Source organism: Xenopus laevis, chromosome 1S (assembly GCF_017654675.1).
Source record: "Xenopus laevis strain J_2021 chromosome 1S, Xenopus_laevis_v10.1, whole genome shotgun sequence".
Taxonomy (NCBI): Eukaryota; Metazoa; Chordata; class Amphibia; order Anura; family Pipidae; genus Xenopus; species Xenopus laevis.
The window spans coordinates 63,436,243-63,505,339 of NC_054372.1; the positions used below are offsets into that span (position 1 = coordinate 63,436,243).

General features: G+C 39.2%; 2 protein-coding genes and 2 pseudogenes across 4 annotated transcripts in view; 3 read left to right on the plus strand and 1 right to left on the minus strand.

Annotated features, from left to right (window-relative positions):
• The window catches only part of adh1a.S (alcohol dehydrogenase 1A (class I), alpha polypeptide S homeolog), a gene marked incomplete at its 5' end in the record, with an annotated part of 12,280 nt that extends 2,156 nt beyond the window's left edge, over positions 1-10,124 (plus strand). Inside the window, 7 exon segments of the mRNA NM_001095625.1 lie at positions 1-57; positions 1,006-1,093; positions 1,940-2,153; positions 2,432-2,692; positions 3,530-3,665; positions 5,198-5,336; positions 9,940-10,124. The exon segment at positions 1-57 is cut by the window's left edge and continues 82 nt beyond it. Of these exon segments, the coding sequence (NP_001089094.1) occupies positions 1-57; positions 1,006-1,093; positions 1,940-2,153; positions 2,432-2,692; positions 3,530-3,665; positions 5,198-5,336; positions 9,940-9,964 (920 nt within the window).
• A 27,093-nt stretch (positions 10,125-37,217) lies between these two features.
• On the plus strand, positions 37,218-43,972 carry LOC108704459 (annotated as a pseudogene).
• Positions 43,973-47,178: 3,206 nt separating this feature from the next.
• Positions 47,179-59,004, plus strand: LOC108706742 (annotated as a pseudogene).
• Positions 59,005-66,184: 7,180 nt separating this feature from the next.
• Positions 66,185-69,097, minus strand: part of metap1.S (methionyl aminopeptidase 1 S homeolog) — a 16,879-nt gene continuing 13,966 nt past the window's right edge. For 2 of the 3 annotated variants that reach the window (XM_018232992.2, XM_018232982.2), the window contains one exon: positions 66,185-69,007. In XM_018232992.2, coding sequence (XP_018088481.1) covers positions 68,847-69,007 — 161 coding nt within the window. In that variant the 3' untranslated portion in view covers positions 66,185-68,846. 3 annotated transcript variants of the gene reach the window in all.

Genomic DNA, 69,097 nt, shown 5'->3' on the forward strand with positions numbered 1-69,097 from the left:
ATGAAGCCATTGGCGTTGTTGAAAGCATTGGTAAGGGTGTGACTACTGTTAAACCAGGTAAGTCTTGTCTTGCAACTTCTCAATAGATCCATTCAACATTTTCAATGGTTTTGAAGTTCTTTGTAAATGAAATTGCAATTTAAAGCAGTATCTGTCTGGCTGTTTATTTTATGCTCTCCTGGCTCTGACTCCTGAATCTCCTGATTTTAAGGCCTGATTGTAGGATGGTATCAGATCGACAAAACGCATCCTACAAGTCTGATGTTGTCATGTGGGTTAAAATACAATGTGACTGATACAAAAATCTGATTTGTAAACTACTATGTCAAATTTTCCATCTGACAAGGCACGACTTAAGGATGTGAACACTGCATGCTGCGTCTTCATCCAACAAGATTAAAACGGATGGTGTCAGAAAGACTTTTTTTCCTCATTGAAAAATATTGACTGTTGGGTGTAAACGCATGAACTAAAGACTCCATCTGACTTGTTTGATCCGACTTTACATTCTAGCCTAGGGGCATCTGATTTTGTAGCATCCTACAAAAGTTTGTGCTGTTGCGTAGCGTGGTGTTGCACAGCGTAGCTTGATGTTGCATTGAGGATCAGATAAAATATGACCCGCAAAATCTAATACAAAACACTTGTGTAGTTCTACCCTAACAGACTCCTGTTACATTCCCATACCACAGAGCCAAAGGGGATAAACAAACACTGCGTTCTACGTTGTTTAGAATTATTTATTTTGTTATTTAAAAATATAGTATTTGAGTGCAGGACCCCTTCAAGTTAACTTTTATATTGTAGGCTGTAAAAGGGGCTTCTGTGTGCTTACCCATGTTCACCAGCTCTCTGCAATAAAAGTGTAGGCTCCTATAACTCATCTGCAGGTTCTATGCAGTTCTATGTGCACACACAAAAAATGACCGTGTGGAAGAGCCCTTAGAACCGCAACAAACTTTATATAAAACAAGTTTCTTCATGTTTCTTGCTTGATTCTTTTAGGTGACAAAGTGATCCCACTCTGTTTACCTCAGTGTAGACAGTGCAGAGCTTGCAAGAATCCAAACGCTAACCTTTGTGTTAAAAATGAGTAAGTTTTACTTTTAATTGGGGTTCCAAGAAGAAAAGCAGTTAATAGGCCAGATGTTGTCGAGAGGATGGACGTTTTATCAGTTCAGATGTAGCATAGTCCTGACATAGTTCTGACACACCCTGTTATGCCTCATATAGAATTTATAACATATTGTTTAACATTTATGCCATAAATTGATATTCATAGCTTTATTTGCAACAACTGTATCCATTTGAAAGATTAGTGATATCTTTTGAGTACATGTTTTTTTCTACCAAATGGGGGGGGGCAGCAACTTCAACTTCCAGAAATCCTATTTGCACCCTATATTGTGTGCCGTGCCTTGCATGAATTAACAATTAGAGGTTAAGGTGGCCATACAAATACAGATATTATTACATATTAAAGCCAAGGTATAAGGTATCCTATGATAATTTGTTCATTTGTTAACCAAACAACCAGCATATGCATATCATTGTGCCATTGATTACATTGTTTCTGCAAACAGACATAATGCATAATATCTGTATGTTTATGGTCATTCTTGTTATTCCAGTGTCCAGATGTTTTTCAGATGAAGACCTGCTTTACAACTATTTTTTTTCCAAACAATCATATCTCTAAGTAGTCTTCGTTAATGACACATCAAACGGTTATGCATATGCTACACAGCATTCTCAGGCAGAGTTTTTTGCAGTTAGTCAAGAATGAAGCAGTACATAACAACCATAGACAAATGGTTTCCATATTTTTTGATGAAAGAATTCCCTACTGTAAATTGTTTTTTTTGCACTAAATTCGGTAGAAAAAAAAATAACAAATAAAAGCATAATTCTAATCTGTATTGCTATTTTTTTCATCCAGCTTTGGTAGCAACTCGGGGTTGATGCACGACAATACCAGCAGATTTACATGCAAGGGCAAACAAATCTATCATTTTCTGTTCACAAGCACTTTTACAGAATACAGTGTTATACCTGAAATATGTATTGCTAAAGTGAACCCTGCTGCTCCTGATGAAGTCTGCATTATCGGCTGTGGATTTGCTACTGGATATGGTGCTGCAGTGAATGCTAAGGTAGCTAGACAATCTATCTGATATCATACCGGTGCTTGAGGTAGCAATTTCTTTTAATGTCTAGATCTACAAGGATAATACTGTTGACAAATCAAAGGTGTGAGAATTAATTACAAATGGCATTAGTATTTTGAATTCCCTTAGAATTAAAGAAGCAGCTTTGAGGCTATGAACAAAGCCACTTTACAGTGTATGTTGAAGTGTTTCTGGCTTGCAGACTGGATATTGCTTACGGACCCTTAATTTACTAGAATTTTTTTTAATATTCAATTTTCCAGATTCCTCCAGGATCTACGTGTGCTGTATTTGGCTTAGGAGGTGTGGGCTTTTCAGCTATGATTGGCTGCAAAATCGCTGGAGCAGGTCGGATTATTGGGGTTGGCTCACACAAGGATAAGTTTCCAAAAGCCATTGAGTTGGGAGCCACCGAGTGCTTAAGCCCAAAGGATTATGACAAACCAATTCAAGAGGTTATCAGAGAGAAGACCAATGGTGGAGTGGATTTTGCCTTTGAATGCAGCGGAAATATTGACACAATGGTAAAGATTTTTTCAGATGATAATACTAATGTAAAAAAAAACCTTCATTTTATATGAGTGCATGGCTGTACAGTAATTATTTAATTCAAGCAGTCCTCTGCCTATAGTATAATAGTTTAAAAAGGCCTCTATTTATAATGTTTCTTCAACCTCTCTTTTTTTAGTATTACAAAACTGTTCCTTGTTGCTGTATTTATGATGTGATGTTGCCTACTAGATTTTGGAATATATTATTCTGTCTATAATAAAAATTTATTTTTGGGGAAATTACCTAATAAGGGTGGGGTTATCTGCACATTCAAAGGGGCAGATTAATCAAGGGTCCAATTTCGGGTTCATGGGAGATATTATAAACTGCCATGAACTCGAAATTCGACCAACTGCAATTTATTTATGTTACACGGGTGAATAAGATCGGCCTGCAAACTTGAATCAAATTAGATTCGAGTTTTTTTCAGAAAAAAACTTGAATGTCATGAAGCCTTTGAAAATTCGAATTTTCACTTGATAAATCTGCCCCTTAAGGTAGGTAATGGTTCTTGGTAGTATTACAGTATATGACGATGAAGCACACCACCAAAACATTGTGGTTTTTGTGTGACTGTCCTTATTGATACTGTGCATTGACAAAGCTATACAGGAGTGGGAAATCTGAGAGGGTTATAGGATGATCAGCTATACATGGGCATAGCTAGGGAAAGGTGTGGCTTAAATGATTCCATTTGTGATACCTGTGTTAGCAGGTATGCCTCTGGAAGTAAACTAATCTAATTATGTACAATCACAGCAATACTATCATTTAACTATTACAGTATCTCTTCTTTATTATTTATTTAGAAAGCTGCATTTGAATCAACTTACATAGGCAATGGGGTCACTGTGGTGCTCGGAGTCGCGGGTCCAAATGATAAACTTTGTTTTCATCCTGGTGAAGTCATGATGGGACGTACCATTAAAGGATTGCCATATGGAGGTACAGAATTTAAAAGACAAATGTGCTGCTGTACAGATCAACAATCCACTAAAGAAGAAAACTTTAGAGTTCGTTTTTATTTTTTAATTAACAGTACGGTGCTCATTTGACTCCTGCTAAATGCAAACCAAGACAAAAACTCTCAGCAATAAGCAAGATTTATTTTCTCAGTGAAACCTATCCCTAGTTTAAAGTGGCGACCCATATTTAAAGGTGCAGTTGTCCAGTTGTTCAACATGAGCTCAATGAACAGGGCATGTGCTTAACATGCCTTTTGTTTTAATCACAAAAATGTTGAGTTTTTTTATATTTTATATAAGGCATATAGGAAAACTGAAGCTATTCCATGGTGGGTCCTTGCAAAATAGAGAATCAGAGTAAAGGTAATCTCCAGGCATATTACCAGTGCAATGAAATCCAATTATTTACCTTTACCTTTAACTTTGAAACTAAAAACCCTTGTTTTAAAAAATGTATGCATTTGCATAGATACTAAATTATTCTAATAAAACATGCACCAGAGAATTGATCAATCTACTGTATCTCCTCAATGTTCCATGGTCCTTGCAAGGTAGGTAATTGGTTTACCAGTGCACAGATACATCCCCTCATTTGTAGGTTTGTAGTAAAACTGGCCAGATCAGTCTCACTTCCATTGTACTTATATTATACATAACCATAAAGAGTGCTCCTGCAACCCCCTTCTTGTATTTAAGCAACTTCAGTCTACTGCATAGAATGATAAACTGTGCTCATCTATTATACGGAGAAACACAAATCAATAAGTGTTATTCAGCCACATAATATAACATTGGTAACCCATTCTAAAATAAATTCAGCACTATCACAATTGTAATGTAGTTCATAAGAACGGTCAAGCAGATTAAAGTCTACTGACATTTAGCAATACAGGTATGGGATCTGTTATCCAGAAAGCTCTGAATTACAGAAAGGCAGTCTCCCGTACTCCATTTTATCCAAATAATCCAATTTTATAAAAATGATATCCTTTTTCTCTGTAATAAAAAAACAGTACCATGTTCTTGATCCAAACTAAGATATAATTAATCCTTATTGGAAGCAAAACCAACCTATTGGATTTATTTAATGCTGACATGATTTTCTAGTAGACAAGATGTAAAGAGCCACATTTCAGAAAGATCCAATATCCGGAAAGCCCCAGGTCCCGAACATTCTGGATAACAGGTCCCATACCTGTAATAACTCTTGACTAAACAATCATTGAAAATCATTTATGTGCCACAAACTGAACTGGACAAAATTAAAGATTTATTTTTTTTCTATATGAATATGATTTGTTCACTACTTGTTTAAACAATTCCTACAAGATGTCATTAAAAAGCAGGATTCTTGGATGGTTCCAAATGTGCAGGCGAGCAAGGATGAAGAACTCGGTTCATACTAGAATATACACCTATATACACTGATGTATATATTTTTTTACTGTGTATTGTAATAGAAGTCATAATTAAAAAACACCATGCTAACTATTCTGTAAATTTTATGCATAGGTTTTAAAAGCAGGGATGATATCCCAAAGCTTGTTTGTGATTATATGGCAAAGAAATTTAACCTTGAGTTCATGGTGAGCCAAAGACTGCCAGTGGAAAAAATCAATGAAGCATTTGAACTGATGGCAAGTGGGAAAGGGTATGTATTGTCTTACATTTCAGCAACATAGAGTACCATCATTCCTAATTATGGAAAATTGTATCTCTGTCTGTAAAAGATACAAAACTATATGTATTCTTTCTAATACACAAGAGCTATGAATAACTTTTAAAATATAACCTTATAAACAGTGCTCAGTTATCATCAGTGATGTCAAGTGTTTCATATCTAGGGGTATATTTATCAAAGAGTGAAGTTAATAGTGAAGTTCCACCACTAGAGTGAAATTCCGCCACTCTCCATTCATTTCTATGGGATTTTTATAGGCGTATTTATCAAAGGGAGAGCTTTCACTTTCACCCATTGATAAATACGCCTTTCAAAATCCCATAGAAATGAATTGAAAGCTGCGGAATTTCACTCTAGTGGGGGAACTTCACTCTTTGATAAATTTACCCCCAGGTGTATTAAAAAAAGTAATGCACCCTCCATATACACATTAATTAATTATATTACAATATTGGGCTCATTTACAAACGCAGTGTAAAATGCAAAAGTGCATCATCTAAAAGCTATTGCCAAAGGTGCTTAAATACTTTGTTTGCACTGCGTATCTTGACAGCGCTATATAAATAAATGATGATGATGATGATGAAAGTACAAGGGAGCATTGCAAATCACACTTGCCTTTAGAAGTGATTACTTCAGGGTCCCCTTTGTGTGTTGGTACTAAGCTTTGCCAAGCCATGTGTGCCTACATTGACATATTAAATACAGACCTAGCTTGTGTGCAATTTTACCTGTTTTTATTGTGGAGCAAGTTGCTGTGTGGGACCCTGCAATTCTGTGCTACCTGTGCTGCATCTGCATTGGAGAGTAGGTGGGAGATTATAGCTGTAAAAATATGCTGCCCATTCAGTCTGCAGTGAGATCAGTAAGAGCATGTTGTGAGCGGGGCAGGACACTTTTGTAAACTTTCGCATTTCAGACTGGCCAAATCAGAATAGTTTTAAAGGGGCAGATTGTAGATGATACACAAAATCTCCCAAACCAAGGCCAGTCCAGCAAAATCTGCTCTAAAGCAATGGGACAGAGAGTTGAAGTCAATATAAACTGGTATATTTACCCATCCTTCTTCGTTCTGGTATCAAGAACCCTTGCTTCCATCCAGAGCAATATAATCAATAAATCCAGTAATTGGGTAATGATACCAATAGGTGCAGGGATTCTGCTGCAAACAGGGCCGGGCCAATATAGTTTGACACCCAAGGCAAGGGCTTGAATTAGCGCCCCCCCCCCAAACCTGTATTACCATTTCCCACATTACCATTACAGTTTTTTAATAAACAAACCTTACAACACATCTTTTCATTTATATAAATATTGCCCCCAAATCTGTACCTGTGCCAGCAGCCAGTCAGCCATAGACTTTTCCACCAAATCTGTACCTGTGCCAGCAACCAGCTATAAACTTTGCCCCCAAATCCATACCTGTGCCAGCAGTCAGCCATAAATTTTGCCCCCAAATCCGTACCTGTGCCAGCAGTCAGCCATAAACTTTGCCCCCCAAATTTGTACCTTTGCTAGCAGGCAGCCATAAAAATTGCCACCAAATCTATACCTGTGCCAGCAACCAGCTATAAACTTTGCCCCCCAGCCATAAACTTTGCCCCCCAAATTTGTACCTGTGCCAGCAGTCAGCCATAAATATTGCCCCCAAATCTGTACCTGTGCCAGCAGCCAGCCATAAAAATTGCCCCCCAATTTGTACCTGTGCCAGTCAGCCATAAGTATTGCCCCCAAACCTGTACCTGTGCCAGCAGCCAGTCATAAATTTTGCCCCCAAATCTGTACCTTTGCTAGCAGGCAGCCATAAAAATTGCCCCCCAATTTGTACCTGTGCCAGTCAGCCATAAGTATTGCCCCCAAACCTGTACCTGTGCCAGCAGCCAGTCATAAATTTTGCCCCCAAATCTGTACCTTTGCTAGCAGGCAGCCATAAAAATTGCCCCCCAATTTGTACCTGTGCCAGTCAGCCATAAGTATTGCCCCCAAACCTGTACCTGTGCCAGCAGCCAGTCATAAATTTTGCCCCCAAATCTGTACCTTTGCTAGCAGGCAACCATAAATATTACCCCAGATCTATACCTGTGCCAGCAGGAACGAGGAAAATAAGGCCCATCCGTCTGATTATCTTCAGCAGCAGTTCCTTTCATTATGCGCCACACCAACGTGCCAGCCCAGCTCTCCTCCTCTCTTTCTGCTGCTGCTCACTGCCGGTAGTGACTTCAGGATGCGCTGCTTCCTGCTACAGCGCAGGCTTGATGCCAGCAAGTTTCAGGGAAGTTGGGGATCTCTGCAGGTGCCGGACCGCTTGAACCAAAACCAATAGTGTGGTGTGGCCCTTTACAGCAGTCACACACAGGTGCCATAAACCAGCTAATTTCCCAGTAAAAATGCACCCCCTCATGAATGCGCCCTAGGCAGGCGCCTACTCTGCCTATCCCTCGTTCCGGCCCTGGCTGCAAAGTACCTTTATTCAACAACTCGGCAGGACAGAGATTTGTAGAAACTACACTGTTTACTTCTGTCACATTGGCCGTGGGATGGCATAATTATTCCATAGGCTAATTACAAATGAAAAATGGGAGTCCACCCAATGGAAGGATTGCACCACCTCCAGGCCACTGTGACTGATGCAACTGCACAGGACCCTTAAAGGGGAAGTAAAGTCTAAAATAGAATGAGGCTAGAAGTGCTGTATTTTGTATACTAAGCATAAACATGAACTTAATGCACCACAAGCCAAATTAAACAAATAATTTATGCTTTCAAAGTTGGCCACAGGGGGTCACCATCTTGTAACTTTGTTAAATATCTTTGAAAGACCAAGACTTGGTTGGTTGGGCTGCTTAGGGATCGTCAGCACAAGTCAAATAAGATCTGCCAGAAGCCGATACAGCAAGACTGATTAATAATCAGAATAGGCAGACTGCACTGGGTCCTCTGTTGTCATGTGATTTTATAGTATTTGTATTGTTTAATACAAACTTTCTCCAACTCTGCAGAACCAGTGGCTGCAGCAAAATAATCCTCCAACTAGAATCCCAATTTATCTGTTTAAATCTGGCTCCATGATCTTTGTCCCTGCAGCTGGAGTTGGAAACAGTAAAGGAGATGTAAAGGCAAAATTAAAATCCAATACAAATCTATACACAGTTGTTGACTGCTCTACAGGGAAACTAACAAAGCATGGCTAGGCGGGGGCTGTTCATAAGTATGATTGTTTCCCTGCAGAGCAGTTAGGGACCGTCTGACAATTCCTATCAACAGCAGTAAATGAAGGGAGAATTTCACTGCATATAGTCAGGTTTCTTATAAAAACGGTAGACATTTTTTAATTAAAGTATATTGGATATAGGTTCCTTTTTCATTAAAGTAAAAATGGGATTTTATTTTTTTGCCTTTACATGCCCTTTAAAGGAGAAGGAAAGCCCCAGGGCGCAAAACCCCTCCCCCCTCCCGTGTATTGCCCCCCCTCCCTCCTCCCCCCGGGCCTACCCCTCCCGCTGGGCAAATGCCCCTAACTTGTTACTCACCCCTCTGCGCAGGTCCTGTCCACGGAGTTCACAGTCGCCATCTTCTCCCACGCGCGTCTTCTTCCTGCTCTGACCGGCGTCTTCTGGCGCATGCGCAGTAGGATCAGGTACCGGTACAGCTCTATTGCGCATGCGCCGAATGTCACGAAGTTTTCCGATTTCACTTCGTGACATTCGGCGCATGCGCAATAGAGCTGTACCGGTACCTGTTCCTACTGCGCATGCGCCAGAAGACGCCGGTCAGAGCAGGAAGAAGACGCGCGTGGGAGAAGATGGCGACTGTGAACTCCGTGGACAGGACCTGTGCAGAGGGGTGAGTAACAAGTTAGGGGCATTTGCCCAGCGGGAGGGGTAGGCCCGGGGGGAGGAGGGAGGGGGGGCAATACACGGGAGGGGGGGAGGGGTTTTGCGCCCTGGGGCTTTCCTTCTCCTTTAAAGATATTTTAGGATGCCTTGTTCCCTAACTGATATTATGGGAGGGATTACATTGTGCTAGGCTCTTGATGCTCCATCTAAACAGCAGGTAGCAACAGCAGGGGCTAGAGGCTGACACAGGCCTCATTTCTGGATTAGGTTGGGTACAATGACCCTGTGAATGAGATTAGTAAATAATAGTTAGTCTCTGCTACTGTACACCCCACAAGTATACATCAGATTAGGGTCAGTAAGTAAGGGCCCCACGTTACAAAAAGAAGTGCAGTTTGTACTCCCCATGCAATACTTGTGTGTTAAATAAACATGTTTAAGAACCACTGCTACCCAACTGTCTAATTTCTACCTGACAGCTATAGTTTTACTGTAACACCCAACCACCACCAGGGCAATCTGAGCCTGGCAATCACTTTTGATGCCTGTTCTGCTTGGAGCTGTCCTTCACCATGTGGTGCTGAGTAGCATGTAAGACCAGAGTTAAAGCACACAGGTCAAAATAGTGTGTCACTTCCATTATAGAAACCTTTAAGCAGCAGCCATGTTTTAAAATGTATCTGTTGTTACCATGATTTGTCTTTAAACATAATATTCTGTTTTTCTTGTTTTTTCAGACTAAGGAATCTTATCATTTTCTAATACAATTTTCATTTCTCGTGTGAAGTCCACTACGGTCATTTGCAGCCTGACATCCTGTTGATTATAACTGTTTCAATATTACAAGTCTAAACAAAAATGTAAAACTTAAGATGATGGAAAGTAATGTAATGATTTAACATAATAAAGAATTTATACTGCCTATAAAAGTAAATGTAATAACCTTAAAATAATGGGGAAAAATAGCCATATTTTTCCACAGTGGGGTATTCTAGTTAGAAAATGTTGTCATTTTGCTCATGAGTAATCATGCATTATGCTTCTTGAAAATAAATCATTGCTGGCCTGCTACTACTTACAGTCTTAAAATCTACAATTGATATAACACGTTCATTATCTAGCTGCTTATGCTTACAAAGCAGAAGGTATAGAAAATGTTTTTTGAGCATTTTGAGGCAGATCCTTAGTTCTAATACAGATACCACATGGTAGAAAGGAAAACTGACTAGAAGTCAATGAAACAACAGTGCCACCTCCTGGTCATTTATGTCATCTGGGCTGATGGACAAAAAGTTCAGAAGAGAAACTCATCTGATGTTGTTCTGCTTAGAAAAAAATTCAACGTTTCCTACTTTTGACACATTGGTCCAAAAATGATGAAGACTGACAAATGTAAAATGCTTTTGATGGATAATAGATCAACAAAAGGAAATATATCTATCTACTAAAAAAATTTATAACAATGTTTCAAACTGACAAATGATACATTACAGGGTCATACGAAATGCCCCACATAGTGTAGAAAGGGAAAAAAAAGACCACAATCAGCTATTTTTATTGCACTTTGCCCACTGCGTGGGGCATTGCTCCACAAATGAGTGTACTCCCACTTGCACCTCCCCCGGGATCATAAATAACCCCTTACATGTCTTCCCAGACCACACTTAAAGGAAAAGTTCAGCGTAAGAATAAAACTGAGTAGGAAGTGCAAAAATAAATATGTTTCTAATCTAGTTATTTAGCCAAACATGTAATCTGTGAAATTTGGAGTGAACGCATGTCTACCATAATAGCGAGAACTAAACGTCCCGCTTTACAGCAATTCTAACTCTTGATTAGTCAGACTTTAAAGGGGAACTATCATGAAAATTAAAAATGTATATATGCTTCAGTATAATAAAATAAGAAACTTTATAAATACATATCTGCATCATTTCTGAAATAATCAAGTTTATGTTCACTATCCATCTCTCAGCATCGGCCTCTCTTCATTCTGTCTTCATGCAGCTGTTGGGTGTCAGACAGGAGTGATTTTATAATATAGAAATAAAAAGGATGAATGCATGAATATGCACACATCACATGACATTGATTGCTATTATCATTTTTCATCACTGGAAATACTTCATTACAAATGCGATCTGTTTAACATGTCTATGGGATGTCAGTTCCTATTGAACTGTTTCATGTATAGTTAATCAATGGTTACTCAGTAACTATAATTTTTTCATAAACTATGATTACTCATTAACTAAGTTTGCAGTCCAGGTATTTAAGGATACTGTCATTGTTCCATCAAGCAATATAACTTTTTATATTAAGAAAGGAGGTTTAGAACTTGCCAGAACAGGTCAAAATAGCATTCTATTTGTCACTGCAGCCTAGACAAGAAGGTGGCCACACACGCTACAATAATGATCTTTCCTGGAAAAGATCTTTCCAAGAAAGATTGTTCATTTCAATACACACGTGTAGAGCTGAATCGTCAGATATACAGGTAGAAACAATAGAATTTTACCTGTATCTGACGATTCAGCACTAACAATGGCTGATGTTCGGGTGCCTTCAAAGGCACCCAATCAAAATTTTCCAGCCTGCCCCATCGACGAGCCAACCGATATCCAAGTCTTCTGCCGATATTGGATCGGCTTGTCTCCCACCATACACACACCGAATATCGTACAAAAATTTGTTTCATACCATATTATCGGTGCATCTATGGCCACATATCTGGCCAGTCCTACGCTCAATTTTCATCTGATTCATTAAGAATTCTATTGCTACGCCAATACTGTGTTTTCCATTAGTTTCAGTGGTAGTGCAGTTTATGCATAATAAGGACTGGCTGTTCTTTTTTAAAAATGCAACGTAAAATGCCGCAAAAACGCCACGTCTGGCCTTGCCCTAAAGACAGACTGAGAATCAGACTTCCATTGTGACTGCACCTGGAGCCATTGCATTTGCCAAAGTGCAAGCACATGGAGTGGATTTGGGCATACTCAAAATGAATTTAAGTTGAGGATTTGTTAGCAAAAGCAACAGATAAAGGAGTGGTAAGAAAGTTAAGAAGAGAACCAGGAAGCAGCTTAGTCATGGATGCCAAGAGAATAGAGAATCAAAAGCAGATGATTAGTCCAGGAAAATGATAAACTTTATTCGAAGTAGAAAAAAACTCTAAAATCTCACAAATTATTTTTTTTATAAAAAAGCCCACTAAAGTAGATTTTTTGTAACAGATCACAAGTAAAGGAGAAACAGAAATTGGGGAGAATAGGAATCCGAATGAAATTAGATGGGTCTGAAGCATGTGAGGGTTTGAGCATTAGGTGGGCAAAAGCAGATAGGAATATGGCCAAGACCAAGATTTAATGAGAAGTCATCTGCAGGAAGTAAAAGCAGAAGAGATTGGAATAGGAAGTGGTAGAAGGATTTGCAATGGCCATACTTCTGTGAAGTAGTAGTTGGAGGTAATAGATTTTTCAGACAGTTTTAGGAGCAAGAGCGCGAGAAATGTAGCAGGGAAGGAGACAAGGACAGTCATTGGGATAGTTAAAGGAAGAAACAACCTTTGGAAGCACTGACAGGACAGATAGGATTAATAAGGATATTTCCTTATTTTTCATTTTCTTTCTCCAAAAACAGATAGGCAGTAGGATCATCTGTTGTACAAAATGCCACAGGGCCACAGCATAGATAGACAAAGGGCTGGATATAGGCCCGAAACGTTGTAATGTTTCAGATCTAAAGCCATGAGCAAATAAAGGCTTTTTAAACTAACATTGCATGGAACTGTGTCATGTACTGAGCCAGAGCTGGCAAGACAGGACTTACACTCTTGACTGACAAAAAGAATGTTCAGTACCAGATCTCTTTAGCCTCTTCTACCTCTCCCTGAAGCTGTTGAGATGCAAAAACTTGCAATACAGGATCAATATAAGACATGCATAATTACATACATAGTACATTAGAGGATAGTTGAGCATTGTGCAATTTAGCACAAGTAGGCACTAGTAAGTTATGTACCTCCCACATATCCTAATGAGGCTACTAAACTGAATTCCAGCCTCCCCAACAACATTATGGTAGCCTTAGTTTTACACTGGAATTAAAACTACAGTTCAAAAAACGTAATTAAATCATTCTGAAAAAGTAAACTTGGAAATGTTGTGGTGAGAAGTTCAGCGACTCTACAGTCTACTCTAAATAAAAGCACAAAGATTGCATTATATTCAAATGCATTTAGGTTCTTTTATTTATTCATTTGTTTAGGATGTTACGTGCTTTGGAAGAGTTGTTTGAATATGTTTTACAATGTTGAATAACAGGCCATAAAAAGAAAATCCTAGATACTACACTGTATCCATGATTCATATATATGTCACAATGAACTTTCAAAGTTAAATGTTAATTCTCCATGAATGTTATGAACATTTTAACTCTGTCTATTAATATTACTATGGCTCCATGCCAGAGATAGTTCCAAACAAGTTCATGCAAACCGATTAAATCAAAGTTAGGGCTTTGACAGCCCAGCAAAAAAAGAACTACGTTGTTGAGTATCTAGTTACTCCATGATATGCTGCTATAATACTGATTAGGGAATAATGTAAAATTATATAAGGTTATTGGAAGTCACTAAGGAGTCCCATGACCATATAAAACCAATATAGACATTTATGACTGCAAGTGTAAGTGTGGTTCCTCTAAAGTGGATGAAAATTTTGCATTCAAACATGCTCCCTGAACTTTCATATATTTGCGCTGAGCGCAATTGATTCTGTCCAGCTTCATCCGATGAAGTGTGCATGATGATGCAGGGGAAGCTCACCATCCTGACCATGATATAAGTTCTAGAGTTTCCACAGTGGGCTGTGTCAATATGCCAAAATATTCCCAATGGCATGTTGAAAATTACTTAATTACAGCTTGCATTTACTTTTGAGTTGTTACTGATGCATTAAGTGGAAATCGGCGTGCTTCAAGAAAACTGAATTTTTGAGAAAACATGTTGTCAACATTGAGGGCATTGGTGGGTTTTCATTTCATACTTGCCTTTGATGACCAATCCCCTTGGCCCAGGTCTGCATAATATACACAATTTAACTTTATCTGGGCAAGTTAGTTGCACTTTGCACAGTATAAATGCAGTATAAACAAGCATGAATTTTAGTATGTCAGAATACATTTTTTTATGCAGTTCTCTTGATAAAACGTTTTCCTGCCAAAATTAACACAACTGCCTGTGAGCTTTGGCAGGGTTGTGAAAAATATTTTAAAGTCTGTCTGGTGTAATTTTTGGTGTTCAGTGTGCACCCTATTCTTTGGTACAGCAAAACTGTGCTGATGCAGGGCACTGAGGGAATCTTGGAGCTACAAGCTGATCCAGAGATGTTTATAGCGCCAGAGCTTCCCTGCGTCAATAGGCACAGTTGTTCTGAACAGACAGCAGGAAGAACTGAGCAGCACTGAGTATAACTATATGGAAGTGCAAGGTGTCAGGACTCTTAGGGATTTAAAACCTGGCCTGCTTGGGGGTCAGGCTGTGGGCTTTCCTTCTGAGCCACTAGGGGCTTTTCGATGATCAGACTTGCTGGTACTACTATGTATCAGATATTAACTCTGAACATTTGCCTCTGCCTACCTGGTTAACATCATGTGCTGGTGATGAAACAATTATCATCTGAGCTCCTAGCCTGATCTAGCCCTTGATTTGTGGTTCCTGTGTTCAATGCCTTCATTTTTGTGTTCCCTACCTTCGTTCCTGCGATCCCTTCCTGGTTCTGGCCTCCTGTTCCTCTGCTCTCCTGTTCCCATTCGATACCCATTTTCTGTGGATCTCCTGGTTTTTCCTTCGGCCTGTTACTCAACCTTGCTTGACTGCTGCCTGCCACTGACCATGGCCTGCCTTTTGGACTTTGCTAGTCTTCAGCAAGCCCTGACATTTTGAGCCCATTACTGGATTCCACTCAGTCTTCTTTCTCAACCCAAGCCTGTATCTGGACTTTACCATGGCTTCTGCTGTTAATCCTGCAGTTTATGGGTGTTATCTGGGATAACCATTATATAAGCTTCTACCTGCTGGACATTTCACCAGAGTTCAGACACAAGGACTGCATTTTGGTACTTTTAGGGGCAAATTTACTTAAGGTCGAATATCTAGGGTTAATTAATATATCAAAGTCGAACGATCGAACGAAAAATTGTTCGATCGAACTATTAAATCCTTTAATTTCGAACGATTTTTGTTCGACCAAAAAAAGCTTAGAAAGCCTATGGGGACCTTCCCCATAGGCTAACATTGACTTCGGTAGCTTTTAGGTGGCGAACTAGGGGGTCGAAGTTTTTTCTTAAAGAGACAGTACTTCGACTATCGAATGGTCAAATAGTCGAACGATTTTTAGTCGTAGTCGAAGTAGCCCATTCGATGGTCGAAGTAGCCAAAAAAAACATTCGAAATTCGACGTTTTTTTTCCTCTATTCCTTCACTCGAGCTAAGTAAATGGGCCCCTAAATGAAAGCGGTATTGCACATAACTGACGGCAGGGAAAGTGTGGGGATTACAACTGCACTTGCGGGCATACATTAGCCCTATCGGATGCTAAGTAAATTTCTCAATTTGTATTCTCCTGGGCTGGATCCTAGCACTGCTTGCCACAATGTTGTATCCTATAATTCAAGCTATTCAAACAGTTACACATAACTACAATATTGCCTCTTAGAACACGGAATATTCTGGTACCTGAAAATATTGCCTTTATATAATAAAGTTAAAAAAAGCATATCTAGGTACCTAGGTACAGTAGTTGGTAGCCATATAAAAATACATCTAAATATTATACCAATAAAACTAAAGCACACATCATCAGTATATTGCAGCAATTTATGAGAGAAGGAAAAAAGGTTTTTAATCAAAGTAATACAGGGAAAAGCAGTATACGTTTAGCAATGGAGGATGTAACAGCTGGCAAATGTCTCTTTACAAGGAGTCTGACTGGTTGAAGGATTTTTACTTATATGCAAATAAAGCTACATGTAATAAACCCAATTCTAATAAAAGAAAAGCAAACAACTTAGCACTGATTTTAACAGTCAAGCTCATATTTTCATTTCGTGTAACAGCCGGTTTTATCTGGCCTATCCATAGTTTAGTGAAAACATCTGTAATAAGGAATAGAATTAAGGAGTCAAAAAAAAAGAAACTTTTCTGATAGCAATTCAATAATAAAGCAGTGCAAATCTACTTTTTAAAAGTAACCTTTAGCAAAAAGACATTTTGTGTAAAGTTTATTCAATCTGAATGAAATGAAATGTCTTGTTATGAGTACAAAAATGGGGCCTAAATGGGATTTATTGCTAAAGATAATACTGTCAAAATTTGCCAAACACTATATCTTGGCAATTTATTACTAAACGCACATAAAAAAAAAAGAATGAAAGTAATTTTACAACTTTAGAACCCCCCTCCAGAGGCCCCCGTCCTTAACTGCACCATTGCAGACCCCCATTACTTCATTGTTTACCATACCTGCAAACAAAATAAAAGCACAGACCAGTAGGATATTCTGCTTTGCATTCAAAGGTACAGCAAGGGAGTAGCATGTGCCAAATGCTGCAGCAACCTTCCCAGGAGAGAAACCTCAGGCTTTCCCAGTGCCCCCACAATAGAGGGTTGCTGCCTTCCCCTGCTTGCCTGACCGAGGCTTTCCAGACTTTATTATCTTTCCTGCCAAAATATGTCATTTTGAATACTGGGCACCAAGAAGAGTGGTTTTGTCCATACTGCCTAGGGATGCATTAGACCCACCTCCTATTTAATGAAAGTATTATGACAATTTAATTGTAAATAGGGTTTACAGCATATTGCAAACACCAGTGTCTGTTTTTTAGAGCTAAAATAACTACATTTTGCTAATTAGGTTTACAAACATTCACATCTGTCAAGATCACACAAGGATTTGCATTTTTTACTTTTAATTCCACATTACAGACTCTCCCTATAAACACAGAAACTCCCATTTATGAAGAATGCAAGCAATAGGAAACTATTATATCACTATTTTGTATACAATATATACTGTGGTATGGTGACAAAAAGGTACCCAGTTTCCTGGGGAAAAGTGATTGATGGAATGTACTGTATGTTGGGCCACGGATTCTCAGATATTGTTACTGAGGTGAGACCAGTAGTGTTGTTAGCAGAGAAACACTATTAGTCTCTCTGCAAGGTTTTTGTAATTGATGATCCAGGACTGGTCTTACTGGGAATCCACAAGAGTAGGGTGGAACGGATTCTCAAATCTGTAGCCCAGGTTTTTCAAGAGGCCCTAGGCCTATTTAGTACACCTGATGCTGAGCAGCAGGGCTGAATGTGTGTGAGACAAACTGCTGGTGTTCTCAGCTTCAGGAGAGAAAGAAAGACATTTATTTTGTGTTAGCCAGGAGGCTGGATTTTTCTGTTGAACTGCTGTTTTTCGCTTACCTTCCCCCTGCGAGGGGAAATTTCTGCAGCCGCTGGAAAATAAACGCGGGCAGGAAGCCCTTAAACTGATCCTGGTGTGTGAAGTCCCCTCATTTGCAGCCTACCAGCGAGAGAACCCCCACAATACAAAGATGGACATTTCTATTCACACAGCATATTTCCTGAACATTCAAAGCAATATTCTTAACTGACAAATCATGCTACAAAATAGGTTATAGAGTATTACGCATATTTACTGAAGGGTAAATTTTAAAGTCTTATTTGTGAAACGGTAGGAAAAATGTTTTAGAGTAATTTGTGCAGTTACAGAAACAAATGTTCTCTATTCTGTGTATGTGCCTCAAGGTGATATGATAAAAGGTGCAACGTTTACTCCAGTTTTAGTAACCTGGACAACGTTTAGATCTATTATTATTTTGCCCCCAATCGTGCTGGTAATTTTTTTTGGTGTTTTGTGTACAAATTGCTATATATTGCCTATAGCTGTCATTCAGCCTTTAATACAGGGAATTATTTATAGGTGTATGTTAATTGGCTGGGGCTTAAAAGCTCCCTGCTTTCTTACTAGAGCTCCTGAGTTAAGGGTAGGTGCACTATGGCCTTACTACTCAGTCACATTGGTTGCTGGGGGACTTGATTCTAAATGCACAACATACTTAGACTGCTAATGGATAATGTAGGACTCGCATACAATGAGGGGCTTTGAATTGGCACATGAGCTTACATATTTTGGCCAACGTGTGGTACTAACACCTCACTAACACATTCTTTTTGCCCCTAAATTATATACAACCATACAGGGTTCTTGATGTTGGCTGATGCTTAACCCCCATAACTTTGAATTTTTATCAACACCCAAACTTTTTCTGTCTATATTACTATTAGAGATGTCGCGAACTGTTCGCCGGCGAACTTGTTCGCGCGAACATCGGGTGTTCGCGCTCGCCGGAAGTTCGCGAACGTCGCGCGACGTTCGCCATTTTGGGTTCGCCATTGTTGGCGCTTTTTTTTGCCCTCTCACCCCAGACCAGCAGGTACATGGCAGCCAATCAGGAGCTCTCCCCTGGACCACTCCCCTTCCCTATAAAAACCGAAGCCCTGCAGCGTTTTTTCACTCTGCCTGTGTGTGCTGAAGAGATAGTGTAGGGAGAGAGCTGCTGCCTGTTAGTGATTTCAGGGACAGTTGAAAGTTTGCTGGCTAGTAATCGTTTTGATACTGCTCTGTTATTGGAGGGACAGAAGTCTGCAGGGGTTTGAGGGACATTTAAGCTTAGGTAGCTTTGCTGGCTAGTAATCTACCTTCTACTGCAGTGCTCTGTATGTAGCTGCAGTGGGCAGCTGTCCTGCTTCTGATCTCATCTGCTGACTGCTGCAATAACAGTAGTCCTTGTAAGGACTGCTTTTATTTATTTTTTTGTTGTTTTACTACTACTACTACTACTACTACTATAAGAGCCCAGTGCTATTAGTCTAGCAGTGTTGGGGAGTGGGACTGGTGTGCTAATCTGCTGCTCCTAGTAGTTCAGCAGCACCAACTTTAATTTTTTTTTTTAATATTCATTTTTTTTTTATTTTACTTTTTTTATTTTACTACCGCTGTAGTAGTGTATAAGTTGACCTTTTAGGCATTATTTGCCCTGTAGGCATTATTTGCACACTGTTTTCTTCAACCCGCCATCGAGCTGTGTGACCTTGTTCCCATTCTGTCTAAATATCCATAATATTACCGTCTCCAGAAAAAACACCGGAGTCACTTTTTTCAAGCAGCATTCATATATTTTACGTAATCCGTATCCACCGCTGTAGTAGTGTATACGTTGGCCTTGTAGGCATTATTTGCACAGTGTTTTCTTCAACCCGCCATCGAGCTGTGTGAGCTTGTTCACATTTTGTCTAAATATCGATAATATTATCGTCTCTAGAAAAACCACTTGAGTTACTTTTTTTCAAGCAGCATTCATATATTTTACGTAATCCGTATCCACCGCTGTCAACGTATGGCAGTTGTTTAAAGAGAACAGTAGATTACTAGCCAGCAAAGCTACCTAAGCTAAAATGTCCCTCAAATCCCTGCAGACTTCTGTCCCTCCAATACAGAGCAGTATCAAGCAGATTACTAGCCAGCAAGCTTACTATCATCTGTCCCTGAAATCACTAACAGCTCTCCCCCTACACTATCTCTTCCAAGCACACACAGGCAGATTTTTCAGATACATTTTGCCCTTGATCCCCCTCTGGCATGCCACTGTCCAGGTCGTTGCACCCTTTAAACAACTTTAAAATCATTTTTCTGGCCAGAAATGTCTTTTCTAGATGTTAAAGTTCGCCTTCCCATTGAAGTCTATGGGGTTCGCGAACCGTTCGCGAACCGCTCGCATTTTTGCGCAAGTTCGCGAATATGTTCGCGAACTTTTTTTCCGACGTTCGCTACATCCCTAATTACTATAGTTATTGATCTGTGTTATCTATGTGTCTCTAATTGCAGCACATGTTCCTAATTTGAAACAATAAACAACTTATCTACCTGACACCATAATATTGCAGTAAAATACTTTATATTACAAATGAGCAGAAGCCGAAGCCGACACAGAAAATTACTTTTATCATATATTAACAATGAAAATGCATCTACATTCTATGTCAGTGCTGTCACACAGAAAAAGAGATATTACCAACTGCAGCAACCAGTTTAGATAGAAACTCCCTGTACTTATCATTAAATTACAATTATACTGTAGAAAGGGTTCGCCAGAAATTCCATCCACAGGGACATTGTCAATTTATTAACAGGTGTAGAGGACAATTCGCTAGCGAAAGAGACCACAGCTAGTGCAGTTTTGTGCCCTATTGTCAGGCGAATTTTCACTCAGCCGAACAATCATTACTTTGCAAATTCCCTAAAGTGCAAATTTTACAGAACGTTACTTCTTTCGCTAGGGTTTCCTTCGCCAGCTTAGACCTGGCAAACTGATAAAATGAAGCAACATCCTCCTTAATCTTATGTCAGTGACATCATATCCTGTATGCTGAAAAGTCATAAAAATTATTAAAAAAATGTTTTTCATATTTTAAAGCGGGATTGACTTTAAAGGTTGTAACTGTTGCAAATTTTTGTCTTAACTTTTTTTTACCATTTGAGGGACATGCCACATTTATTTTAGGGTGGGCTCATGTCTAGGGAATTACAGGATCTCCTTTGTCTTTATTTTGCTTCCTTGAACATTTTTAATAATAAGTGGCCACTTAGTTGCACAAAATTCGCTATTGTTTGACTGCCGATACTTAACTTCATGTTTTAGTGAATTAGCATAGTGGTAGCAAATTAGCGAAGTCTTTGCAGATGAAAGTGGCCCAAAGTGTCTATCACTGGCATTTTGAGGGTTATGGTTTTTTAGTGGGTATGGCCTCCAAGAGGTCCACTTCAAAAGCCATAATTATTACATAATTCAAGTTACTAAGGTTACAAAAACAAAATTGGCTTAATATGACTATATTGTATAACTAAGTTCCATTTGTATAAATTATGGTTTGACATTTTTGCAGCAATAAGAATGGAGTAAGGGCACGGTCACATGGAGTGTTTGTTCTGGTGCTCTCAGCTTGTGTTTTTTTTTTTTCTGCAGTGGACATACTTTCTTCCACATCAGGTGCACAGGGGCGCTCCACCAATGAGGCGAGTTGAGACACTCGCCTCAGGCAGCAGCGCCCCCTGGTTACCAGGGGCGGCAAAAATGCCGCTCCTGGTAACTAAGAGCCGGAAATTCGGCTCTTCTAGTGCAGAGAGCGCAATTACGCTCTCTGCACTAGCGTTGTGCAGCGCCCCGACCCCCTCGGGGCGGCAACGGAAGGCCGCCTCAGGCGGCATAAAGGCGCGGATCGGCGCTGCAGGCGCACACTTGCCAAATTGCAAAATCTCAAGATTTAGTGATGAAATCTGCAGCCTGTGCCTATGCATCAAAAAGCATAGGAGCGGATTCTCAGCCTGTTTTTGTCCGCTACACTACAGGGGTTATTAACTAAACTCTGAATGCAAAAATCACAAAAAATGTGTGATTTTTTTTTTTATAAAATCAGACTTTTAAAAAAATCATGAATTTTTCGGAAATCCGGCATCTCAGTCCTGTCGAGGTTGCATATACCGGTAAGTCAATGGGAGAAGTCCCAATGATTTTTTTTATGTGTGCTGGATTTCATGCAATACCCTGACTTTTTTGGAGCTTTTGGGGGAAAATTCGGAAAACATCTTGAAAATCAGATGAAAAAATCTGAAAAAATTGTGAAAATCAGATTTTTTACCGCAAATCAAATTTTCAGGAAAATGTAATAATAAATAAGTGTTAAAAACCTGGGAGGATTTGATCGGAGTTCATAGCAGAAAATATTGAGATAAATTCGGACTTTTATAAATAACCCCCCACATGTGACAGCCTAAGGGTATATGATAATTTCCTAAATTCAAATGACGTGATCCGACACTGATGCATAAATAGTCCGTCTAGGTCTCATTTCCTTGGTTTTTATGGCTTCTCGCTGCCTTAATCACTTGTTGATAACATATAAGAGTAGATTTGTATTCTGCAATACTATCACAATTACTGTATATTCATGTTCTGTGTAGCAGAAAGGGCATTAAATGATAGCAATAGAGGATGTATAAACAAATAATGAAGCAGATTTGTTCTGAAAGTTTGATAACATTTATAAGTAATATTCTTAATTACATACAAGATATACTTCTATGCACCGTTGCTGGGATAGGTTCTTTGGCCTGATATGAAGCATAGAACAGTTGTATAATAATTAACAGTGTATCTTGCAATGAATGGATTGTTAACAAAGTCCAGTAGTATAATATAATTAAATCTGAAAGCAAATAAACTCAAGCCATTCATTAAACTTCTGTGGCTTTAAAAATAAATAAACAAATAACAAAATGATGTCTGCCACTGAGAGATAATACATAATGTAAGTCAGTTTTAAACTATAAGCAAAGTGGAGTAAACGGCCTACGTATTATGTTTTTTTATGTATTCAGAGAGAGATGTATCTGTATGCTTTATGCTATGCAGTGCAAACAATCTAATATAAAGCAACATGATTATACACATATTTCACCGAGTTGTTCAGTACATAATCTTAATATTCTGGTCACATAGTATAGAGGAGATTTGGCCCCCTTACCACATTCTAGCCAGTCAATGACCACCTCTTCTACATCCTATGGGGAGATGTTTTGCTGTAAACATGGGTGTATATTTAGGGAGGACATTGCATGGCAGGATTTCCAGCTCTGGCTGACCATCTCTTAGAGCTAAATTTATGAATTAATGGTTAAACAATTTTCATGTGTGTGCCATGATGGTGTGTTTTTTGTTTTCAAATCAGAGAGCAAAAAACACAGTGGACTTTGGATAATTTCCACCATGTTTGCCATAAGTCTAAATGTTTACAGTTTTTAAATGTTTACATAGGAAAACAGAAACTCTGTCTATTTAAATATAAATAGAGCTTTTGGAAAATTCTATGGTTTGAATGAAATACATTTGGTCCTGGCCATGTATCAGTATTCGTTTTTTGGACTGTGCCAGGAGTGGATGGAACTGAAATATCTTTCAGGAGTTCTAGACATGGAGGAAGTAGCATAAATGTCGGGCAGACAAATACTCTGCTACAATTACATTGCTATTAAGCAATAAATACCAATCATAATAGGATAAATTATATTAGTTTGTGTGAGAACTTAACAACACTACAATGACCTCTTAAAACCCACAAACAAAAATGTGTGATATAGCAATCTAATAAGCACAGGTCATGCAGTGTGCTGGAGCATTCTGCACTGATCTAAATAGAACTGAACATATGTTGGACAGTTCATGCAGGGAAACCATCTTTTACCTGCTAATGCCATGCACACACACTCACTTGTCCTCAAATTTGTGACAGACTGCCTCAATGCCTGCAACTGACCTAGAGCACATGCTTTGTGACCCAGAGTCAAGACATTCAATCTTTAATAAAGATTTAGATATGCTTTCATTCATCTGCCCTCAGTAGTCATATTTAATCGGTTGCTTGCTATGAGTTGATTGAATTTGCCTAGTGTTCATAAATAAGCCAGTGTGTGTGTGGCTGCCCTTTTGCCATTAAAAATATGAATACCACCACCAATCTGGATTTAGTGCAAAATACATTCGTATGCAGAATGAATCACCCATGAGGCTATTAAACGAGGCCTACAGTATTTAAAGGTGAGAGGGAGGTCACTGACTTTAGCATCCAAAATATTATTGCTCTGAAGGGCTACAGTTTTATTGCTATAGATACATTTTGTAACTTATCTTTCTATATAGGCCCAATGCCAGGGATGCATTCGGGACATCAGGAAAAAACCTGGCCCAGACCCGCTTCACATAGTCTGCAATCCAAAAACTCCACCCCCCACCTGACACACACCGGTACACGGTACAGAAGGCCGTAGGTGATGCAGAGCAGGATTTCTGGGAGGGGGGCAAAGGCCTTGATATGTCAGCCCTCGTGGGCCCCGCTGGCCCAGACCTACCTGCGCTCCTGACCTCCACTCCCTGGTCAAAGAAATGACTAGCACAGGTAGGCACAAGGGGGGGCTGGGGGCAGAGCGGGATTTGCAGCTCGGGAGGGACCTGAAAGGGACCGGAATGGGGGGGCCCTGATGAGGCAGCCCGGTGGGCCCAGACCCCCCGCCAGTCTGACACTGGATGCATTTACCATATAGGCACTTGAGGGCCTGCACCTAGGGTGGTCTTGGATGCCTATACTGTATGGTAAATAAAATTAATTTAGTCTTCCCCTGCCACTGGATTATTTTGCTTGAATTCTGGTGGCAGATGTGGGGGGTAGGGGCTACCCGGCACCAAAGGAGTACAAATTACATTGGGTACTGATGCATACCTCCCAACATTTTGAAATAGAAAGACGGACAAAAATATTTTGACCATGCCCATTTTTGTGGCCACACCCCATTACCATGTCCATTTTTCAAAATTTGGCAGGTTATGAAAATTTAAACACATTTCTGTGGTTTTTATGTGTTCTAAGTATCTAAGTATCTATTCTGGCCTCTCTGCCAATAGTCAATTAATTTAGAAACTTTGTATCTTTTTCTGGCTGTTAAGTGCAGTTCAAAGAGAAAGTCGGGACATTTAAGTAACAAACCCGGGACTGTGGGTTGAGTTGTCAAAAACAGGACAGTTGAGAGGTATGGTGATGTCACATCTGCTGATCACTGCACATGCACCAACGGGCACAAAGACATCCAGTGCCTAGGGCAGCACCACACCAAAATACAGAGCTGCCTGTTGTTATTCATCTTCCAGTCTCTCACTCAAACCACTGACTGGGTATTAGGGTAAATTAGATCCAAGCAACCCTTTAGCTGCTGAAATGCCACACTGGAAAGCTGCAGAACAAAAAATTCCAAACGAAATAAAAAATGAAGACCAATTGCTAATTGTCTCAGAATAACACTGTTTAAGTCATACTAATAGGTGATAATAGGTTATTTACCCTTTTTAAAATGTCTGTAAGGCCTATGTTTTATTCACATATGGTGGAGAAAAGATCATGCCTGTCAGAACAGGATTGGCGCACATGTAAGACATAGGCCTAAGACATGCAAATTATGATTTAACTGGATCATATAATGATAAAATACACGGCTACACTTCTACATCTGGGCTCCACGATTAATAATTAGCTACATGCATTCAAAATCTTTCCCTATTCTTTCCGCAATCCATATCCCTTATCCACACTGTCTTTATCACCTTATGTTCGCTGTATTCTGTGAAGAGTGAACTTAATCTAAAAGCCATCAAAGTCAATAGTATATTATCACAGAAGACTTTGTAGTTGTTTCAGATAAGGAGAAATTGCAAATCAATCCAGCAGAAGGAAATTGTATATACGGACATTATCTGTTGTTTTCATGGTGAAATGACTGTGACAAATGGAGGGATAGTTCTCTATGAACATTTTACATGGACTGACAACATAACATTTATGGTTTTAGTGCTTTATTATTTTTACTCCATTAGCTATATTTCTACCTCATAAACTTTACTGGAAATTACACTCTTATCCACAGAGACCATATTCTATGGCTTTAATAAAGCCTATAAGCAGAAACAATCCCTTTAAAGGGGACCCGTCACCCAAACAAATTATTCAAAATACTATTTTATCACATTAGTCAAGCAAAATGAACTTTACTTACACTATATAAATTATTTGAATCTTGTTTCCTTCAGTCTGGGAATTCATAATTATAGCAAGCAGGCAGAAGCCATTTTGTGGACACTGTTATTAAGACAAGTCTTGTATCATCTAAGAATCTTGTTTGTGCACCAGAATGGGGGACCCGATGTCCATCCCCATGCCCTGGTTACACAATTAAATAGTAAAGAGAATGGGGGAATATGTGGAGAGCAGTGACATCTAGGAAGTGCTGAATGGAAAGTGAAAGTAATTGCCTGCCCCGCCTCTATGCCCATGGCATAGAGGAGGGGCAGACAATATTTGATTGACAGCTGAGATTTTTAAATGAGCTAACAACAGCTAAGAATGCTTTAATAAAAAATAGAAATTGGATTTCATGTTCAATTTGAAAAGGACTTTTATTATACATATTTTTGTGTCTGGGTGACTGGTCCACTTTAATAAAGGCAAGGTTAATAACTATATAACAATAGACATTGCTGATTCTAGTGTTTATATACCTGTTCTATGGAAAGTAGATTGTAAGCACAAATAAGGCCTGGGCTAATATACATTATTGTGCTAAATACAGAGAATAAAAAATAAAAAAACAAAAAGAGACTACATCATTCCCATTTTGATATGGGATATGGATTTTTACAGATTATTCTTGTTTAAGGTTTTTAATATATGTCATTTTCTAGCTCAAAGAATAGAGGACAAAGAGGGGTATTAAATATGTGCAATGGTGCTCCAGTTCTCTGTTGTTAATGTATTTGATATCCTCTGCAGGCACAGTATGCAGTGACTTCCAGCACATTGTAAAAATACAGTTATATTATAATATATATTCAATATATTTAATAGTTAAAAGCCCTTAAGAATAGATTTTTTTATATTATAATATATAGTATATTATTAATTATTATATTATATCATTATTAGTTACAGGAAAGGTTTTTTCTGGTCTAAATATAAAACTATAGGGATTTATTAGATACAACTTGTTCCTTTCATGAGAAGGATTATTAAATGAATAATTTCACAAAATATATAAAATATACTGTATAAATATTCTGTATACAGATTCATAATATTTCCCCTTCCCTTTATTTATCTAATCTATCGATTAAACTTTTTTGGTGCATGATTGCTTTTGGTCCTGGATGGATGGTGGGATGCAGAATGAAACCGAATCCTCATACAGAAACGAATGCAGCATTGTTAACAATAGTTTGAAAGCATGGATATAACAGTCATAATAATATGGTTCCAGGGGTATCTATTGCATAAAACAAATACAGAATGAACCCAACCCGCCAATCCTCCCCCCCCCAGGTAGTTTGCCTCACAGTTTTGGAACCACTGCTCCAGAGGTCAAGTACAAGTAGTCTGAGTCTAATATTTCTCACATTACTGAGATATTTCAACCACTACAGCTATATAATTATTTGTAAGGTATCTTACGGTAGGCAATTATTACGGTCTATAAAACCCAATATGATTGGTTAGTCAGATTGATTTGTGTATCATTTTTAAAGTCTGGCTTCCAGTGTGTGTAACCTGCCATCCCATGAAAAGCTCATTAAAGTCTTTTTTTACTGCAACACTTTGTGAAATGTCTACTTCTTACAGTAAAGACCTACCCATCCCCTGTCTTGTGATGGGAGCCTATGAGCTGTGAGTAGCTTAGTTACATCCTTATTAATGTTCTAAAATTGACAGTACTGCCTAAGCCTACATGTTCCTTTACTTTAGGCCTGTCTCATACAAAATCAATACTCTGACGTTTTAATCTTCTTAAGAACCAGTACAGGTAATAGCACTTTTGTTATTATTAATTAACCCCAAAACCATGCAAAATTATGTTTGTGGTATGGGCCCTAAAATAGTTGGGGAGAATTGGCAGAAAACGAACAGTTGTGCTCACCATTACATTTTAAAAAAATAAGGCAGGGGTGCAATGAGGCAATGAGCTCAAAATTATTATAGATAAATACAAAAGGTCCTCTGCACTCAACCAAATAATAATATATAATACACAAAAGCCATAATAACCTGTAAATTATATCTTTATAAATACTTAGTGATGTCATATGTTATAAACAGCTCTTAGTGATGCAATTTTTGTTACACGACTCGCTAAAACTTGTGTATTATAATAAATAAAGTACCCCTTGTTGGAAAATATAAGGATATTAGAAGTAACCTCGGAGTTCCGTGACGTGTTTATGGAACTCCTTGGTGACTTATAATATCCTTATATTTTACAACAGGGGGTACTTTATTCACTATATTTGAGAAAGGCTGAGGAGTGTTGATAACCTTGTCCCAGAAAACACTTTCTCATAATTGTTGGGATAATGGGTTTCCAGATAACTGATCCCATACTTGTATTCTGCATTTTCCTTCATTGGTAATAGTAAATCAGGCCGTTGCCTTAGCTGCCCAACAAACCCTGGTGATAAAAATATTGTTTGACCTACTGGTTTTATCTATGTATGGGAGATTTCAACTGTCTGTGGAATAAAGGTTTATATTACAGTAATATCATTATTACAGATTGACAGATTGACAGATACTGTAGATAGACAGACATAGATAGATAGATAGATAGATAGATAGATAGATAGATAGATAGATAGATAAATATAATAAATGCTTATTTTACAGTAATATCCTTATTACAGACAGATAGGCCAACAGACAGAATTTTGTAATTGATTGTTACTTGAAATTCCTAAACCTAACTGTTTTGCCAACTTGACTGTCCCTTTTCAACCTGTCAGTTACAATGTCTAATGCTAACGGACTATTGCTGCACAAAAATAACAGCCCTCTCACAGAGAAACATGAGGGATCAGACAGGTAATGTAAAAGCATCAGGCAAAACTTCCATGGCAGAATTATAAATAGCAGGTAAACTGTATGTTATGATAGATTAAAAAAGGTTTAATTTCTGGTATCAGTATCTCTGTAATGGACTTAATTTTCACAACTACAGAAGGCTGTAGTAAACAAACTTACTGCTCTCACTAAACAAACATATGACATCACAGTGCAGCTGGGAGTGCATTCATTGTTGCTGGTCCAAAGTTATTGTAATGGAATCTGGCACAGATAACCAAGATGGTGGCTCCCTGGGTCTTCACGGACGCAGACGGATGATGTCAGCTTCTTCCCACACCCTGGTTGGTCGCCGGCGACGGAATGGACGTCGGCGTCAAAAATGGGCGCCGGCGTCCGTCGCACACGTCAGCGCGTCAGTCGCCGACGTCAGCGCGTCCGCGCGTACGTCATGACGCCGATGCGTCCGAAATTGGCGCCAAACTTGGGCCTTTATAAGGGAACTCCGGACTGTAACCTGTGCCCAATTATAGGTTTAGTTTTCTACTCCTGGGTGTGATTCATTGCGAACTTCTTGTCTATTGTGTACCGACCCTTGCCTGGAATTCTCGACTTCGAACCTCTTCTGCCTGGACTGATCTTGTTGCCTGTTTTTGACCATTCTTCTGTCTCATCCTCTACTGTACTGCGAACTTGGACATTGTTATTTTCCTCCCTTGGTCCTCACTACTCCTGAGGCCTTTGGCCTTACATTATAATTGGGCCATGGACCCGTTGGAGGAGAATCCTGCGCCGCCTGATGTCGGTGGGGTGCTTCGTGGTCTGGCATCCCGTATGCAGTCCTATGAGGTACAGCAGTCTCACTTTGGTCAGGCTTTGGAGACCATTCTTGCCAAGTTATCGGCGTTAACACCTGCCGATCCTACTCCAGCCCCTGCACCTGTGGTTCCGCTTCACGCCACCGAACCCCGCATTCCGGCTCCCCCACTCTACAGTGGTGATCCTACAGCCTGCCGTGGGTTTGTTAACCAGTGCGAGGTCCACTTTGCACTCGCACCCAGCCAATTCCTGTCGGAACGTGCTAAGGTGGGCTTCATCTTCTCCCGTTTGCAAGGGAAGGCACTAGAGTGGGCATCGCCTCTATGGGAAAAGGAGGATCCCATTATTGATAATGCCCGAGCTTTCATCCGGGAACTTCGAGTGGTCTTTGATGCTCCGGGTCGTGCCACTGCTGCCTCCGCACGCCTGTTCCACCTTCAACAGGGAACTCGCTCAGTCTCGGAGTATGCCATTGAGTTCCGCACCCTGGTTGCAGAGACTTCGTGGAACAACGACGGGTATCACGCTGCGTTTTACAACGGTCTGGCGATACGTATAAAGTCTGATCTGGTGTCCAGGGAAATTCCATCCCGTTGGGAAGATCTAGTCGCCCTGGCCATAAAGGTGGATACTCGGCAGAGGGAGTTTCAAGCTAAACTCGACAGAGAGCGCTCCCCAACCAAAAGATTCCACAGGTTCCAACCTACTCTGGCTCCTCGTTTCCAAAGACCCCTCCTTCCCAACCCGGCTCCCATCCAGTCTTCTCCAAATCCTGCGGTTCCTGCTTCCTCTTCCCTGCCTTCGGAAGAACCAATGCAGATTGGACGGGCTCGTCTGACCGAACAGGAAAAGCTTCGGAGAAGGGCTGCTGGACTTTGCCTCTACTGTGGTGGAAAATCCCACTTCGCCTATGAGTGTCCAGTGAAGCCGGGAAACGCCAACACCTAGGTAAGACTGGGGAGACTTACCTGGGTGGAATTGGTCCCTCTCCCCATTCTTCTGCTCAACGCTTCCTCCTTCCTGTGCAGATTCGTTTTGGAACCCAGTCGATCTCTTCTAAGGCTTTTCTTGACTCCGGTGCAGCTGGGAATTTCATCGATAAGGTCTTCGCAGAAAGCCATTCCATTCCTCTGCGATCTCTGGCTGTTCCTCTTCGAGCATTGGCGATTGACGATCGTCCTCTATCCTCCGCTACAATTTCCCACTCCACCGATGAACTTTCCGTTATTGTGGGGTCCATGCACCTGGAAAGATTGTCCTTCCTCCTTATCGATTGTCCTTCTACTCCCATTGTACTTGGTCTGCCCTGGTTGAATATTCACAACCCTGTCATCGATTGGGCTTCCTCTCAGATCTCCCGCTGGAGTTCTTTTTGCCAACAGAACTGTTTACTTACCAAGTCTATTATTAAAGTTTCATCCGTTTCTTCTAATTCTTCTTTGCCTCCTGTTTATCAAGCCTTCATCGATGTCTTCTGTAAAAAGTCTGCCGAAATCCTGCCTCCTCATCGTCCTTATGATTGCCCCATCGAACTTCTTCCGGGAACCATGCCTCCCAGGGGTCGCATCTATCCACTGTCTCCTTCTGAAACCGGTGCCATGAAGGAGTACATTCAAGAAAATCTTTATTCGTCCTTCTTCTTCCCCGGCTGGAGCCGGCTTCTTCTTTGTAGAAAAAAAAGATGGAGGTTTGCGGCCCTGCATTGATTATAGAGGTCTGAATAAAATCACAATCAAAAACCGTTATCCCCTTCCTCTCATCTCTGAACTGTTTGATCAACTAAAGGGGGCTTGTCTTTTCACCAAGTTGGATCTTCGTGGGGCTTATAATTTAATTCGTGTCAGAGAGGGAGATGAATGGAAGACCGCGTTTAACACCCGGGACGGGCATTACGAATATCTTGTCATGCCTTTCGGTCTTTGTAACGCCCCCGCGGTCTTCCAAGAATTTGTGAATGACATTTTCAGAGATTTACTGGGCCAGTATGTAGTAGTGTACCTGGACGATATTCTTATTTTTTTCCAAAAATCTTGCTCAACATCGTCTTCAAGTTCAAGAAGTACTTTCTCGTCTTCGAAAGAACAATCTGTTTGCCAAGTTGGAGAAGTGTTCCTTTGAGGTTTCTTCCATTTCCTTCCTAGGATACATCATTTCCCAACGAGGCTTCAGGATGGATCCAGCCAAAGTTTCAGCGATTCAAGATTGGCCTCTCCCCACCAGTGTCAAGGCTGTTCAAAGATTTATCGGCTTTGCTAATTATTACAGACAGTTTATTAAAGGTTTTTCTTCTAAAATTGCTCCAATTCTTGCTCTTATTCAAAAAGGGGGTAAACCACAACATTGGCCTCCTCTAGCCTTGGAAGCCTTCAAGTCCCTTAAAGAATCCTTTTCATCTGCCCCAATCCTCAGGCACCCTGAACCTCTCCAACCTTTCTTCATTGAAGTAGATGCCTCGGATATCGGAGCAGGAGCAATTTTATCCCAAAGATCCTCTGCCGATGGTAAACTGCATCCATGTGCATTCTTTTCCAAAAAATTTTCCTCTTCCGAAAGGAATTATGATGTTGGAAACCGTGAGTTACTGGCCGTCAAACTTGCTCTGGACGAGTGGAGACACCTTCTTGAAGGATCATCGATCCCTGTGACCATCTTCACTGACCACAAAAATCTTGAATATATTCAGACTCTTAAGCGCCTCAATCCTCGACAAGCCAGGTGGGCATTGTTCTTCTCACGTTTTAACTTCATCTTAACTTTTCGTCCTGGTTCAAGAAACAAGAAAGCGGATGCCCTTTCCAGAAGTTTTGTTCCTGAAGATCCCATCTCCGAAGACCCTGAATCCATTGTGCCTCCTACAAAAATCATCGCTGCTCTTTTTCCATCCTTGGCCTCCCAGTTATTGTCTGTTCAATCTTCTGCTCCTGAAGGAACCCCTCCTGGTGTTGCCTTTGTTCCTCCTGAACTCCGTCATTCCATGTTGGTCCAGTCCCACAGCTCCAAGCAGGCCGGGCATCCTGGAGTCAAGAAAACCACAGAACTTCTGACTCGTCTTGTATGGTGGCCGTCCCTAAGAAAGGATGTTAAAGACTTTGTTTCCTCTTGCTCTGTGTGTGCTGTATCCAAATCTGGGCGTTCCCCTCCCAAAGGGTTACTCTTACCACTACCCATTCCCTCCCGCCCATGGACTCATTTATCTATGGACTTCATCGTGGACCTCCCTATCTCCTCTGGCTACACTGTTATTTGGGTGGTGATTGACAGATTCACTAAAGTTGCACACTTTACTCCTCTTCGAAAACTTCCCTCTGCTCCTGAACTTTCTTCATTGTTCATTAAACACATTTTTCGCCTCCATGGTTTCCCTGCCGAAATTGTCTCTGATCGTGGTTCCCAATTTGTTTCAAAGTTCTGGAGATCCCTGTGTAAAGCCCTTGGTGTCTCTCTTCAATTTTCATCTTCATACCATCCCCAGTCTAATGGAGCAGCAGAAAGGGTTAACCAGGCCCTTGAACAATTTCTTCGATGCCATGTATCTCTGTGCCAAGATGACTGGGCGGACCTGCTTCCATGGGCAGAATTTGCACATAACAATGCATTACACATTTCTTCCGAAAAGTCCCCTTTTTTCTGTATGTACGGTCTTAACCCTTTGGCTTTTCCCCAGGATTTATTACTTACCAATGTCCCTGCCGCCAACGACCAAGCTGCCCACATGTCGGCCATTTGGCACGCCACGGTCATCAATCTGGAAAAAAGTTCCCTGGTCCAGAAAAGGTTCGCGGATCAAAGAAGAATCCCTTCCCCTTTGTACGCACCTGGCGATAAGGTTTGGCTATCCACCCGAAACATCCATCTTAAAGTCCCCTCTCCGAAGCTTGGTCCCAAATTTATCGGTCCCTTCTCCATCTCTGAGATCATCAACCCGGTGGCTGTTCGTCTACAACTTCCCTCAGAGATGCGGATTCCTAATGCATTCCATGTCTCCTTGCTCAAACCTGCAGGTACTTCTTCTTCTTCTTCTTCTTCCTCAGCTCCTGTCTTGGTGGATGGACATCAGGAATTCGAGGTTAAAAGAATCCTGGATTCCCGAATTTCGAGGGGCACCCTACAATACCTCATTGAGTGGAAGGGGTTCGGCCCGGAGGAGTGCTCCTGGGTAAGAAATTCAGACGTCCACGCCCCTCTCCTGGTCCAAAAATTCCACCGGCAATTTCCTTCCAACCCAGGTGGTCCGGAGGCCCCCCCTAGGGGGGGGGTACTGTAATGGAATCTGGCACAGATAACCAAGATGGTGGCTCCCTGGGTCTTCACGGACGCAGACGGATGATGTCAGCTTCTTCCCACACCCTGGTTGGTCGCCGGCGACGGAATGGACGTCGGCGTCAAAAATGGGCGCCGGCGTCCGTCGCACACGTCAGCGCGTCAGTCGCCGACGTCCGCGCGTACGTCATGACGCCGATGCGTCCGAAATTGGCGCCAAACTTGGGCCTTTATAAAGGGAACTCCGGACTGTAACCTGTGCCCAATTATAGGTTTAGTTTTCTACTCCTGGGTGTGATTCATTGCGAACTTCTTGTCTATTGTGTACCGACCCTTGCCTGGAATTCTCGACTTCAAACCTCTTCTGCCTGGACTGATCTTGTTGCCTGTTTTTGACCATTCTTCTGTCTCATCCTCTACTGTACTGCGAACTTGGACATTGTTATTTTCCTCCCTTGGTCCTCACTACTCCTGAGGCCTTTGGCCTTACAGTTATGACATCATAATGCAAATGTATTGTTGTTGCTCTACACATTGATGACATCACAATATACCTGAATCTAGAACCATTAGTTGTAGCTGAAAACTATCACTCTTTATCAGAATTTTGAAGCGACAACATCAGTTATATAGATACATCTACATCTACTAGATTTTCACGAAATCAAATGAATACAAGATCTCGAGATCACTCTAATAGAATGCCCAATCCAATTCACGAGGAACTTTCAGTTATAGATCCACAATGGGAGATTTTGGACCCCAAACCAGACATTCATGCCCTATATAAGGAATTTAATGTTAAATTCTTTAGGGGAAAGTTGCCTGAACCTGACCTGAAATGGAGTAACAGAATTTCAGAGTAAGTCTTGAATTAAACTTCAAGTTTGTACTTTACCATGATAGATATTTTCACTGATGTAGTTTATAGAGCATTTAATAAAAAAAAAGCATATATAATGTAGGAAGACAAGTAGAAAAACAATAGAAAAAATCACGTAGTAATTTGATACAGGAAAGGTAAAAACTAATTCTGAGTATTAAAGATTCACATTTTGTTTTGCAGAATGTCTGGATTTGCCCTAGAAACCAGTACTGGAAAGATGAAAATTCGCCTAAATAAGCCTCTTCTCGATTTAAGGCCAAGGAGGACAACAGTGGAAGTAAGTATTTTCTTATTCCTCTATTCTCCAAGGTATATTTGCAATATATATTTTTGTGACACCAACTTCAGTTTTAAAGACTTCCAAGCACTCAGCAAATTTATTTACATTAGAAAGTTGTAATAACCGATTTAACTGAATCGTTCTGTGCTCTACAGATCCTCCTGCATGAAATGATACACATACATCAGTTTTTAAGTAAATCAAAGGATAGAAGCCATGGACCAACCTTTCACTACCATAAGAGGCGTATTAATAGAATGACTGGCGCAAATATTATGGTAAGTGGTTAAACGCACTATATTTATTGCTATATTAGAAGCAATCTGTTAATTCTATTACTCTATTAAACATGATTCCCCTTGCACTTTTCTTATTTTTATATAGGCCTACCCTGATTTTAAGGATGAATATGACCTACTGAAGTGCCATTGGTGGGAGTGCAATGGCCCCTGTGGAGAATTAGTAACAAGGATTATGAACCGTCCACCAGCTACCAAGGCACATAAATGTGGAGGAGAATTTATCAAAATTTCAGAATCTGAAGAGGGTCCTTCAAATAAGAGAAGGAAGGTCTAAACCTTCAGAGAAATAATGCAAATTTCAGAAAAGGCATAGGATGAAAACTCACTTTTATTGCATGACTTTATAATGTCTTTGACCTAAAACATCTTAATTGTATTTTCTTTCCCTGCATCAGGCACTTGTAAAACCAATGGAATCTCAATGTAAATAATTATAAAAATAAATAAAAAAAACCTAAAGAAAACCTTTTTCTTTTTTGTCAGTCTTTGTTTCCTAAAAATATTCATGTGTAAAAGTGTTCGGCTAAATTCAGATGCCATTTTCAATGTTAAAAACAGTCCATAGTCATAGTTGCTCAGTAGCAGCAAGCAGGGAATCTGCATCTTTCATCCAAACCTCATATGTTTTTATTTACTCATTGGAATCAGGAAAGGGAAAGACTAATCAGCTAGCTAATAATAGGTATTAATAGCACCTTTCGTCAAAACCAGGGGCCCGTTCTTCTAAGGAAGAACATCAATGAGCATTTTGGTGGTATAATGGGAACTTAATGCACTTTTTGGGGGGGGGCAATACCAATTAGCACTTTAATAAATTATCACTGGCAATATTCCTTTCAAGCTATGTTTATGTAATGATAGATAATTCACAAGTTGCTCAGGTACAACATCACAATCATTATGACATTGACAATGCTTCCACTTTCATACAATTTTTGTTCAGATATTTTTAATGAAACAATAACCCTTTATGTCTTAAAGGAGAGTGGGAAAACATTAGGTACCCCTCAGTGATTATAATCACTTACCTGAGACCTGGGGCCAGTGCTCCTGTTTACTGAAAACTGCAATGACAGTCTAGGCATTTATCTTATTACTATATAAGCCTACCACTATTATTTTGATAATGATAATGGTCCCTGCAGATAATTAGTTACAATGATGATGGAATGCCTACAAAGGCAGAGAGAGTTTATCAAAATTTAAGACCATGGAGACAGTCCTGCATAGAAGAGACATAAAGTCTAACCTACAGAGTCACTATATGGTATAGATTGTTATACAGAATTGCTAATTGGCTTTTATAGTGCCCATTACATGGAGTTCCAAAAAGAGGCCACAGAGACAAACATATGATTCTATTGACAGAAGGGTTTATATGATGCATACATGTTAGATTGGTGTTACTCTGGTAATATTGTTGGACGGTATTATCATCAGTCAATACAGTTTATGAGTTTTGAACATGCATTTCTGCCCATAAATGTCACAGTAAAAATTGCTATAATAACCGCCATAAAACAAGACTATTTTATAGCATAAATATTGGGAAAAACGTAATTTGTCGCTAAACTCGCTAAAATTACCGCTAATGTTAGCTAGTTCATTAACGTAGTTACCGCAAGTGATCGCATTGCTGTTTAGTAAACTTAGTTGCTGCGAATATACTAGTCAAATTTACTGCACTTTAGTAAACGGACCCCATAGAACCATGGTGTCTGTTTATGGGAAAGTGAAAGATGTGAGTTACATAATGACCCTTTAAATCAAGAAAAGAGAGAAGGCATGTGTTTATACTTTAAATGATTTATATATTTTTCCATGAAGACAATGACACACTATACATTTTGTATATCAGTTTGGAAGCAGACTAAAGAATTCGTATAGTATACATAACCTAAGTCCTAATGTTTATTTTGCAAGTTATAAAGTGCAAGGCAGCTGTAGCCTGGGAAGCAGACAAGCCTTTTTATGTAGAAGAAATTGAAGTTGCTCCTCCAAGAAATCATGAAGCCTGTGTAAATGTAGCAATAAACCCTTTACATTTGTTTCAAATGCAGTAGTATGAAAGTAAAATGTTAAACAACAGTTCGCTTCTGTCATCTGTCTCTCTATAGTAGGGTTTTTTTCATACCCAGATGGACATCTTGTGTTTATGTGCATCTTTATTACACTTATGGTTCTCTTCCGACTATACTGTACCTGGCAAATTACATCTTATACAGTAGCTGGCCATATCCAAAGAGCCACACCTTGTAAGGCAATTATGACACAATAGAAAGGCTCACTCATACAGAAGGATGTTTTCACTGTTATGCAAACCCAAAAAGTATTTTGCAACTCCCATTCGGATTAAAGATCACAAATCAGTGTTGTAATTATAATAAAGCAGACCCCATTGTTGTGGGGGCCCAGACCAGTCACAAAGGTTGCCATCCATCGTAGCAAAAAGAGTGGTGATTTTGCGACCAGGACTTTGAGGGACGAGTAGTTGGCATGCGTGCATGCAGCTAAGATAGGCCACCATAAAAATTTCTTTGCTGGGGGGGGGGGTTAGCAGTAGTTAAGCCACTGTTGCAAATGCTCTATACAGTTGCACCAATATACAGTGTATGTAATAAACACCTTACTGAATATGCTATTATTTTTTACATCAAAATAATATGCTGCTTCTAAGGTATGCTATGCACAATTAAAATTTGCAGTCTAATTATTTAGCCGTGTTATTTCTGTTTACGACTTTTATTCGTTTATACTGAAACATTTTATCAATATATAGTATATTGGAAAGAAGCCTTTAAGATTTATTTTTTTAAAATTTTCTAACTGGATTTAGAGCTGTTGTGGTGCATCAAAGAGCGTACACAATGCTGTCCATCTCTGTGTGGCAGAGACAGGCCAAATAGCTTTGGCACCCACGACAAGGGTGACAATCTGCAACCCACTTCCTTGGTACCACCACACCATAAACCCCAATCTGAAAGCGTTACTGACAGATGCAGACCAGCTGAGCTAGGAATGGTGAACAGAGGCAAATATCTGATTGATTTAGGATTAGGATTGAATTATGCTGTGGATACTGTAAGGATATTTTCGGTCATTGCACACCCCACAAACACAAACTTTTTCCCAAAGTGGTTGCCTTTGCTGCCTACCCCTAGCTCTGGCCCTGCCAAGTGGGAATGCCTGTCTTGAAGGCACCCATATATAGTAAACATAAATACGATTTAAAAAAAAAATACAAATTGTAGTTGAACATTTATTTTAATTAAAATACATAAATCATAAGGTAAATAAATACTGTATTTACCTACTATTAGTACCTGGTAAATCCACCTTATAAAGTAAAAAGAGATCCTGTAGAACAACAATAGGATAAGGACATATAGACCAGTTATACAGCTTACATGCAACAATCCAGTACACTAGTCAGTGGTGCAACAGATCCATCTGTAACCTGAAGCAGGAGAGCAAATACTGTCTTCCACAACCCCTTTTCTTACCATCCTGTGTTTGGAAGGTGCAGGGCAGCTGGATTGCTAGTGAGGAGAGCTCATCACTTAAAAAGCGAAAAATGTCTAATTAAAATAATGGATTTTAGAGCAAGGCTAAATGCAAATAAGCATTGCTATAATAATGTATTTTTAGAGACTACTTAAATGTAATTGCAGGAAAGTGTGATGAAATGTGATGTTTTAGAAAGGGGTTGAGTAGTTTCTCATTATTGAATTAAGACGTGTACCAGTATCAGAGAAAAGAGTGGCTGTGTTAGATAAGGTTGCAAATATTTAGTGGCAGACTTGTGGACTTCATTGAACTCCAACAGCAGTTTCTCAGCCTGCATATAAAGAACTGTGTTTAAGTCAAAGTTTTAAGCATATGGAAACAAAGTATTAAGTAATGTATGCGCTTTATAATGAGGTGATGACACCTACTGGTTATGCTGAATAATTACACTTCAATACACTATGCAGTACGCACAAAATGTGAGCACATTGAATGCACTTTATTAGGGCACAAATCATTGACTATTTAAGATCATTTTGGCACCATTTTCACTTGTAAACTGAGTATTTAATGTAAGCACAGTAGGGATGTAGCGAACTGCCGATTTGGTGTTCGCGAACGCCGTTCGCGAACACCGGCAAAAAATGCGAACGTTCGCGAACTTCGAACACCCGCTAAAATCGTTCGATTCGAACGATCGAAGGATTTTAATCGTTCGATCGAAGGATTTTCATTCGAATCGAACGATCGAAGCCATTCGATCGAATGCTTTTCATTCGATCGAATGCTTACAATCGTTCGAACGAATGGAAATCGTTCGATTTTTAGCGGTCGAACGAATTCGAATGGTCGAATGGTTGAACGATCGAACGCGAACTCAAAATGCGAACGTTCCCAAACGTTCGCGAACATTCGGCGGACGCGAAAGGTCGAAGTTCACGCGAACAGTTCGCTACATCCCTAAAGCACAGTGACTGATTGTTATCCTTAATAAAGGTCCCAGTCAGGACCAAAACACTGGACACAAACAACAAGTGATTGAATACAAGGTTTTTAGAGAGAAAGATTCAAATACAATGTTTTTCTTTGATATGTAGATTGTTGCTACAGGAGTCAGCCGTACAGATGCACATGCTGTAAGAACTCATTTTAAATAGGAACTTTTCCCTGTAATTCTCGGCCATGAAGGTGCTGGCATTGTGGAAAGTGTTGGCCCAGGTGTTACCAGAGTGAAACCAGGAATTTAACCTGAATTTGCATAAAACTGCTAATATGTGCTGGTAAGTGGTAATTTCATATAATAAAAATAAAGACTGCTTAATATCTCCATATAAAGTATGGTATGGTATCTGTTAACAACAGTTACCCATGTCTTAGTCTGACAGCAGTATGTATGGATTCTGTGGCTCAGGAGTATTGAGGCCCATTGAAAACAATGGTCAACAAGAAGCTTATGGCCAGCCCAGAATATCAAACATTTGAGTATATGGCTACAGTGTGATACTTGTATTCCTCAGATGAGTTTTTTGGGGGGAGAAAAACAGAGAGAAAAAAGAAGAAAAGTATAGTGCAGTGTTCTCTATTTTGAGCATACACCTTCAGTGCTAAAAAAAGCAGTTATAAGTTATTGGAGGGGGGGGGTAATTTGGTTACAAAAACCTTGCAGAGAGAGAGCTGGTGGATATACAAATTAAAATCTCTAGTACCCTATGGACTTAATGTGGATTTTAACCTTAAAGGTTTTTTGGAATAATTATATTATATATGTTGCATTACATGAAGGATTTTGACCGGATTTTGGCTGGTAAAGGACTAATGTGCGTATTGATAAAGTTTTAATTTTCAACTCTTGTGGGACAATAAAGAAGCGATAGTTGGGAGAGGCGTCATCGCTCTTGGAGAAAGCCTATGAGGCGAAATGCGTCAGCGTTGACGTAGCATTGCGGAAGCGTACAGACACAGATAAAGGACTTGCGCAGTGAGGTCCCGGAGATGCTGAGAGACTTACATTGCTGCCGCAGAGATCCTCATTGTTTTTAGAAAGGCCATTGTATGGAGAATCGTTTGTGAGTGTATTTTAATTATTTATTAAAATTGTAATAGCACTTTTGCACATGCTGCTCTTTATTGTCCACAAGGGAAAATGAATACTGGAAACTGGTCCGACTTTCCATTAATTTTGAGATACGCTGAAATAATTCTTGGGTCTGTGAGTATAATATACAGTACCACTGGAATAGCCACATTCCAAAGTGTGGGTCTGAATCATACTGTGATACCTATTTTTCCTATTATTAAGCAAATGGATGTTTAACTCTCATTTTTCTATTAGAAGTTACCAAAAGGTGAAAGTCTCTTTATCACACTTTTTATTTCTTCGTTTTCCAGGTGATATAGTTATTTCTCTTTATATTCCACAATGTGGTGAAGTTTTGTTTGAATCCCAAAACCAACTTGTGTGAAAATATAAGGTAAAAATGCCTGTCCTTACCACCTGCCCCATGGTATTGATTTTTATTCCAAAATGATGTAAATGCTAAGTAAATAAGCACAAAGGGTCATGAGTTGGCAACGCCTGGTGCTCTAGCATTTGCAACTGGAGTATGGTAAAATGACCACCATCGTGTATATTGCCTAAAAGAGCCTCACGCCACAGCCAACATATTATTCATGGGGAATAAACAGTGCAATGATGGACTCAAAAAAGGTGGACTTAATTTTTCAGGATTCATTGAGGTCTGGCATAGTACAGAGAGACTGGCAAATTGCTAATGTGGTGCCTCTATTCAAAAAAGGATCCCGTTCTCAGCCTCAAAACTATAGGCCAGTTAGTCTGACATCAGTGGTAGGAAAGCTTTTCGAAGGGTTAATAAAGGATGGACTTTATAGCAAATCATAAAACTATGAGTGTGTGCCAGCATGGTTTTATGCGTAATAGATCTTGCCAGACTAACTTAATTTCTTTTTATGAGAAGGAAAGCAGGGACATCGATTCTGGGATGGCAGTGGATGTGATTTACTTAGACTTTGCTAAAGCATTTGATACAGTGCCACACAAAAGGTTACTGGTTAAATTAAGGAATGTTGGCCTGGAACATAGTATTTGTACCTGGATAGAGAACTGGCTAAAAGATTAAAGAGTGGTGGTAAATGGAACATTTTCTAATTGGACTAGTGTTGTTAGTGGAGTACCGCAGGGCTCTGTACTAGGTCCTTTGCTTTTCAACTTGTTTATTAATGACCTGGAGGTGGGCATTGAAAGTACTGTTTTTATATTTGCAGATGATACTAAATTGTGCAGAACTAAAACTGGGCAGCAAACTGGAAAATAAGGTTCAATGTTGATAAATACAAGGTTATGCACTTCGGCAAAATAATATAAATGCAAGTTATACACTAAATGGCAGTGTGTTGGGAGTTTCCTTAAATGAGAAGGATCTAGGGGTTTTTTGTAGATAACAAGTTGTCTAATTCTGGGCAGTGTCATTATTTGGCTACTAAAGCAAATAAATTCTGTCTTGCATAAAAAAGGGCATTAACTCAAGGGATTAAAACATAATTATGCCTCTTTATAGGTCCCTGGTGAGGTCCTTAAGAGGGATATAAATAAGATGGAGAGCGTGCAGAGACGTGCAACTAAACTGGTTAGAGGGATGAAAGGTTGGGGTTGTTTTCTCTGGAAAAAAGGCGCTTGCGAGGGGACATGATTACACTTTACAAGTACATTAGAGGACATTATAGACCAATAGCAGGGAACCCTTTTATCCATAAAGTGGATCACTGTACCAGAGGCCTTTAGACTAGAAGAAAACAAATTTAATTTGAAGCAACGTAGGTGGTTCTTCACAGTCAGGACAATGAGGTTGTGGAATGCACTGCCGGGTGATGTTGTGATGGCTGATTGGGTATATATAATTTATGTGGAAGTAGGGAGGGGTGTGTGTGTATGGATTCTGGGTCTTCATTTGGAGGGGTTGAACTTGATGGACTTTGTCTTTTTTCAACCCGATTTAACTATGTAACTATATGACTTACCCCAACATTAGTTGGATGAATGTGGGCAATACAGGAGAGAACATAACTTTAATGAATAAGGACTTGCATTTTATAATATGATAGCTCTGTTTGATTTCTGTGCTATTTTTGAGTTCACTTTTTTAACTCCAAGCACAACAGTTTAGAGCAATAAGTGCAAAGTCCATCTGTAGGAACTTTATTAACATCATGATTTATTATAACCAGAACTTTGCTTTCATTTTCTTACTTGGACGAGACAATTCTAACTTCGCAGTTAGTATATGAGCCCTGCCGAGTCCTATCAATTGCACAAATCTCCATTTATATCAGCTGCTAATTATCTTTATTCATCTCTTTATGATCTTCATAACTAAAGAGTGCAATAACCTAACGTGTGTTTTTTCAGAAACTATAAAAAAATTATTTATTGCTTTGTATACCCAACAAAGATTTATTTCAATACTTCCAAAACATCTGTGTTCAAGAAATAAAGAGTAGTCAACTATATTAATGGAACGTTAGTCCTATACAGCTTTTGTGGCAAGTTGGGAGTGGAATGCATACTGCAGATTGTATCTACCATCAGGGAAACAGTGGAGGCTATATGAGAAGTGGTAAAACCTTTGTATATTGCTTCACCTACCTAGGAGAACTGATTGAAATTAGCTGCTAGCTCTTTAAAAATGCAGCCACTCTTTTCACTGCATGTTGTGTTTTACACAATTTTGTCTTATTATGGCTTTAATATGGATTATGCCCTTGCTCATAACTTGCTACTAATACCTCGTGGTTGCATTAGGAACATCTGGTGGTAGCTATTTTATGAAATTTAAAAGCATAGTGTATTGCATTGTAACAGTATTTTATTTCCTTTTACATTCAGGTTGAGCCTGGCTCTTCCTGCGCAGTGTTTGGCTTGGGAGGTGTTGGACTCTCAGCTGTCATGGGATGTAAAGCAGCAGGTGTAAGTCGAATTATAGGCATTGATATCAACAGTGATAAATTCAAGAAAACTGTAGAGCTGCGAGCCACTGAATGCATCAACCCTAGAGATTATAACAAGCCAATACAACGCAAGCTGAGCACGAAAAAAACCACATATATTATGTTTAAATTTGTTTTCTTGAAAACAGCTTAGCACGTTTTTTTTTCGTTCCAAAAGCAACCCCTTATTCTATTGATAGCTGAACGCGCATAAAGTGCAACAAAAAGCATGCTGTGTCCTCTGAAAAGCAAATTGGGTAAAACTTAATTAGCGAATGCATTTATTTGTGTGCAAGCATTAAATGCAAAAAAATTTGTTAAAAACACTCGTAAGATCCCTAAGAAAGGCAAGGAATCGCAAAGGTTGGATCATTAGTACAAGGCTGAGGTACAACTGAGAGTCACCCAATGGCAGACTAACAGGTTTAGGAAAGGGTAAAGACAGTTTCAGAAAAAAAATGTTGTGCAAAAAACAATGTCGGAAAACTCTGTTTAAAAAAATCTTACAGATCTTTCTCTACTTTTTTTATCTCAATATCACCACTTTAGTAAATTTCACCTATATGTCCCTTTTCACAATAGCAGTGCCCCCCCCCTCATCTGCCACAATTCCATGGGTACATTTTTTTTTGTAATGTGTAACCACTAAGCAAACTTTGTAAATATACTAGTAGTTATCATGGCAATCTCTCATCTGTATAAAAGCTTTAATAGTGTCATGAAAATCTGCATGCACCACAGGCCTGTGAATGGAAATGAAGACTGGTAGCACTGGTTTTCCCCAGTAATAAATGTATTTTATTTCACACAGTTCACACTGCAGTGTTCATGTACAAGGGTCATATTTGTTGATTTGGGTGCAAACACAGAGCAGCATTGAACTTCTAGCATATTTAGGGAGTTGTGGGGTGGTCCCATTTTCCTGGCAGTTCCTCTATATTACCCAAAACAAAAGGTATTAAATCCAACACATTTTTACACAAGGCCAATGGCAGACCATGTTATTAATTTGAGCGCCATGCTTAAACATAAAGGGGCAGATGTATCAAGGGTCGAATTTCGAGGAGTTAAATCCCTCGAAATTCGACTGGGGAATAGAATCGAATAGGCAATTCGGGCAAATTTACGCGCTGGCGAATAGTCGAATGGGAGAATATTCGCCCGGCGAATAGTCACACGATCGAATATTCGATCGAAGGATTTTCATTCGGGTCGAATGCCTTTTTATTCGATCAAAAACTTAGAAAACAAGCCTATGGGACTTTCCCATAGGCTTTTAAAGCAAATCGAAGTATTTTTAAAAGAGACAGTACTTCGACTATCGAATGGTCGCAGCGTTTTTGCGCTCGATCTATTCGAATCATTCTACTCAGGCGAATTCGTCTACTCAGACGAATTTAGTCGAGGAGCACAAAAAACTACTCGAACTTAGTGAATGGGCCCCAAAGTGTCATCAAATTTCAAAAGCTTATGAAATGTTGATGTCTTAAAAAAAGTCATAAACTGCCCTATTACAAAATTATTTATCTCCCCAATACTTTGTCAACAAGGTCAACATTTCTGCACAGGGGCTTTCTGATGGCTGCTGCCCAAATGATATCTAAACCCTGTCTGTCCTTACCGATTTCTATAGCAATGGAACATTTATAAAATAAGAGGCTTGACTTGAAAGTTGGTGAGTTAATGACACTAATCGAAGTCACCCACAAACATACTCTATGAAAGTGAAAATATTTTGGACAAGCGCAGTGTATCGAGTGCTTTCTCACTGTGTGAGTTCATAGGGTAGATATCTTCTGTAAATAGCTGAGGCCTGGACATCAGAACCTCTTCCATTAGTTTACCAGTGATTTGCTGGACCCAGGCCAGTACCATCCACTAATGATCATCATTATTTCTGTAGGACACTTATTGAAACTTCTTGAAGATAATAAACATTGTGTTGTCATAAAGACATACGGTAAGTATATATAGACCAGATCCATATAAAGGGTTCCCTAATAAAAATGAATGCTTATGGTAGGAAGGCAACAAGGAAGCAGCCACCACACTTGGAAAAAGGAATTGTAACCATCAGCACAGGAAGGTTGTGTATTATAAAAAAATAATACCTCTAAATGCAGTCGCAAGGTTGCCGTGAATCTCATGCAAAGCAGGCCCAGTTGTAAAGGAAATTTTAGTTGTCAGGATCTTATAATTTCCAGTATTTGGAATCACAATGATGCTTGTACACAATTCTGTAGGCGCAAATCTTGAACAAGAGACATGAATATGAGAGGGACTGAATAAGATAAGCAATAAAATGTAATAATGGGAGTTAAACTGTAGCCTCACAGAACAATTAGGGGCAGATTTATCAAGGGTCGAATTTCGAGGGTTTAAAAACCCTCGAATTCGACCCTCAAAGTAAAATCCTTCGAATTCGAATATCGAATTCGAAGGATTTTAGCGCATAAGGTTCGAACAAACGATCGATTAAAATCATTCGATCGAACGATAAAATCGTTTGAAACGAACGATTTTAAGCGATCGATCGAATGATTTTTATTCGATCAAAAAAAGCTTAGAAAAGTGCTGGGGAAGGTCCCCATAGGCTAGCATTGGACTTTGGTAGGTTTAAAGTGGCGAAGTTTGAAGTCGAAGTTTTTTTAAAGAGACAGTACTTTGATTATCGAATGGTCGAATAGTCTAACTATTTTTACATCGAAACGTTCGAATGATTCGATTCGATCGAATTTGACCAATTCGATGGTCGAAGTACCCAAAAAATTACTTCGAAATTTGAATATTTTTTCATTCGAATTATTCACTCGAGCTTAGTAAATCTGCCCCTTAGGGTAAGTGACCCCAATTTAAAAGCTAGAAAGTATATGAAGAAGCAAATAATTTAAAAAAAAAAAACTATAAAAATTACACAATAAAAACCAAGGGCAAAGTTGCTAGGAATAGCCCATTCTATAACATACTAAAAGTTAACTTAAAGTTGAACTACCCCTTTAGGGCAGGACTGTCTCATTTTTTGTTTTTTGCTGGTCCAAAAGTACAATTTTTAAACCTGCAAAACGAAACCGGTTTCTCAAAATTGAATGGTTGTCACTCCGGTTTGTCATGTTTTTTTTAGGGTTTCAGTGTGTGTTGAATACATAGAGGAATTTGTGACAGCATCAAAATCATTACCAAATGCCCAAACTTCTCTTCCGAGTAAGAAGAATTACCCAGTGTTGACTGTCACACTGATCATGGTTTAGGCCCTTCCCTCCACAAGATGGCGCAGGCGTTAATGTGCACGTTCTACTGTTCTGAGTGTGGAGGGCGCCTATTACCCGGAGCAGGGAGGTGTGGCTCCAGACTGAATTCTCGTGAACAACGTGGAACATGGAGACAGCCGGGAAGGTGAGAAAGTTTCCTGTGTAATTTGCCATTGGGGCACAAGACGGCCAAGTGTGGTGGTGACGCGGTTTGTGAGAGATTGAGACATTTGCGTGATCCCGGTAGATCTTCTCAGCAGCTCTCAGGAAAGTGTAGTTGTCAGCTGTTAGGGGGTGCAGGAGTTCACTCGTGAACTTGAACCTGCAGTGAAGATGTTGCTCTGCTACTGACTGCATACTCTGTCTAATGAGAGCCACTGAATGCTTGTCAGTAAGATTAACTCGTCCCCCTGCCACAGTCCAGCTACATTCTTTGCATTGGATATACTTGTGGTGAGTGAGGTGGGTGCAAGGAGCAGTGCTATAAATGCCACAGGATCTCCTAAAATGGACATCTATCCCAAGAGTTAGTTATTATAACATTGGCATGTATTTTGAATAATATTTTCACTGGTAACTAATTCAGCAACAAAACTATAAGATATTTTGTGCTGCAGCTATCTTTCATTCATATGTTATTTGGGAACATGCAGGGCATGTTGTGCCTTTTAAACACAACTCCTGATATGATTGCTATTAAAGGAAAACTATAACCCCAAAATGAATACTTAAGCAATAGATAGTTTACATCATATTAAGTGGCATATTAAAGAATCTTACCAAACTGGAATATATATATATATATATATATATATATATATATATATATATATATATATATATATATATAGAGTCAACTACAAGAGGTCCTCTGCACTCAACCCATTATCAATATATTTAAGACAGCGACATTTTGTGCATACTGCAACACAGGGTTGTTTAAAGGGTAAGGCATTTTTTGTAGCAGTATGCACAAAATATCGCTATCTTAAATATATTGATAATGGGTTGAGTGCAGAGGACCTCTTGTAGTTGACTATATGTATTTTGTGGTCACACCCTCATTGCCTAATGGTTTTAAAAAAATAGTGGTGAGCACAACTTTCCCTCGTTATATATATATATATATATATATATATATATATATATATATATATATATATATATTTAAGTAAATATTGGCACTTGCACATCTTCCCTTAAACCAGCAATTTGTCTCCATACATGATATGGCCACCAACTGCAGGGCTATATCGGGTTAATCCGAACATTCTGCCCTTGGGCCGAACGATCAGATTACAACGAGGAGCAATGGGCTACAACGAGTCCGTTGCTTGAAAAATTAAAACTTCCCGATCTATATTGTGGCCAGTGGCATAACTACCGGGGGAGCAGGGGGTCGATTGGGCCAGGGCCCGCACCCCATCATGGCCCCCCGACAGCTCACACGCCACGAATTCCTGGCTGATTCCCGGGCCGTTCCGGGTGTATGGAGGGGGGCCCAGCTGTGAGTCCCATGCCAGGGCCCGCCCCCCTCTAGTTATGTCACTGATTGTGGCCAGATATGGATCCCGTCAGAAGCCCCCATACACGGGCAGATAAATTTCCGAATTGGTCTAAAGGACCGATATCTGCAGCTTAATCTGCCAGTGTATGGCCAGCTTTACTGTAACAGTAAGTTTGGAAGAAAAAGAGAGAACTCGATAAACAGAGTATTTGGTACGGCTGTAAAACAATCACCTTTATCCCAGAGACACATGGTACAGTTCCTGCTAGTTCTGCAGGTGTATGCATCTTAACTATTGTAACAAAACTGGTAGGTAACTTTCTTACATCTGTATTAACTTTTAGGTCATCAAATGTAAAGCTGCTGTAGCATGGGAGGCAGGGAAACCCCCTCTCAATTGAGGAAGTTGAAGTGGCTCCCCCAAAAGCTCATGAAGTTCGCATTAAGGTAAAATAACTCAAATTTGCCAGATGTTTTAATAATAATTATTTATCCTACATTAACTAAGTGCCTTTCATGTGTGTTCTTTTGTGCATTTTCAGTTTTTTCACTTTACTTTTGGTTCTCAATTTCTGCATCATTATTTTGTGAATATTTTCAACTTGGAGGCACCATAAAAAAATTGGCAAATTTCAAGTGGAAAAAGTGCCCCCCCCCCTTTTAGATGAGCTCTGTAACCCGGGTCAAAGAAGTTAAGAGAATGGAATATTTATCAGCCTCTAGGCTAATTGGATGTATTATATGTATAGATCAGCAAACTGCCCCATGGAGAGTTTAGATAATAACAACACCCACCCCCCTCTAAAGGTGGCCATACACGGGCCGATAAAAGCTGCCGACAGACCAAGTCGGCAGCTTATTGGCCCGTGTATGGGGGCCCCCGACGGGCTTCCCCGATTGAGATCTGGCCGAAAGTCGGCCAGATCTCGATCGGATGGGGTTAAAAATCCCGTCGGATCGCGGCCGCATCTGTTCGTTGATGCGGTCCCGCGATCCGACCGCCCGTTTGGCGAACGCTAGGATCCGATCGTTGGGCCCTAGGGCCCACGATCGGATCAGCCCGATATTGCCCACCTCAAGGTGGGCATATCGGAGGGAGATCCGCTCGTTTGGCGACATCGCCAAACGAGCGGATCTATCCGTGTATGGCCACCTTAACACCCCAACCTATACTTCATATCAGTGTTGATAAGAAATCAAAATGAACAACAATGCCACAGTTCGTTATTGTTTCGCACTCTGTTTATTGGTTTAATTCATTGTGACACTTTTGTTCACACTGTAGCACATCTTTATAGTTGAAGCATATTGCATAATGTGATAATAATGATGCTGTCTTGTGTGCTATAAAATCTGAAAATCAAAAATGAATACAAAGTTTAAAAAAATATGTTCAATAAAAAGCCAGTATTTTTGCCTTATTTGATACATAAAAAGGGTTCTCCTAACACTACGCTCATATGAAAATAGAAATTCCAATCTGTAACAGCAAATTAGCATTCGTGCCAAAGCTTATTTGGGTATTTTTGTTGTGACCCACAGTCTACAGCTAAGAGTACTCAAAGGGAAGCAGAATGATTGGTTGGAAGCAATTTTAAAAAGTCCAGTTGAAGCAGCAAAACATGTGAATATCTAGCCTTTGCAACCATGACTATTTTAATATTGTAGATAGTCTCCACTGCTGTGTGCCATACAGATGCCTACACATTGAGTGGTGCTGATCCAGAAGGATGTTTCCCTGTAATATTAGGTCATGAAGGAGCTGGCATTGTGGAAAGCATAGGAGAAGGAGTTACCAGAGTTAAACAAGGTAAGGATTCTCACACCCTCTACTTCTTCTAGGGCTAGGCTAATGTCAAGCTAGTCTGTTTCTTTCTCTGAGTAGCTGTTATGAACCCAAAGGAATGCATTTTCCTGCTGATATCCATTGATGAGTGTGGATCCTCTGTTGTTGCTGTTTCTCCGACTATGCTTCTACACAGGAGGAGAGATGGCTCATGATATTATTAGACTTACATTGTCTCACTGTTGAGCAGTGTGTGTATGTTTGGAATTATACAGTTTACAAAATCTGCACTGGCAATTTTTCTCTTTGTGTACAAATATTGGCTTTTTATAGTTTATAGCAGCTGGTCAACTCCAGAATGTGGGTTAGATCGGGTGCTGGCACAAAGGTGTGTATAGCAGCTGGTCCACGCCACAGTGTAAGTTAGACCAGGCGCTAGTGAATTTTTTTTCTTTGTCTAGTGTACAAAATCTGACTAGACTAAATACATATGTACAGATTTTACCCTCATTATCCGTGAGTTCTAGACAAAAAATCAGTAATATACAGGTACTAAAGGGCACCTGTTGGCTAAATATACTATCCCCAACCAAAGGTGGGGGCTAATAGAGCCCTTGCTCTGGTTGGGGGTAACAGAATTAGTCTATGTCAGTCAGTCAGTGTGTGTTCGCAAATGCGCTTCTGTCGCCATGCTCCTAATGAGCAAGTTGCGGCATTTGCTCATAACGCGGATGTATGTGCCCCAGCGTGGCTGCTTGCACCGGGAGTCCCTTCCTGGTGCGGTTGGCCTATGCTGACAGGGGGCAATTATATAAAAAACAATCTAGTGTTATCCCCAACTGGATTGTGGGCTCTATTAGCCTGCACCTTTGGTTGGGGATAATATTTTTAGCCAAAATGTGCCCTTTAAGGAAGTTTTGTTTGTGGTATAAATTTAGTCATTTATTTATTTAAGCCACTGCTACATCACTGATATTCTATTTCATAGGTGACAAAGTAATACCCCTGTATATCCCACAATGTGGTGAATGCAAGTTCTGCTTGAATCCCAAAACAAACCTGTGCCAGAAGATAAGGTATTACAAGAAACACATCACTTTACTTAGCTCTGTTACCAGCTGGTATATTTTGCACAGAAACACTAAGGAATGGGTGCGGGACAAATGCATTTACACACAGTTCTCACTAATATAGTCTATAAAAAAACTGCATAATAGGCAGCATCTTGTGATTTATTTCAAATTATCAGTACTTTTGGCTATCATCCAAGTTGATGTTGGACGTGCATTTTGCTGCATGCATGATTCAGCAAAACACTCAAATGCTAACTTCATGGACTAGGACTATGCAGTTAGCATGGCCTGCAAGTCATCGAAAGAGGCGGAGCAACAGTTTATCACCCATCCGCCAAACTAAGGATTGCTAGAAGGACCAAATACCTGTAGGACTCTCCCTGTGTGCCATTGTTTTTATGTTTACACAAGGTATAAATAGTTTGTACATCAATTCAAATGGATAGCTTTTTTGTTCTTTATTTTTTGTTTTTAGAAATGTAGTCATTAAATACAACCATTACATTTAGGGGCCCATTTACTAGCATTTGAATGGCGTTTTTTTTCCCCACAAATCTTGAAAAATGTGTGATTTTCCTATGTCTTAAATGCTCTAAAAATTCTAAATTGATAAAGTGAAAAAAAACACAAAAACCTTTAAGAAGAAACTTTGCCAAGTAAAAGTTGTCGAGGTCTTATAGAAGTCTGTGGAAGCTGCGCTGATCTTATTGGACTGCTTTTAATAAAATTGGACTTTTAGAGGTTTTTGGGGTTTTTTTTCACTGTGATTGTCTGAAAAACTGAAATTTTAGAGGTTTCGAAGCATTAGTATTTTTTAGCGCATTGTTCAGCTTTTTTGTTTGCACTTTTTTATATTCAGCTCTTGGTTTTAGAGTTTGTAAGTATCATCATGACATCTAAAACCACTAAATTTCAAGCTTTAATAAATAAGCCTCAAAGTATAAAAACAGTTAGGGGCCGATTCATGAAGCTCGAGTGAAGGATTCGAATGAAAAAAATTCGAATTTCGAAGTATTTTTTTGGTACTTCGACCATCGAATTGGTTAAATTCGTTCGAATTCGAACGAAATCGAACGAATCGAACGAAAAATCGTTCGACTATTCGACCATTCGATAGTCGAAGTACTTCCCCTTTAAAAAAAACTTCGACCCTCTACTTCGGCAGGTAAAACCTACCGAAGTCAATGTTAGCCTATGGGGAAGGTCCCCATAGGCTTGCCTGTGATTTTTTGATCGAAGGATTTTCCTTCGATCGTTGGATTAAAATCCTTCGAATCGTTCGATTCGAAGGATTTAATCGTTCGATCGAACGAAAAATCCTTCGATCGATCGCAGGATTAGCGCTAAATCCTTCGACTTCGATATTCGAAGTCGAAGGATTTCAATTCGAGGGTCGAATTTCGAAGTATTTTTAACTTCGAAATTCGACCCTTAATGAATCTGCCCCTTAGTGTGTTTAACAATCTAATTGTACATTTGCTGTACCATTATATAGCGAATAGTAGAGATGCACCGAATCCAGGATTCAGTTAGGGATTCGGCTTTTTTCAGCAGGATTCGGCCGAATCCTTCTTTCCATCTGGACCGAATGTGAATCCTAATTTGCATAAGCAAATTAGGGGTGGGGAGGGAAATCACGTGACCTTTTGTCACAAAACAAGTATGTCTAAGATGTTTTTCCCTTCCCACCTCTAATTTGCATATGCAAATTAGGATTCGGTTCAGTATTCGGCGATTCTTTCACGAAGGATTCGGGGTTGGGCCGAATCCAAAATAGTGGATTCGGTGCATCCCTAGCGAATAGCTGTAATAAATAAATTTTGAGTAACTGATTAGAAGGCACTGAGGGAGGTTTAGCAACATTTTATAGCCTTATTTAGTTTATGATCATGTTATCCATCAAGAAAACAGTAAATCCAGTTTCCCCATATCTCATTATATTTAGATATTGTTCCATTATGAAGGGCAGAGACGTATTCCATTAATTTTACCTCCTCTATCTTGTTCTGCAGTTTCATATCTGTAGAAATACCCAGCTGTTTCCATTTCTTACTGGCTACTGTCAAAATATGGTCCTCCAGTTTCCTGGCTGAGTTTTTGTATTTTAGTTTGTTTCCTTTGGATAATGGTCCTGGGCTCCCTTTGTATGTTGTCTGGAGGACCTGTAAAAGCTCCCTCACCATCTCAAATGGATAGCTTTAATGGTGTAGAAACACAAATCAAAGGAGGTCACTCAAAACAGCGAAAAGGAATTTATGCAAGAAAATGCAAGAGGTGCTGATTACCCAGGGATACCACCAACAAGTAACTCAAAAGCTCAATATAACGTAGAATGGGTTTGCACACTCTAACATGCAAACAAAAGGTGGTATTAAGTACATTCCTTTTATATAGATATAAAAATGTACAACAGGTAGATCAATATCTTATACAAGACAATTTATACACAATGATACTAACAAGTATATACATACCACCAAAAATTGCGAATACCCCAACGTTTCGGCACACTAGCCTTTGTCAAGGAGAATCCCCCTTGACAAAGGCTAGTGTGCTGAAACGTTGGGGTATTCTCATTCTTTGGCAAAGTGTATCGCTCCTTGTGGTTTGTCTTCATATTTTACCTTGAACTTACAAAATTGATGGTATGTATGTACTTGTTAGTATCATTGTGTATAAATTGTCTTGTATAAGATATTGATCTACCTGTTGTACATTTTTATATCTATATAAAAGAAAGTTTATACCACCTTTTGTTTGTATGTTATTTAGAGTGTGCAAACCCATTCTACGTTATATTTTGCTTTAATGGTGTTACTGGTCCTATAAATAATCAATTTTAAAAGCAGAACACTTGTCACCATTAAAGGGGCAATACATATAGAAAACAGGAAGTAAGTAAAATTATCTGCGCTAACCTTAAAAAAAAAAAAAAAAACAACTTTTGATCCTTAAAGACAGATTGTCTAATCTAACTGAAGGTCCCTACAATCTAAGGCACTTCCGGACTTTGGAGTTGAGGAGCATCTTTAAATCTGATCGTTTGTTCCCCCCTCCACCAGACAATGAGCAGATGTGAGGAATGAGTGGTCCCTGGGGAATGCTTTTCCGAGGAGCCACAGACAACAGCATACACATATAAATTACCAAAATTCGCTTTTGGCTCACCTGCAATAAACCAGATGTCTCTCCTGCCTGCATTCCTTAAGTTTAGCACCACACATACTTTTTACACACAACTGTGCTCTATATTATTTTCAGTCAGTATCGCTGTAAACTTCTGCTTCATTCAACAGAATTACTCAAGGCAAGGGATTTATGCCTGATGGCACCAGTAGGTTCACATGCAATGGACAACAGATTTTCCACTTCATGGGCACCAGCACTTTCTCTGAATTCACTGTTGTAGCAGATATCTCTGTTGCTAAAATAGAAGACTCTGCTCCTCTGGACAAAGTCTGCTTGCTGGGCTGTGGAATCTCAACTGGCTATGGAGCTGCAATTAACACAGCAAAGGTAACTGATTTCTAAGTTTCTGTTACATGCACATTAATTAAAAGGCACATGATTGAGATGGGTGCTGGCCATTTATATGTTCTTTTAATTACATTTTATAGTTGTGGCCTCTCACTTGCTGCATAAAGGTAATTGCAAGAGGACACATTTATCCAGCATTTGTAAATGAGAAATTTGTGGAGCCAGGCAATCTTTGTTTTTTAAAGCTTCCCTGTGAATCCTAAAATAATATATGAAACTGTAACTGGATTTTTTGTTCATCAGGTTGAACCTGGCTCTACATGTGCTGTCTTTGGTTTGGGAGGGGTTGGTCTTGCAGTCATTATGGGCTGTAAAGTAGCCGGAGCTACTCGCATTATTGGAGTTGACCTTAACAAGGACAAGTTTGCAAAGGCATCAGAGTTTGGAGCTACAGACTGCTTAAACCCAGCGGACTTCAACAAACCTATTCAGGATGTGCTGATTGAAATGACTGATGGAGGAGTGGACTATTCCTTTGAGTGTATTGGCAATGTCGGTGTTATGGTAATTACATGTTTAGTTTATATTTCTGAAATATCACTTCATTACCAGTTTGGGTACATATCAAATGAATATCTAAATATATATTCATTTAATTTGTAGTAAAATAGTACTAAGGGCTGTAACTGGCATGTCAGAAGACTGTAACTGAATTTAAATGCTTTTTGTTACTGTTCTTACCTGTGACCAGAGATCAGCATTGGAAGCGTGTCACAAAGGCTGGGGTACAAGTGTTATAGTTGGAGTGGCAGCATCTGGCCAGGAGATTGCTACTCGCCCTTTTCAACTTGTCACAGGGAGGGTTTGGAAAGGAACTGCCTTTGGAGGTGAGAACTTTTCCATATTTATACTTTTGTTCCCATTTTTGTCTGTCTTCACATTGTTTCACCCATTCTGTGTACGTGTCCATCTGTCTATGTTCATGTCTATGTTTCTATCAACACTATAGTGATGACATAATAACTATGAAAACCATAACAATTCAGTATAATGGTTCATTGAGGGATGCAGCTATAATTGTTCTACTGTTTTTACGACAACTTTGCCTCTTGAGGCCATTGATTATTTAATTTGTTGCTCTGAATATAATAGGGCAGCTCCCACAAATGAATATAAGCATATGCAGTTAAAGGGGAAGACCTTTGTCAGTGTATCTCACTGTACCTTTATACAAGCCAAAAATAAATTTAAAGTGTACTTCTATCTTGGGTGTATTTATTCTGTAAGAAATAGGAAACCAAAGGCAAAAGTGATTCTGGGGGTCTCATATGCCCAGTTTTCTTCCTTCATTTTTTATCCTGAGTGCAATACATTTTATCATAACTGATAAATACAGTGTTGTTTTTCTTTCTCAATTTTCCCTTAGGGTTTGAGTCCATACACACGCGCTTATTTACATTACTTTGTACAGAGCTTTATAAATGAGTTATTTCATGCACCAGTAAAAAAAACAAAAAAAAAACGACAGAGGTTGGCTTATAAACAGTGTTTCTAGGAAAGATGCCTTGTTAGTCATACAGTATGGGGCACATTTACCTAGGGTCGAATATCGAGGGTTAATTAACCCTCGATATTCGACCGTCGAAATAAATCCTTCGACTTCGAATAACGAAGTCAAAGGATTTACCGCTATTCCTACGATCGAAGGAATAATCGTTTGATCGAACTATTAAATCCTTTGAATCGAATGATCATCCTTTGATCAGAAAATTGTTAGGAAGCCTATGGGGACCTTCCCCATAGGCTAACATTGGCCTCGGTAGGTTTTAGGTGGCGAACTAGGGGGTCGAAGAATTTTTTAAAGAGACAGTACTTCGACTATTGAATGGTCGAATAGTCGAACGATTTTTAGTACGAATAGTTCGATTCGAAGACGAAGGTCGAAGTAGCCCATTCGATGGTCGAAGTAGCCATATTCGACCATTCGAAATTCGAACTATTTTTTCTCTATTCCTTCACTGAAACTAAGTAAATGGGCCCCTAGGTGTGCTATCTAGTCAATTTATACAATGTGCACTTTCTTGTGTATGTGTTGCAGGATGGAAGAGTGTGGACAGCGTACCAAAGCTGGTTTCTGAATACATGGCAAAAAAGATCAAGGTTGATGAGTTTGTCACTCACACTTTACCCTTTGGTTCTATCAATGAAGCATTTGCACTTATGCATGAAGGGAAGAGGTAAGAGCTGTTAAGGGCCCTTCTACATCTATCTTTTAATCCTATTCCATCCAGTTGGTAGGTTATTCTGAACATATTTGTGTGCTACAGAGTTCCTTACAGACTTGTTTTAATGGAGAAAGTAAGGCTGGATAGGCATATACTATATCTTCCTAATTTTGCAGTTTATGTATACTTATGCAAGGTGCTATATATACCCTGCATCTTTGTTAACATCAGCACAATAAATAAGAAAATAATGCACAGATCATGCTGAGTTTTGCTCTGTTCAGAAATAACAAAAATATAGCTATTTTTAATTTTTTTAAATTACATCAATAGTCAAAAGTATGTTTAGTACAATGTTGAATACTTGTTGCACTAGTATGTCTGTAAGTGCAGTGCAATGTGCAATTTTGAGTTTATTGCCATGTGTTATTCCCACAATGCAGCATTTTCTCCAGAATTCTGCCATCATTGATGTTGCAAATGGGTAATGCTTTTGATGCTGTTGCTCTGCACCTACCTTAGTTGCATCCGATTCGGTAACAAAGTAATGCAACTGCATTTGCCTCTTATAGGTCCCTGGTAAGGCCTCATCTGGAGTATGCAGTGCAGTTTTGGGCTTCAGTCCTTAAGAGGGATATAAATGAGCTAGAGAGAGTGCAGTTTGCAACTAAACTGGTTAAGGGGACAGAAAATTTAAATTATGAGGGTAGATTGTCACGGTTGGGGTTGTTTTCTCTTGAGAAAAGACGTGTGAGGGGACATGACTTCTTTTTATAAGTACATTAGAGGGTAGATATATTTTAGCATAAAAGGGATCATCAGATCAGAGGCCACCCCTATAGACTAGAGGAAAAGAACTTTCATTTGAAGCAGTGTAGGTGGTTCTTCACAATGAGGACAGGGAGGTTGTAATGGTCAATTCTGTTAATGCCTTTAAGAGTGGCTTGGATGATTTCTTGGACAAGCATATTATCCAAGGCTATTGTGATACTAAATTTTACAATTAATATAGATATTTGTATATATCGTTTCAGTGAGGGTGTGTAGAAATGTGAGCAGGATATCATTTGGAGAGGTTGAACTTGATGGACTTTGGTCTTTTCTCTTACATTACCATTTTGAACGCTACCAGATTTTTAAAAATTAAGATTTCACTTCAGGAGACTTCTGCTCCTCCTTTGCACTGCCTTTTTTTCCTGCTCCTCATACTCCTTTTTGCAACGAGGAAATACTTAGTGCTGGCATTGAGCTAGAGAAGCAGTTAATGAATTGCATAAAGAAATCCTGACAGCCGAAGATGCCAGACAGTGCATATTGTCCATCACATGAAGTGAAAGTATACTTTACCACGCTACGCAATATTTTGGTGCTATATAAATACATGTTAATAATAATAATACCACAGATTATAGCCTAAACAAACTGGGAGTAATGTGTGAATCACTTAACCATGAATCACTTAACCATGTTTTACCCGATCAGTTGAAAATTCATGGACATGTAGAAAATCCAACTAGAAATGCTGCACTGAATGCAATTTAATTAAAATGCAGCCTGGCCCTACAACATGCATTTATTAGGTGTTTCTGAATTTCCAGATGATCTTATAACCGTAACCCTCTTCAAGTGTATAATGGTAAAATCTTTTTTTTTTTCAGCATTCGCAGCGTTTTGAATTATTAGCAATTTTCCTGAAGAAATCCTTCACAAGAAACATGATGGATCATATGCCCGTTTGTTATGTAATACACAGCACTTACTATTACTTCATTAGATATGATCTCTGCAAATGCATTTAATGCATCACTGTATATTCCCTTACTGATTTCATATTCTGTAGCTAAATAGCTAATAAATTGAAGTAACCTTGTGTACTTGTTCAGTTTACTTGCTTGGCGTGTCTGTTTTTCATCTCATTTGATGCACTTCGAAATTCAGGCAGCCCAGCAACGTATTTATGATGCTATGTCATCACGTAGGAAGATTTAGCATTGTAATGTGAATGCTAATTGGCATAGTTCATCAACAATTGTTCTATTGGGTGCAGTATTTGGTAGTGTGCTGGCAAACTGAAGCAACTGCAACCACCAGAAGCATTGCCTGTTCAGCAGCCATCATTCTGCTTGATGCAGTTTTATGTAATTTTCCAAATGCAACACTGCTGCACTTCCCATCTTTAACATACTCATACATATGAAAGCCTGAAGCAGGTCACTTGTTAATTATATGTCTGCACTGCAGTGTACCTGCAAAGCCATCCACAACCTGGGATAAGGTGCACATGCAGCCAATCCTGGCAGGCACTGGAATATTCAACCTCCTGTAATCCATTGCCATATTTCTTAGATCTCCAAAGTACGAGACCAAAACTCAGTTTCTGCAAGTGTCTGTTAGTGCTGTGCAAGTCATCAAAAGTGTAAATGATGTCATGAGGGGTGTAGTGGTGGTTCTTTATTCATCAGATTGTCTCTGGAGATAATCTAACACTTAGGGGCACATTTACTATTGGTCGAATATCGAGGGTTAATTAACCCTTGATATTCGACCCTCGAAGTTAAATCCTTCGACGTTGAAGTTGAAGGATTTAACGCAATTTGTTCGATCAAATGATCGAAGGAAAAATCGTTCCATTGAACGATTAAATCCTTCAAACCGAACGATTCAAAGGATGTTAATCCATCGATCGAACGATTTTCCTTCAATCCCAAATTGCCTAGAAATCCTATCGGGACCTTCCCCATAGGCTAACATTGATGCTCAGTAGGTTTTAGTTGGTGAAGTAGGTGGTCGAAGTTTTTTTTAAAGAGACAGTACTTCGACTAGTCGAACGATTGGTGGTAAGCTTTATAGGGATACTGATTGTAGATGTAATAAATCATTATAGCATTAAATGAGATGTAGCATTAAATTAAGTAGGAATTAGATGTAGCATTAAATATTTCTTAACTTTTGGGTCTCTAACAGGGCTGTGGAGTCAGTACAGAAATCCTTTGGCTCCTCAGTTTATGGTACCATGTTTTACCGTTGCATGCTAACAGTATATTAATTACTTTAAAACACTTTAATTTTTGATGTTATTGTTCCTTTAATATACTAATGTATTTTCCATGTTGATTGAAAGAAGTTAAGTAGCTAACAGTTGTGTTCAGAATAAAAGCAGTCCAACATCACTAATTAATCAATCACTGTTTTTGGTAGAAATGATATCTCTTATAAATATAATTTACTAGTAGGTGTAGTAGAGTAATAGAAAACCAGCAGACCCAACAGTCATGACATGCATTCTGCTGATTCTGTGTGAGTCATTAATTAAGGCTTCTTCAAAATAATAGCAGTGTTTAAAATAATAGCTGGTTCCAGATAATAGCAGTGTGGAGTTTAATTAGTGAGGTCATTCATTCTGTGAAAAACGTGTGTCAGGAATGGGTGTTTCCAGACATTGTTCAGAAGAACTGCATACTTTAATTGGAGAGGAAAAAACATATAAAGAATTGCAGAAAATGATAGGCTGTTCATCTGAAATAATCTCAAATGCTTTAAAATGGCAAGCAAAACCTGAATGACATGGAAGAAAATGGAAAACTACAATTCAAATGAATGCCTCGGCCAATGATCAGCTCCAGGAAGATCAAAGCATGTCTAAAGTTATGTGCAAGTACTGTTACAATTAGAAGATGCCTATCTGAAGCCAAGCTATCAAAAAGGTCATGTTGCCTTATGCCCAAGAGGAAATGCCCTTGAAATGGGTGTTTCAACACAACAACCCCAAACACACCAGTAAATGAGCAACATCTTTGTTCCAGACCAACAAGATTGATTTTCTAGAGTGGCCAGCCCAATCCCCGGACCTAAGTCCAATAGAAAACTTGGGGGTGACATCAATAATGCTGTTTGTGAGGCAAAAGCAAGAAATGCAAAAGAATTGTGGAATGTAACAGGTGCCAGAAGTTGGTCAACTCCATACAACACAGATGTGCAACAGTTCTCAGAAATACTGCTTATACAACTAGATATTAGTTCAGTGATTTAAAGGAAAGCAAAATCTTGAAACATGTTTCAGTTTATACAGTGAATGTTTGTTTGTAAAGAAGAATGCAGATACCACTATTCTTTTAAACAGCTTAATATTCCCTTTGCTTTCTGTAAAGGAATAACACAAATCAATTCTCTCATGTGTTGATTTTGAATAGAATGTGCAGTGTTCCCAATGCATTTGCGTTTATGGAAATACACAATATTCGATGGAAATAAAACCTACAAGGTGTTTGAGCTTTATTTCCTTTTGAAAACACACTATTGTTCTGAACACAACTGTAGTTATGAGCGTTTGCTGCAGGAAACACACTAAAAGTAAATTGGTTGCTGTGCACTGTTACCAATTTTGCCCATTGTTAGTATATGAGCTCCAGCATATGCAAGCAGAGATAAGACGCGGAATAACTGCACATATCCACTGCATTTTACCCACCAACTATAATACGGTAAGTAAGGTCTACAGTGCAAGGACCTTCTTCCTCTTGTGTCTTAGCTCATGGCACTTAATCTTTGTAACACTGTATGTTTTTTATTGTTGTCTGTCCCCCTAGTCTGTATTTTTACTGTATTGCAAAATCATAAAGCACAGCAAATATACTTTATACAGTTATATATACAGCAAATCACTGACAATTGGGAAATTTTCTGTATATTGCAAAGTCCTGCCCAGTAGTAGTTATAATGCTGCATCGGCACTGTAACTACAATGTTTATTAATCACCATGTTCATCTTGAAGAGGCAAAGCTTTGATGTTCATGTAATAATTGTTCATCCCTGGTTAGTGCCTGATCCTGTTAACATATTAAAATAAGCAAATAAACATTCATGGATGTTCCCTGTAGGAATTGACATTTTGGCTCACTTTCATATACAGGTATGGGACCTGGGGATTTCCAGATAACGGATCTTTCTGTAATTTGGATATTCATACCTTAAGAGTAATAGGAAATCAAGTAAACCTTAAATAAACCAAATAGGCTGGTTTTGCTTCAATTATATCTTAGTTGGGATCAAGTATGAGGTCCTGTTTTATTATTAAAGAGAAAAAAAATATTTTTTAAAGTCTGGATTATTTAATTATAGTGGTCTATGGGGGACGACCTTTCTGTAATTCAGAGCTTTTTGGATATCAGATCCCATATCTGTATATCTTAAGTGTTTCTCCAGAGAACTCTAACTGGCAGAACTCCCTCCATGCTACAAGTGTCAGTCACACCCCCTAATGTAGCACAAGGCTTACTTTTAAAGAAAATGGCGGGATACTATGACACACATTAAGGGGCAGATTTATCAAAGGTCGAAGTTAAAAAAACCTCCAACTTCGAATTCAAAAATACCAAGGTTTTTGGGGTAGAAGTGGGCCTACTTTGAATCGTATGTTTCGAAGTAGCGCTATTTCGATCTACTTCGATTCAACTTTTTTTTAACTTCGACCTTCAATCTCCCAAACTCCCCCAATTGCCTCCATACAGGTTGTAGGAGGTCCCCCATAGGCTAAAACAGCACTTCGCCAGCTTTTAGTGGCGAATGGTCCAAGTCGAAATTTTAAGAGAAAAAATTCGACCTTCGAATTTCGCTGCTCTTGTGCTAGTCTTGATTTTCTATTTTCACAGAATTGCAGAGTACAGGTATGTAAGCTACTAAATACTAGTGTCTTCATATCTATAATTTTTTTTATCCAGACATTTCTGTGCCATGTCTTTTTGAATAAAAAAAAGTCACATGGACCACATCCATGTTTTCACATGGACTTTTGAAATAGCAATTTTGTTAATCTGAGTAATTTAAATTGTTGGGTTTTTAAATGGTATATTGTTGTGAGTAGGTTTTATTGTGCTATACTATAATATACAAGGAACATATTCCTCAGCACTTTAGATGAGTTTATACACAAGGTGCTGATGAACCTGCCTGTATGTTTCTGAAGTGTGGGAGGAAACCCATGGGAAGAACATACAAACTTGCAGACAGTGCCCTGGCTGAAAATAAACCCAGGCAGAAATTATAAGCACTGCCCTGTTTAATATTCCTACCCTTACCTTCTGCGCTTATTCTAGACTCTAGCTATCAGAGTAACAGAAAGTGATACAAAGTAGCCGTGTACCCGCAAGTTAAATTATAACAATTGTAGCAATCATATATATCTATTGAGGAAATACAAGGTGGAATACATAATAACTTCTGTATCCCTCTTGCAGTCCTCCAGTTAACTAGTTCAGGTGCTGAGGTGATTTGTCAATTAAAACTCAACTTTTATTTGTCTCACTAAAAAGATCACGCTACAAAAACACATCATTGGGGATCCTCCTCAATGAAGCTGGACCATGTCCATAAAAATACATACAACTTAAAAACACATAGGCTGGACAAGTAGGGAAATAGTGAGCTGATATACAATCAGCCACTATCTATACAAGTAGTCAATGATAGGGTATATATAGATTACCCCCCTGCTCTTATCTATATATAAACAAATAGTAAGGCGCCCAGTATTGATTCTGGTAATTAGTAGTTAGCTCCAGAATACCACAAAAGAATGGCACTACCTCTTAGCAAAAGAATAATTGTGCCTTTTAGTAACCAAACATCAAAGTTTGCTCCAGAAATAACACTACCCAGTAAGTAGCCTGGTCATTAGCACAACCAGCCCTCCCAGACCACCCTTCCATTAGTTTCCCAGAGTGAATCTGCCTAACTACGTAGGGAGATCTTGTTCTAGACTCTTACAATCATGCTCCATATACAGTTTGCAAGACCTTAAATAGTGCCTGTGTTGTAGACCCTGCCCCCCCCCCCCCGAGTTCCACAGGCACCAGAATAATAGTATGCATTTGATCTGTCACTAAATATACTTTAATAGAACCATTTAAAACGTGTAGAAATATTCAACCGCAATCACTACCCAACTGAATCCATTAAAAAAATCCGTTTTCTCTTTTCAGGTCACTTTAATGATTGGCATACCACACGAGTAGTTGACAGTAATGTAGATCTGAGGCACTCAAGAAAAATAACTTTCTTTTAAAGGAGAATAAAAAGGCATCCTGCACTTGGGGTGCCAAATGTTAGGCACCGCCAAGTGATTATATCGACTTACCTAAAGCCCCGGGCCGGTGCTCCTATCAGCAGAAAACTGCACTTGCCCGGGGTTATACCAGTGAGCACCATGGAGCGCTTCTCTTCCGTCTTCCGATTTTTAGTCGGCTATTTCGTTCAACTGCGCATGCGTTTGCCCCGGGAAAATTGAAGAAAGAAGACCCTGGAAGAGGAACGCTGTGGTGCTCGCTGGAATAACACCGGGCTGGTGCAGTTTTCTGCTGATAGGAGCACCGGCCCGGGGTTTCAGGTAAGTAACTACAATCACTTGGATGCCTTTCCTTCTCCTTTAAGTCCAGTAATCACAGGCACTGCTGTGGCTTTTACAGAGGTAAAAGAAACACATGTAGAACTGTTTATGAGATTATTTCATAAGACTTTTGCCTAGTTGCACATATATATATATACTGTGTGTGTGTATATATATATAATATTATTTTAGTCCATTCAGGGTTTTCCTATTACAGAATACATCAAAACATTCCAACCTCAAATTGCTACAACATTCATATTTGATCATATACAGGCATAAATATTTTATAAGGTCATTGGCTAGTACACCATTTTATGCTGTTTGGATACTCACTTCAAACAGAATTTGGGATTGAATTCACCATTCCAAGGGGCGATACAGAAAAAAAAAAAAAGAGCACTTCTATTTACAGTTCCTTTTAGAATTCATTGTACGACCAGACATCCTCTGATCCCAGCATTAAGATTGTCCCACTTAAATATGGATATCTGTGAGGTATCGTTAAAATATGTTTAATTTTATATCTGATATGAAATCTGTATTATACAGCTGAAGGCACCACGACCAAATTAAGTGCACAAAAATAGAAAAAAATGACCACAAAATATAAAGTTGGTGTTCCAACAATAGTTTTAGCCATGAAGCCCTAACATGCCAATGTGTTTTACAGCACAGGCCAGGTGGAGTTCAAACTGTTTCTTAGTAAGTTTCTGGGGGGAGACATTATGGGAATAGTTCAGCACCCATCTTGTCCTTGGAATAAAACAGTGGAAACTATGCAGACAATGTTGTTCTGTTCCTGTAGCAATATTCTTTTTTATACTTAGACACTTTAAATTAGTATAAAACCATGACAGGAAGGGGCAGATGCAATAAAACTGCATCCTAAGAATGCTGAATACAACTTAGCGCAGTGTAATGTAGTGCTAGAAAAAAAGTGGTTAATAATGTACCATACAGTTGTGCTCATAAGTTAACATACCCTGGCAGAATTTATGATTTCTTAACCGTTTTTCAGAGAAAATGAACACAAAAACGTTTCTTTCATTCATGGTTAGTGGTTGGCTGAAGCCATTTATTGTCAAACAACTGTGTTTACTCTTTTTAAATCCTAATCACTACACAAACTACCCAAATACCCTGGTGATTTGGCCTGATAACACACACAACTTGACACATAAGGGTTAGAATGGCTATTAAAGGTAACCATCTTCACCTGTGATCTGTTTGCTTGTAATTAGGGGGTGTGTATAAAAGGTCAATGACTTTCTGGACTCCTGACAAACCCTTGTATCTGCTGCACTGATGTTTTTTGGATTTTAAAGCTCCCCATAGACGCGACGATTCTTCTTGCCGAACTACTGATTTTAGCGGAGTCTGACCAATCCTTCGAAATTATTGTGCGGTTAGTGGGATTCGAACGATCGTACATCTTACGATTTTTCGGCCGACATCTGTCAGGAAATTGATTGGCCAGGTTAAAAAAATCTTTGTTGGTCCCAGTGCAATCTATCTATGTTTGCAGGGCCAATCAGGCAGCTACTCTTCAGTTTACTGGCAAATTGGTCTTTTTAGTTGATGGTCAATTTGTACGATAGTATGATCGTTCCGAGAAAATCGTAGTCTCACGATGAGGATCAGATCTTTTAAAAATCTCAAGATCTATGGCCAGCTTAAGTCATGGGGAAAGCAAAAGAATTGTCAAAGGATCTGCGGGAAAAGGTAGTTGAACTCTATAAAACAGGAAAAAGGATGTAAGAAAATATCAAAGGAATTGAGAATGCCAATCAGCAGTATTCAAACTCTAATTAAGAAGTGGAAAATTAGGGGTTCTGTTGAAACCAAACCACGGTCAGGTAGACCAACTAAAATTTCAGCCACAACCGCCAGAAAATTTGTTGGGGATGCAAGGAAAAATCCACAAATAACTTCAGATGAAATACAAAAAATACTGGAGGAAAATTTGCACTTATCAGCCCGGAAGCTGCGCAGGTAACGTACTTGGACATTCCAACATGACAATGATCCAAAACACAAGGCCAAGTTGACCTGTCATTGGCTACAGCAAAATAAAGTGAGATCTGGAGTGGCCATCTCAATCTCCTGACCTCAATATTATTGAGCCACTCTGGGGAGACCTCAAACATGCAGTTCATGCAAGACAGGCCAAGAATTTACAGGAACTGGAGGCTTTTTGCCAGGAGTTTTATCGTCTGAGAAGATAAAGAGCCTCATCCACAACTACCACAAAAGACTTCAAGCTGTCATTGATGTTAAAGGGGGCAATACACGATATTAAGAACTGGGTAAACTTTTGATCAATGTCATTTGGGTAGTTTGTGTAGTGATTAGGATTTAAAAAGAGTAAACACAGTTGTTTGACAATAAATGGCTTCAGCCAACCACTAACCATGAATGAAAGAAAAGTTTTTGTGTTCTTCATTTTCTCTGAAAAATGGTTAAGAAATCATAAATTCTGCCAGGGTATGTAAACTTATGAGCACAACTGTATGTGTCTGCTATTAGCAATTATGTTCATTGTGCCTGTTGCCAGTCTGAATGCACGGTCATGTTTTCTAGCCCCTTACAATAGTTCAATTCCTTGTTAGCTTTAGATTGTTCCAGCCAATGCCAAATCTGGGCAGTTCATCACACTGACCAACACTTCAGCCATGCCAGAACTTCACAGGCAGGTTTTTCAAGTTCTTTTGAGTACATTTTTTTGGGCATTCTGGCTTGTCCTCAAAGATATTTCAAAACAGATGAGATATTTTTAAAGGGGAACTGTTCTTATAATTAAAGCTAAAACTGCTTGACCTGGTTAAAATGGTTTTTTTTAGAGATAATGATTTACTTAGGCTCCTCAACCTGATTAAAGCGAATTCCAGACACGGACAAGGAAAAATGGTTAGGATGAGGGAGTACACATCTCTTTGCAGCCCCAGGTGCAAGCAGTGCCAGGGTAGAATAGTGCAAATCAAATGAGCAGCACTCTGGTAACGTCTGAAAAAAGTAGAAAAACTTTTAATTAAGTGTCACTGGCCAGTGGCACTTAATTAAAAGTTTTCCGCTTTTTTCTAACATTATCAGAGTGCTGCTGTTTGTTACTGATTTGCTTCTGCTTCTTAATAGAATTTTAGCTGTTACTGGTGTAAGTGACCAGCCTCCAGAAAGCAGAGTTCTTCTGCTGTTTTAACAATACAGTAGAACTTGTATTTTATGTTTTCCTGGAATTAACAACAATTTTTTGCAATCCCACAGGCAATGTGTTTTTTCTTTCCTGGATTTTATACCTGTCTGACGAAATCCCCTGCCAAACATAAGATATTTCTACTGTATATAAAAGCCTTTTCAGTCCTCTCCCACTGACTGGCCAATCTGTCATTCAGGCTAGTCCCTGGATGCCAGAACAAAAGTATGTGTGTGTGTGTGTGTGTATCCTACAAATAAAAAAATGAAGGTCAGTGTCCGTTATCCCTTGAAAACCCTGCATATTTTGTAATATCATTGTCTAAAGCTAAGAAGCAAACATTAAAGGACAAAGAAAGCCATCTATACATGATATGTCCCTTGACCACTCCCCCCCCAATTCCCAGTACTGCACACTTGTTACCCATACAAACGGTGCAGTATCAGGATGTTTACTATTTTTTCACCAGCTCTGTGGAGGTGATGAAGGCTGGAGTAAAGTATTTCCAGATACAGTGGTTGTCAAACCCACTGCCACTACTTTGCCTGCTTTTTGACAGTCATTGAAATCTATAAAGTATTGGAAATCACAGATGGTGGGTTTCAGAAGGGAATCCTCTGCAGGGGATGTATTTTGTATTGTTGGCTTTTCTGGACTTTGAAGCTACAGTAACAAATGTTAAGCACTCATTATAAGACAAGGAATGGGAAAGACCAGTGGCTAAGACAAATGCATAGTTTGAATAAAGTTTAAAAATACCACATTGTCAGCATTCAGAGATTCCCCAAATCAAATTCAAGTAACATGGCAGATTTTGCTTTGTGCCCATGTGGAGAGAAAAGGCAAGAAATGGACATGACCAGTCTAGTTTTGTAACTAAAAATTACATGTGACAAGTGTGAGTGAGAAACAAACTGCATTTAAAACGTTTTGAAGATCTGTTTCCTTCTTGTCTGAAAACACCATTGAGTTCTTTAATAGATTACTAGATCAACCTGAATAGTGTTTTAGTCTGTATTGTCACAGAGTTACACCAGACATGATAAAATCCCCCCTCTTCAGATATTCTGCCTGTAAAAATGCATTGGTACAGATTGGTAGAGATGCCATTCAGATCTGCTAAGCCTATACAAGGTGCTAAGAGAGAAAATAAGGGCGTCCATTTTCTTCAAGTCTACGTGTTAGAATCTCACAGCCAGTCTCTGTGATTAAAAGAGTATGCTCAAACTGTGCTGATCTTTTCCCATCTCTCGTTACTGCAGTCCAACCATCAGGCCAAGTCTCGTCTTGCCATCCTCCTGTGAAACACAAGGAAGGACAAATGTCTGTAATGGTGGGTTTTGTAAATCCTATAAATGTTAGACCTATGCTGCATGAAGGAATCGCAC